The sequence below is a fragment of the Hemiscyllium ocellatum genome, chromosome 12 (assembly GCF_020745735.1).
Source record: "Hemiscyllium ocellatum isolate sHemOce1 chromosome 12, sHemOce1.pat.X.cur, whole genome shotgun sequence".
In the NCBI taxonomy this organism is placed as follows: domain Eukaryota; kingdom Metazoa; phylum Chordata; class Chondrichthyes; order Orectolobiformes; family Hemiscylliidae; genus Hemiscyllium; species Hemiscyllium ocellatum.
Window position 1 is genome coordinate 20,357,293 of NC_083412.1, and position 72,089 is coordinate 20,429,381.

The 72,089-nt window shown below is 46.3% G+C and overlaps 1 protein-coding gene across 2 annotated transcripts; it reads right to left on the bottom strand.

The window, feature by feature from the left end:
- Positions 1 to 5,906: 5,906 nt before the first annotated feature.
- LOC132820681 (5-hydroxytryptamine receptor 2A-like) lies at positions 5,907 to 53,278 on the bottom strand. 2 transcript variants are annotated; one of them, XM_060832920.1, is made up of 3 exons: positions 53,107 to 53,278; positions 6,578 to 6,826; positions 5,907 to 6,517 (listed from the first exon to the last, which is right to left on the bottom strand). In XM_060832920.1, the coding sequence occupies exons 1-3, from the start codon at positions 53,228 to 53,230 to the stop codon at positions 5,967 to 5,969; spliced, it is 924 nt and encodes a 307-aa protein (XP_060688903.1). In that variant the 5' UTR covers positions 53,231 to 53,278; the 3' UTR covers positions 5,907 to 5,966. The 2 variants fall into 2 exon arrangements, with proteins under 2 accessions (XP_060688903.1, XP_060688902.1); XM_060832919.1 differs by having other exon boundaries at positions 5,907 to 6,826.
- Between the last annotated feature and the right edge of the window lie 18,811 nt (positions 53,279 to 72,089).

Sequence of the window (72,089 nt, forward strand, 5' to 3'; positions counted from 1 at the left end):
TGGTCTGGCATCCTCTGCAACTGCGCCTTGTTGCAGTTATAGCTGTTGCTCTGCCTGCCATAATTTAAGAACTAGGGAGCAGGAGTAGGAGTAGGTAATTCAGCTGCTCGAGATTGCTCCGACATTCAGTACAATCATGGCTAATCTAATTTTGGCCTCAAGTCCACATTACTGCTTGCTATCTATAACCTTCTAACCTGTTGCTAATTAAAAATCTGTCTGCCTCCTCCAAAAGTTTATTCAGTATCCTTACATCCCCTGCACTCTGAGGCTGTAAACTTCAAAGGTTCGCAGCTCTTCGAGAGAAGTCACGTCTCCTCATCTCTGTTTTAAATCTGCCTCCCCTTATCCTAAAGCTATGATAGGTTCAAGAAGGCAGGTCACCACCACCTCCTCAAGGGCAACTAAGGTCAGGCATTAAATACTGGGTAGCCAATGATACCCATGTCCCATGACTGAATTAGAAACAAAATAGTGAACAGCAAACTTCCGCACACAGCAGTGTAACAACGGTCAGATCATCATTAGTCTCAGTGATGTTGGCAAAGTGATAAAAATTGAATAGGGGAACAAAGGGAGTGCCCCACCTTTGGTTCCGCACAGATTTTCTCCATCCATTGAGAGTCAGAAGTGAGTTTGGCTTAACGTCTCATCTGAAAGATAGCACCTCTGACAGTGCAGCACTCCCACTGTGGTACAAGGAAGGGATTGATGAGCCAATGGCTTTCAACAGTTTCACAGACTCGGGTGAACTCTACATGAAGTGCTAAAAATCAGTTTCCAGTATACTTCAGTCGATCCTTCTCTGGGAAGCCTATTGCAAACATTTTGTAATTGAGGTCTTTAAATCGGGAAAAGCCTTTTTATTTGCATTCCCTTAATTTTGTGCTTCTCAAATAATAAGCAAATAGCTCTGGTTGACTAAAAACATAGAACCCGACCAATGTTATATACAGGTAATATGTGTTGGAACTAGGAACTGAAATGCTATGTTTAAGTATTTCAGTCGATACATTTCCATATTAAAAGCGCATAATGTATAATACAACCAGTCAGAGGGGGTTAGGTGCAGTCTGATCAGGGGGTCCTTCTGTACAAACAGGCTGTGGAATTAAAAGAGATAAGAGTTCTCATTTAATCAGGCTTGAAGTCTAATAATTCAAACATTAAAGAGCTCTTATCAGCATAACACAAACCAAACCGCTGTTTAGTTTTAAACAGGTCCACCGACATCTGTGGAGAGAGAAATTAACAGAATTAATATTTCAAGTCAAGGCCTTTCAACCTTTTATTTGGCACTTTGGGAATCTGTGGAAAATGTGACACAAATGAATATTTTCTGACTATTTGGGACATCATTGTGAACCTTAAGTTAGTTCAGATGTAGGGATGTCTTACTGCAGTTGTACAGGCCTTGGTGAGATCACATCCAAAATATTCCATGTAGTTTTGGTTTGCCAAAAGGATATAGAGAGGGAACTTACAGAGGTTCACTAGGGGATGGCAGGACTGTCCTATGTGGAGAGATTAGTCCAACTGGGCCTGTATTCACTAAAGCTTAGATGAATGAGAGGGAATCTGATTGAAACATATACAATTCTAACAGCGTTGGACACACTAGATGCAGGGAGGATGTGTTTCCTGGTTGGGGTGTCTGGAACCAGGGAACACATGCTCAGGGGTAGATCATTTAGGATTGAGATGAGGAAAGATTTCATCACTCAAAGGGGAGTGAACCTTTGGAATTCTCTACCACTGAAGGCCATGGAGGCCAAATCACTATGTTCAAGAAAAGCAGCAGTAACGTTTTCAGTATAAAGGCATCAAGAGGTATGGGGATAAAGTAGAAATATGAATAGGGAATTCAGAGAGAATCAACCATGATCATATTGAATGGTGGAACAGGCTCACTCTTGCCCCTAGATTCTATGTTAAATTAACAATATTTCAAGGTTGATGCTATTCGCCAAATAGCAATTCATCATCAGTTTGGCTATGTGTCAGAGCACATAAACCAGCTTTGAGTCTCAAAGCCTGGATTTGTGTTTTTTCTTTGTATGTACAGGCAAATTGACACTAAAATTACATACTGTGGCTGTAGTAACAACTCAAATGGAAATTGGAACCGTCTCTCTGTTTGAAATAATAGAGTGCCTCGACAGAAAAATAAATCTGTTACAACATTTCCAAAATTCAATTTTAACCATTTTCATTAATGCTATGATAATAATTAAAATGCCAATTAGAATTGTTTCTTGAAATGGTTTTTATTGGTACAATATATGGAAGAGTCAGAATACACATCCAAAGCAACAAAAGTCTTGATTTTGTACACAATTCAAAACAATGTCTTCTCAATACAGAGGAGATGTGAAATCTCAGCACATTACATACTAATTGCACAAAAGAAATCAAGACAGGTAATTTTCTGCAGTACTTGAAAGCAGCCAACAGAGAACAATAGAATCTTCTAGAAATAAGAGTATAATTGACAGGAATCATGGCAGCCTCATGGAGATATGGGAGAGTGGGGGCTTTCCAAAGATTGGCTCTTTGGTGGGTGTTCGCACTGTTCCATGTATTTGTTGAAGGCAGGCTCAAGGTTACAGAGGCATCGAGCCACCAGTTGGTCCAAAGGCCCCAGGTAGGGTTGAGTTTCAGATGCTGGTGGCACCTTTCCAGTGTTGGACCAATCCTTCTCCCTTCACCAAATCTAGCAGCATTGTGGAAGTGGCTCACCTGCAAAAGGTCCAGGGGTCACCCTGAGAGAGAAATCAGTCATGCTTGAAAAATGAACAGATTGGCCCTTCATTTTGAAGTCTACAGCCAGGCCAGTGTGCCTTGTTCACCAGTTTTATAGGGTCTTCTCTTCTGGGCAGCGGTGTCTCCCTTCATTCTCAGCTAACGAATGAGCTGTAAGAGCATAAAGACTACAGCCTCGACCATGACTAATTTCCCTTCCACACCAATGGCTTTGGGCCTTCCTTATTTTTAAAAATGAAGCAGACTTGCAAATGTACCTCCAATTTGAAGGGCCCTCACACTCTCCTAACTGCTTCAGCAGTGCCCCCCCACCCCCCGCTCTCAATGGAGTTGCCATCCTTCCAGTGCAATGGGCCTTAAGGAACCAGTCCGTCATCCTAAGTTGAACAGCAAGAGCAGATTTTTAATCAGAAAGGGAATCCAGGGTTATAGGGAAAAGGCAGGAAAGTGGAGTTGAGGATTATAAGATCAGCCATGATCTCATTGAATGGTAGGCAGTCTCACTGGGCTGAATGGCCTTCTCCTGCTTGGAAGTCTGTGTATTAGTTGCCATCCAAAGGTTTACAACACAGTACGGATGGCAGGATCAGGAGTCTGGAATCCCCCAAATATTGATTATTTTGTGTGATATTAAGGAATTGGCCCTCTAATTCTGCTTAAAACTTGTTATGACTTTGTAAATTTGAACCTTCTCAATCTACAAGAAGTTTTAAAAGGATTTGACTTTACAAAATATTCCTTCCATATTGAAAGGGACTGTGCCCTTTGGCCTGTGGTACCAAAATGCTAATCATCCAATCCTGGTCTCTTCTTGGAGGGGCTGGTGAGGTTAAGGTTTGGTTCACTTGGGAGGCATGGTGGCTCAGTGCTTAGCACTGCTGCCTCATCGCGCTGGGGGCCCAGGTGTGCTTCCACCCTTGGGCAACTGTCTGTGTGGAGTTTGTCTGCTCTTCCCACGTCAGCATGGGTTTTCTCCAGATGCTGCAGTTTCTTCCCACAGTCCCCCAAAGACATGCAGCTTGGGTGGATTGACCATGGGAAATGCAGGATTATAGGGAGAGGGTGAGGTGGGGGGAGGGGGACGGTTGGGACTGGGTCTGATGCTCTTCAGAGGGTTGGTATGGACTCAATGGGCTGATCAACCTACTTCTGCAGTGTAGGAATTCCATGACTTAGGCTCCTATTACACATCTCCCCTGCAATGGATATTGCAGAGTGGCCTCTGGAAGGAAGTAGAGATCTTGAAAAGAGAAAAGAAATGTTTACACTGAAAGGCTAAAAGGAGAATTTCAGCAGAGTCACAGTTCATCTCAAAAAATGGAGTTCCCACTATTTTCATAACAGATCTTTTGAGGCATTTATTCAAGGTGGCAATGATACTATATCCCAACAGCCTTTGGTATTCCTTAGCAACACAGAAGCTGACATGAAATAAATGTATATCAAAATATATGACTTTGTTCTGCTAATATGTTGCTAGACTATTCTGCTATGCGTTGCTATCAAGGTTGGTAGACGTCCCACTGTTTAAACTGCAGATGCAAATGGGGATCTAGGAGAAGATGCAGTCAAACCTGGGAACGATTCTCAGAGATTAAACATTATAAATCAATTTGTCTCTTAGTCTCACCTTTATGTACACAGGAATAAAACATTTGAAAATGCTTATATGTACAGCGAACCCCTGAAACATTTGATCATATTTTAATAATTCAAACACAGCTGTAAATTCAATTGAGAAACCTTTTTTATGGTTCTAATATAATTCATCAACCTTTACCTTGTTCTCGTTGTATATTGTTTATTCACTTAAAAATGAACAGGTGCTGAATTTTAATCCAGACTCAATATTGTTGGTAAGGCTCTAAAATCAAAGAGTTACCTTTTAACAAGAGTCCAGAAAGGCTTCTGAAGAGATGCATTATTGCACATAAGTATTGTAAATATAGAGGTGCTGTCGTCCTCAGAGTAATAGCCTTCTCTGCTATGATTATCAGATAACTGAGCACTAGTACAACTCTTCCATTTCTTATAATGTATTTCTCCATGATGTTACAACTGATATAAAGAGAAATCTTCATATTCACAACATTTTAAATAATTCACATGTTGACCATAGAACTGCACGGATGGCCTACCGTGAAACAGCAGCAAATATACATATCAACATTTGTACCTTTTCCGTGCCTAAAGGTTTTCTTTCTGTCACTTTGTGCAGGCTCCTAACAAAAAGAAAAATATAGAATATACGATTCTAGTTCAGTCTGGAAGTTCAACAAGTAACCAATCAAGTGCATCCCAGGAAGGTGCCGACAATATTGATGTTCTGAGCATAAAGGTGTTCAGAAACAGGATAAACTTCTAAACTTAATTTCCAAATACAATTGCTGATGATAATTTTGAAAAAATCATTTTGATGAAGGAAGGGAGGGGCCAGTCCTAATGCACGTTTAAAAAAAAATGAAGTGTGATGATAGAAATGATACAGAAGAAATATTTGCTCTTGTGTGTTAGATCTTTGATTGACAAGGGAATCAAAGGTTATGCCGGCCAGGCAGAATAGAGGAGTTAAGGCCACTATCAGATCAGTCATGATTTTACTGAATGGAGGAGCAGGCTCATGTTACAAATGGCCTACTCCTGCTCCTAGTTCTTGTACTCTTATGTTTGTGGAGAACAGCATAACTAGAGACAATCAATATAAGATAGTCACCAAGATATCCAATAGGCAATTCAGAAGAAACCTCTATCCAGAGAGTGGTGAGCATATGGCACTTGCTACCACAAGGAGTGGTTCAAATGAAGACCAAAAAGGGAAAGGGCCTTATAAAGGGAAGTATATGAGGGAGAAGGGCATAGAGGGTTACGATGGCTTATCAATGATAGGAGGGGGTATGAGTGAAGCATAAACATAGCATGGACTGGTTAGGCCAAGTACCTTCTACAGAGTATAACTTAACAATTGCAATGGGTCGCAACATAATAACTTGTCTAGTCAAATATATTTATTTCTGATTCTTTGCCCATAATCCAAACTGGAAAATCCAACTGTGCCAAGTTTCCTGTGCTCTGCTGTGTGTAACATTTGGGAAATGATAACCAACATTGCAATATAGCAGCATTTGAAACTGTGTCATGTTACTTCCTGTTTCATTAGCAATCCTGAAGAAATGCACTGTTTCATAAGGGGTCTTAAGTCACACTCAAACATAGCTGACTTTCTCAGTGATATAAACTGTTTCAGTTTTCGAAGTCTCTTGATGCTTTTGTCCCAGTGATTCCACGGAATGTGCCCTGGTCCTCATTTCTGTGCTGTTTCGCAGGCTCTCAGTACTGGAGAGCTGCAGTCTGTCCTTGCTGGATGCTAGAGTGGGTACTGTGCTGACTAGAATTTGTTGAGCGGGCTTCTTCTCGTTCTTGTACTGACAATGGATGTATCGCGAGAAAGCTGATCGATAGGTCTTGTTGAAAAGTGTGTATACAAGTGGATTGATACCGGAAGAGAGGTACCCCACCCAGACAAATATGCTGAGGAGTTCTTCGAGGAGTTCTTCATCACACATCTTGATACACATCACAGACATCACGTTGGTTACAAAGAATGGACACCACATCACGACAAAAAGAAAGAACACGATCCCAAGAACCTTTGAAGCCTTCTGCTCATTGCTAATTGACTGCATTGACCGTCTCCCTGAAATCCCCAGCTCCTTATTTGAGGAACACCAAGATGATATCTGAGGAGATGATGTCCCTTTAATCTCATATTTCTTTAACATGGCTGCTTTGTCTGAGGAGTTGGCCGCCAGTGGGCCCTTCTGGAGAAACATCCGAAGGTTCGTCCATTTGGGCTTGGGTTTAAAAACATCCAAGCACAAAATGGCTTCCTGCTGTAGTACCCTGATTGTCAAAAAGTACGTGGCCACCATTATTGTGAGGGGAATGAAGAATGCCACAAAGGAACCCACCAGGACAAAATGTTCATCTGTCAGGGAACAACTGTCATTCTTGAAAACCTTGGAGGCATCTTGAAGTCCAAACACTGGGATTGGCATTGAAATACCTTGGAGATAATTTGGAGACAAAAAGAATGTGTTAATGTGCCCGGCAATAAAATGGTAAATGCAAGTTAATGGGTTTTAACACAAACACTATTCATCTGAAATGTTTTCATAAGTAGAAAGAGAAAAAGCAACTTCCATTTATATAATGCCTTTCACAACTGCAGGAACATTCAAAACACTTTAAAGCCAATTGTTTGCTTTTGAAATGTGGTCTCTGCTGAGAGGTTGGAAACGTGACAGATAGTTCACACATGGCAAGCTTCCACTTAATGTGATAACAATCAGACAGTCTGCTGTTCTTGATTGAGGGTTAAATATTAGCCAGGGCTCCAAGGGTAACTCCCGCGTTCTTTTTCAGACTAGTGCCATAGGTTTGTTTTACATCTGACATGTCAGGGAGATGATGGGCGAGTGGTATTACTGCTAGACTATTAATCCAGAGATCCAGGTAATACCTGAGGACCTGGGTTCAAATCCTGCCATGCAGATGGTGGAATTTGAATTCCATAAAAAACATCTGATCACCAATTGTCTGAAAAACCCATCTGGTTCAACAGTTAAGGAAGGAAACTGCCATCCTTACCTGATCTAGCCTACAGGTGCCTCCAGACCCATAGTAATGTAGCTGACTCTTAACTGCCCTCTGGGAAATTAGGGATGGGCAATAAATGCTGGTCCAGCCAGCGATACCTACATCATGTGAATGAATTGAAAAAAAGCTTAAAATCTGTCCTCAAATCTTTGGACAAGCACTTTAATTCATAACTGTCTGACTCTTGCAGATCGATGACTCTCAGTTATGCTTTCCAATCTAGGAATGAGAAATAAGGATCTTTACTCTCTGTATCCATGCCAGAGGGAAGTGCAGTAAACATCATTAGGCATTAAGGAGTCTTCCTATTGATGCCAGGATTTAAAGGCAGGTGATGGCCTAATGGTATTATCATTGGACTGTTAGTCCAGAAATGTTCTGGGGATTCGGGTACAAATGCTGCCACAGCAGATGGTGGAATTTGAATTAAATAAAAATCTGGAATGGAGAGTCTAATGATGACCATGATCCATCGTTAATTGTTGGAAAAACCCATCTGGTTCTCCTTTTGGGGAGGAATCTGCCATCCATACCTGGTCCAGACCCACAGCAATGTGGTTAATTCTTCACTGTCCTCTGGGAAATTAGGGATGGACAACAAATGCTGGCCTAGCCACAGACACCTTCATCCAATGAATTAAAAAACAATTCATTCTTCACTTGAACAGTATGTGAGCTTTCAGCAATAAACTGAGTTGAGAAACTGTCCCATACAGAAACAGTGGAATTCTGTAAGAGCTGCCTGTAGCCATCTTACAAAACAAACTTAGAATATGGATTACTGTCAGACTTAAAAGTTGTGCTCACAGGCTTAATTATGGCTACCATAAGATCAATACCTACATCCTGAAAGAAACTGAAATAGTTCTGGCTGACATTACCATACTTTTAGTTGAGATTTGTCAGAGTTATTTATCCCAGCAGCACTATGGCCAGTATAAATGAGAGAGAGAAAGCAATGCTGGATGTCTGAGCTGCAGGGTGGTTATGCCCAATACACTTCATTACTTTATAAAGACAGTGATATGTGATACCTGAAGCTATGGCAATTCATAAGAAGCTTGGAATCTTATAAAAGAGTCAAAACCAATGAACAAACTTGTTTAAAAAAAAGTTCCATTTTGATATCCAATCAGAATTTTGGAACACTTTTGCAATCACAAAAAAAACCCGGTGGATGATATCTGAGGGCACTTAGGTAAGAGATTGATTTGTTTCAAATATACTAACCAATTGTTCTACAGGCTGTGACAGACAGAGACAAATAGACTTGGATTGGCAATATCAGAAAATGTTGCTGTTTTTGGAATGCAGAGAGTCTAGAAAAGGTGAGAAACATAAAAAGGCCTGAATTGTGTTATTATCCAAAGGTCATGTTGGTGTTTCCAAGAAAGAGAGACTGAGAAAGATCTTGCCCCAAACCCAAAGGTTAGAAAATTCCAAAGGAGGCTTTAAATATATGCTTAATGTTAAAGAGAGTATGATATTGTGGTTTGAACAAAGAATTAGATGCCTCATCGTGCAATAACAGCTTATTGTAGATTTTGATAGGACAGTATGAGCCTTCCAATTAAATGTTCTACTCATATTGGAAAGAAAAACTTTAAAGAGACATTGCAGAATGTGATTATGTGTTTTTGCCAAGCAGCTTGATCAAGTTGATCGACAGGACGTTGACCACTTGCTTGATAATTGCTCATGTGATTTGTTGCAACATTTTGGAATTAAAAGATGAAATAGTGATGGTGCATTCTAACAGATGTAATGTAATGTTCAAATCTTGTAAAAACAGTGTTTGATTTGAGCTTCAAATTATTTCTTATAATGCTTATATTTAAGTAAATTAAGCTGTCAAGGGCAGAATGTTATGTCTTACAACCTAAACCACCACTAGGCCATCAAAACTGAATTACATACTTGTTCTTGACTGTTAGAGATAGGTGGAAGACTGATAATAGAGTGAATGCATTCCCCCCAGTCCAGTCTTCTAAGGCAGGAATCGGGTCTGTGCATCTCATAAGTCATTATGGGATGGACCATAATGGGAGTGATGTGTTATAGGTTATTTGGAGTCTGGGCTGCTGTGATGACAGGTACTTTTTACATGCTCGTTGTAATCTGGAGCTACGAGCAGTATTGGTAGAGGATCCATCTTTCCATTGTATGCCTGATGAGGAATCTCTCTTGCTCTGACTGGTGGCAACTGGTGTGCATTGGGAGGATTTGAAGGTTGATAATCAACAAGTTACGAATGCACCTTCCTTGGCTACCATGTGATGGAGGATGGATAAAACTTGTGGCTGGAAGAGCTACTCCTTTTTTGAGGTATTTTCAGTGTTCAAGCCGATTTCCCTGAATTCTAGGCGCTGTTTTATAAGCAGTTGCATTGTTTTGGAACTTTGGGAAAAAGAATCAAAATAACAGCACTTTAAAAAGGAGGAAGACAGAGAAAGGCACAGTGACCACATGGGAAGTGAATCAAACAGAGAAATAAACCTGCACTTCTGTCTGACCCAGCTGACTGTTCTGCTATTTGCTACTTGCCTTTATTGGTCAGTGTATTGAGTATAGGAGTTGGGAGGTCATGACTTGGCTGTACAGAACATTGATTAGGCTAGTTTTCGAATACTATGTGCAATTCTCTTCTCCCTGAGATAGAAAGGATGTTGTGAAACTTGAGAGGGTTTGTTGCCAGTTTTGGAGCGTTTAAGCTATTGGGAGAGGTTGAATAGGCTGAGGCTATTTTTCCTGGAGCATTGGAGGTTGAGGGGTAACCTTTATAGAGGTTTATAAAATCATGAAGGGCATGGATAGGATAAATAGACACAAGGTCTTTTCCCCAGGGTGGGGGAGTCCAAACCTAGAGGGCATAGATTTAAGGTGAGAAGGGAAAGATATACAAGAAACTTAAGGAGCAACTTTTTCACACAGAGGGTTATGCATGTAGGAAATGAGCTGCCAGAGGAAGTGGTGGAGGCTGGTGAAATAATATTATTTAGAAGGCACCTGGATGTGTATATGAATAGGAAGGATTTGAAGAGATATGGGCCAATTGCTGGCAAATGGGACGTGATTTATTTCAGATATCTGGTCGGCACGGACAAGTTGGACTGAAGGGTCTATTTCCATGCTGTACATCTCTGTGACTCTGTAACTCTAAGTCGCAGAATGGAACTTGAACATGGAGTTCAGAGATACTTGCTACTATGGTAGAAGAACTCAATCATGGACCATGTTCATAATTTAACATCTGGACAGCGGCAATGAATTTTCAATATAAAATGGCAAAAGACAGTGTCACTCGTGAGGATGCCTCAAAAAACTTTTGAGTCAATATTTTTGAAATGCAGTGATTGATATAATGTAGGAAATACAGCAGTTAATGTATGTGCAGCAAACTCTCAAAGACAGCACTGTGATAATGGGCTGACAATCTGCTTGGTTGAGAGGTAAATATCTGGCCAGGACATGAGGAAGAACACTGTGTTCTGATATTGTGTTGCATAGTCTTTAACATCTGCTTGTGAGAGCAGTCTAGGACATAGTTTATTTGTCATCTGAAAGACCTTTTTATAGTCCAGCACTCCATCTATAAAGTTTGTTTGGAAGACTTGTCCTTTGTGCAGATCTGCGCACAGTCACAATAGCAAACAGTGATTGTGGATTGCCAGACACACAAAATTGTATCATTGGTTCTTTTGTTTAAAGGGCGAAATTGTTCACGTGGTATCTTGGTTTTCATGTGTGACTATGGCACACCAATCCCATCAGATGCTCACTCCTTATATTCACGATCCTGCTTTACCTTCAGGATTGTGCCCAGTTCTGAACTTTTACAAGGCGGGTTCTGCTTACGTTACTGACCTGTCTCAGAATATCTGGCTGTGAGTGTCATTCAGTATTGGAGAATGAAGCCTTTTGCCTAGTTGCAACCCACAGTAATCAGAAACTTCCAAGGAAAAGTCGTGTTCCTTCATATGCCAAATTGGGATGGCCTATACACAATCCAGGTTAGGTATTTAGGTGGGAGCTATACCGTGTTTATAAGGTTTGGTTCTTTCCCAGAAATTGTATCATTGGTTCTTTTGTTTAAAGGGTGAAAGGAGATAGCCATACACATGACCGAATAGTGACGTGAGGAAAGTTGTCAGTCAGCAGAAATATATTTAAATCTTTGGAAAGTGCATATTACTTAAACACTTGGGATTGCCATCAGAGGCATACACTTGGTCTCTGCATCTTTGTCACAAAGACAGCACAGAATAACAGGGAGAGGGAGAGAAACAAAGAAGTTTGTCAAGTATCTGACAAGTGGCAAATGTAGAGAATCAGCACTGGAATTCAGCATCACTGACGATTGGGGATGGGGAGACTGGGAAGCTTCCTGGTAATAAAATGAAAGAAAAGTCACTGGCATGTCATACAGCACTCAGTCATGTCGACTTGGTGTCAAAAATGAGTGAGATATGATCATCTGCAAAACAATAACTCGTAACCTCTCCTTACCCTGTCAGGCAGATTCATGTCTTTCATTTCTAGCAGGCTTGCACAGCAGAGGTCTCTGTCTCAGGAGTGGAATCATTCTCAAGGTACTCCATCATAGCACTCAGACCCCCAGCCCCCATGATAAGGCAGGTTATTGGGATTTCGACCAATGCTTCCCCAGTGCGCAGATAGAGACTGGAACAGCAGTTAGCTCCATCTCATAGGGTACATCCCAGTGAGAGTCCTGTTTTGCTGGAAACAGTGTTTCTACTTTGGGGGCTGTTGATTAAAGAGTTGAATCATTGACTGATTAATCATCCTCCGGCATTTAGACTATGATTACAGAGAGATTAGAACAGTCCATCCCAAGGAGAAGTAAGGAAGGGATGTCAGTGATACAGGGTACTGAGCTGATGTCTTCCCCAAAGGAGAAATGGCCTGCACCATTCGTTCCAATCAATGGAGGGAATGCAGGTCCTTGATACCATTGTGCAGACTTGGACGACATCACACTTGCCACTTTGAATAGTTTGTGAGATATGTCAGACTTTGGCCTGAGAGTGTTCTCATTGTACTGTAATAAATTGCTCTCTACACAGTGATATGCAATCAAGTGTAGCTGAACCACAAGACGGAACATAGTGAAAGGGGACATGGAAATGTGGGTGCATGATTGAAATTGCTTCCAACTCTCAGCCACAGCTCTGTCTCACTCAGTGCCCTTCTGTCTCGATGGCTGAATCTACCCCTCAAAACATGTAGGTGGAGCCATTTCACCTGGGTTCAGCAGGGGTGAAAAATGTGTTGCTGGAAAAGCGCAGCAGGTCAGGCAGCATCCAAGGAGCAGGAGCTAATGTTTTTGCTGGTCCTTGTGGTGCTTTTTGAGGCAGTACAAGGGTGAGCTATTGTGATAAACCAGAACAAACCTCCATAGTCTAGAAAGTAACTTCAAAACTGTAAACAGATGACCTCTCAGCAAAATTATTGTGAGCCATTCCTTTTTCCACTAACAAATAGGCAGGTGTTGTACCGAGTGCCATATTTCCTTCAGATTACTATGGTGTCTCAATTAATGCTGTACACTCACTCCTGTTTAATTGGTGCCTTTCAGCAAGCCTGCGAGATCCACTGAGCTGACATCAAATTGAAGACAGTATATGGAGCAATGAGCAGGTAGAAATGAACAATCTGCCCCCTTACGTCCATGTACATGGTCTAGTGTGCATGGTCAGTTCAACATGTGAGGCTGAGCATTAGAGTGGGCTTCTCCAATACACTCAAAGGTTGCCAGTTCTGTTTACCCCAACCCAATCTGTGCTCAAATCAATATGTTTGACAAAATGAAAATTCAGTACCCAACGTCAATTCCACTCCTCCATTCAGTTCCTGAAGAAGCCCAGATGCCTTTGAGATAATCTGGTGCATATTCTATTGCAAGTATCCCTCCATCATTTGTCAGGGTGAAACACTGCTGCCTACTCAGATAGTCAGTGTGACTTTCACATTAATCAGTGGCATGTACGTAAAGACTTTCTATTGTATGTCCTATCCAAAAGTGCATTTGTTTTAATATTAACTGATATTGCAGGCACCAGTGACAGGACATGCACTTAAATCACAGTGCAAATATTGGTGGTTATAGCAATTGTAAGCTGGAGCACAAATATTTCAACTTTCAAATGCCCAGTAAGCATGCCTTGTTTCTCCCCATGATCTGACTGTTCAACTTTGTGGTGCAGCTAAAGCAAAAGATATTCCATAATGTTTCCTTGTTGATGGTGTCAAAGACCTTTGTAAGGTCAAAGAAGGCCAGGATCAGCTGTGGCAAGAATCCCCTAACTAGTACTCTACTTCCAGCTTCAAAACGGCAGACGAGCCCCAGCTGGAGGGGAAATATGCTTCGGCGATGACCCCAAGGCCACACTGCCGAAGTATGCCATTCACACAGAGACCTGGGAATCATTGGCCCAAGACCTTTCAAGGTGGAGGAGGAGCTTCCAGGAAGATGTTGAGCATCTTGAGACTTGCTGTTGGGGAAAAGTGGAGCGCACTGTCACACCAACACCCCACCCAACCCTTCCCATGACCACCATTTGCCCAAGGTGTGGCAGAGTTTGTGGAAGCAGCATCAGTCTGTACAGCCATCTATGGACTTACCCTGAGAGTGGAGGAGAGTAATCCTTGTCTGCGAGGGACCGCCAATGATGATGATGACTGTTCAACTACAGTGCAGCTCCATGTTACAGCTATGTACAAATCTGATCCTTTAAGAATGTCAAATGTTAAAGTACTGTGGATGCTGGAGGCCAGAAATAAAAACAGAAAGTGCTGGCAGTCTCTGTGGAGTGTGGGATATTTCTCTCCCTTTAAAGCATACAGTTCTGCAGCCAGGTTGATAAATATCACTTGTTGACACTCCAGTCAAGTTGTTTTAATCTCAATCAATGACTTAGAAGCTGAATCAAGCCCATCTATACATTCAACTCAGTTTGGATGATTCTTCCAAGAAATAATAGTCTGTAATCTTGTAGTGAAGTTGCATAATTTGGATCTCAAATTGAAAACTAAATCAGTTTATTTTACACAAATCATTAGAATGGCTTATGAATAATGTTCACTGTCAAGATTCTGAGCCATATATTGTTCACTGCCTGATGTACCAGATGGCTACCATTTCTGCAGTTCTGTGAAATGCAGTCATTGTTACAGCCTGCTGGTTTTCTACAGCTATCTGAAACTTTGTAGTGAATTTTAGCTCTTGATAATGGGTTTATAAATATTGGCTGCTATACTTATCAACCTTAATTCCATGGTAGATTTTAAATTTACAAGTCCATTTCCATATTAATGTACCTGTTAGATCACACTGTGGAACTAAATTACCAATTGTCTGCTGATAAATGATCATTACAGATTGTAATTTGTTGTACCAGAATCCCATGCAGTTTGTCCTAGATATGTTTTGCTTGAAAGTGAGTAATCAGGCTGGTATTATTACACATGGATCTCAAAAATTTGTTTTGAGCTGTTAAATGCTGTGCTTTCACTTTCTATCTTCCTGATGTCCAGAACTTAGCTGAACAATCTTTATTAGAATGATTTTTTTTCTCTAAATGTGCTCTCACTGTAACAAGCACGTGTCACTGACCCAGAGAAAGGAGTAATTCATTCATTGCGGGTGACTTCTTTGTCCAATGAGGCCAATAAGAACAAAACATTGGAGGCAATGAGCCAGCTCTTTGTCATACCTTTTCAAGATTATCAACCTCATTAAGGAGTTGATGGTAAAGAAATGTTTCACAATTTTACCCAGTCACTGGAGATTAGTTTAAGTGTTTGCCAAAGAAAACAAATCTGATTGTTTACAGCATGTTAGGAAAAGTGATGAGGGATTACTCTGGAAAGGCAAAGGTCTCCTTGCTGTCTGCCGAAAACATGCTTGCTAAGGAATGTCATTTTGTTTTGGAACAGATTGAAAGATGTTTGGATAAGTCATTTAGAAAAACTGGACTTGGCAAAAACATCAAATTCTTCTAAGGGAGCAGAGTGAGGCCTGCGTTGCTGGGTTGAGGATCAGCAAACCTAGAGCGAAGGCTCCATTAATAAAAACAAAGGATTTGGAACGTGGAGCTAGGAATTGGCTGAGCCAAGCCCGCTTACCTTCTCTCTCCAGGATGTGCGGCAACTGAGAGGGAACAATCTCTGCACTTGGCTTCCAAGGATGTATACGGGGCTGTAAGGGATTGTTTTTTTAAATTGCAAGAAGACTAAAATCCAATGAGTCAAAGCTTGGAGACAAATACAGGCCTCGCACCTGACTGTGATATGAATTAGAAGCAGGAGAAGGCAAGCTGGCGCCTCACGCTGGCTGCACTCTTCACTAAAGTCTGGCTGATCTGACAAATCCAACCCGGCCAATTATCACTCCATCAGTCTACTCTCGAGCATCAGTAAAGTGATGGAAGGGGTCATCAACAGTGCCACCAAGCAACATCTGGTCAGCAATAACCTGCTCAGTGTCGCCCAGTTTGGGTTCCACCAGGGCCACTCAGCTCTTGATTTTAAGGCAGCCTTGGCTCAAACATGCACAAAAGAGCTGAATTCGAGAGGCGAGATGAAAGTGACAGCCCTTGATATCAAAACGGCTTTCAAGTGAGAACAGCATCAAGGAATCCCAGCAAAACTGGATTCAATGGGTATCGGGGGCAAACTCTCCACTGGTTGGAGCCATACCCGACACATAGGAAGATCATTGTAGTTGTTGGAATTCAGTCATCTCAGCTCCAGGACGTCTTTGCAGGAGTTCCTCAGGATAACATCTTATGTCCAACCATTTTCAGCTGCTACATCAATGATCTTACCTCCATAACGTCAGAAGTGGGGATATTTGCACAATATTCAGCATTCTTCCTAACTCCTCAGATATTGAAGCAGCCCATGTTAAAATGCAACAAGATCTGGACAATATCCAGGCTTGGGCTGACAAGTGGCAAGTGGCATTCACACCACACAAATGCCAGGCAATGACCATCTCCAGTAACAGACAGTCTAACCACCATCCCTTGACTTTCAATGGTGTTACCATCACTGAATCCCCCAAAATCAACTTCACGGGGGTTACCATTGACCAGAAACTCAACTGGATTTGTCACATAAACCTAATGCTGTAAGACCACATCAGAGGCTAGGGATACTTTAGCAAGTAACTCACCTCTCTAACTGGAGATAGTCATTGCCTGGCAAGTGAGATGAGGCTGGATAGTGCATGCCACTGAGCATATCTGAGGCCCCATCCATTTTAGGATCACTGGGGAATGTCAGGAATGGGCTAATGTTGGTACCATTAGAGCTAGACCTCTGAAGATCATGAAGATGACTGCTGCTGGTTTGACTGTGATCATGGATTCAGAGAATAATCCACTGGTTGCTGATCATCAACAGTCTTAGCTTGAGAACAAAAAAAACCCAATGACCCAGCATTAATGAAGATCAGTGGTTCATTAATACATTAGTACAGGCCTTTCTGGAGTATTAGAGCATCTGGGAATGCAACATTCAATTCAATAATGTAAAGGAAATATGACTTCAAAACTGGAGTACAAAAAGGTTTGGAACATTCCTAAATTGAAAAAGCTGGGAATTAAATGCTGCCAGGAAGAAGGAAGGCTTTAAGCTTTTCCAATCTTAAACAGACTCATATCCAGCAAGCAGTCGGAAAGCCAGATCAGCTGCATGTATGATCCCTGAAAGTTGGCAGGATGAGAATCACATTGGAGGTATGACAGTATTGGAAACAAATAATGAACTTCTGCAGTTTCCTCTGAGCGCCAAAATATCATCTGACACTGAAAAGGTTTGAATTTCTGTTAAAATACCAAGAGTTTCAGGATGTCTCACAAGCCATTCCAACTCTTTGGGCACCTGAAATTCCATCTGGCCTGGACCTTTGACACTAACACTGAGATCCGTTCAGCATCCTTTCCTCTGCCTAGCCACATGTCTACAAGTTTGCCCTGGCCTTGATTCTGAAGACACTGCTTTCTCTCGTTTCTCTCCTGTCTCTCCCATACTTTCATTGAGCTCACCCATTCCTTGACTCCAAGCCAGTGAACTTTGATGACTAACTTCCTTCCCCAGCATCCTATCCCTAAATTTGAAAACTACTGCCCCAACTTGTAGTCTCTGCAAAATGTTTGAAGGTTTCTCAAGCCCAGGCCCAACTTTTCCACAACTGCCAACTTGAATCTTCCCATTTCAGTTTGCACTTCTAGCCACAGTAATGGCCAGCATCGTTTGTGACAGTCACCATTGTGTCTACTCCCTCCTCTTCCTTTTCCACATTAAGCTCCTTTGACCTGACGCCCTCTTCTCAACTCCTTTCCTCTGTTTATTTGGCTAATTTTGCACCCTGTTTTTCTGGAGTGCTGCAAGCATCTATTTCCAACCTTGCCCTCTTTCTCACCAATTTGTAGTCCCCGGCAACATCATCTGAAGATATGGACACATGTACTCCCGACAACATTCGGCTTTCCATCACCTTTGCCTCCACTGCTCGAGTGCCTGCCGGTCTGAAGCTCTGGGCAAAATAGCCGTAATTACTCATCTCACGCCATCATTGTCAGCTCACCCAAAGGGTTAACGTGCACCGATTTGTGCTCAACCTTCACCCAAGTGCTTTTGGCTTTCAGTAGCTCGGAATCATTAGTGTCTCCTATTTTAAATTTGGGTTCTTAGTTCAAAGATTGTACTCCTTTTTCTGTCCTCTATAGCTGTAGCTATAGGTTGGAGAGAGGGAAACACCAAATGAAGGAAAAAAAAAGCATTTAATGGCTGCACAGAAAATTGCAGAAAGGAAACTGATTGCAGCTGTACCAACTGGAAAGTCTTAGTATGGAGCTAGTGGTGAATCTTCACAGAGGCTTTTCATGTTGATAAGTATATTGCTAGGATAAAAGAGGTAGTGTGAACTTGGATCCTTTTCTGCTGCCATCAATGAAGTTTTTTCAAACTTTTGTTCTCACCTGTGTAATAGAGGTTTTGCATCGTCATCATTGTGTTAAAAGTAAACTGGCAGACTCTTGTGAATGCATTCAGAACCTGATCTCCACGGTTTGCAAAAGGAGTGTCAGGGTCTAACAAGCCAGGTTACTGTTTGAGATCTGACTTATTCAGTCTTAAAATCAGCTGGGCTCATCACAATTTAGTGTAAAAATGGTCAGTGGTTTCAGATGTGTCCAAATCAATGCAGAAGATACTTCACACTAAAAGAACAGCCATAACTTGGGAGGCGCCCACATTTTAGCAGCAAAGGCCTGTATTAAGAGGTAAATTCATTATTTGTTTGGTAAAGCATCCAGCAAAGTGATTCTATAAATGACTTAACTGAACCTGAAACAGAAGCACAGTGGAGCACACATATCTCGGAATTTCAACAGTACCAGAGTTCTCACTAGAAGCAGGGAGGAATCTCATTACATCATGCAAAATCAGTTGGTGTGATATACTTCAGTGCCAGCATACAGCATCAACTGAGTGGCAGATTTATTCACCATACAGAGCAAGGAAAAGGCCAAGATTATGAATTAGTTCTAACAGGCAACAGCCAAACTAGAGTGTTCAAGAATCAAGTCCTTCTAACTTAAAGGCACAGTTCTTCTATCAGTTCTTTAAGATTGGCAAGTACGTACAGCACACTCCACCGACTAAATCTGCCTTTTACTGCATTGGGTAATTCACACTCATACTTTGGAACTTTATAGAATCATGATGGTTGATCAGGCTGTGAAGGGGCAGGATGCACTGGACTGCATCCCTCTTCCAAATGCATATTCACCACAAAGTCAGATTAACAGATTGCAAGTTTGATACAAAGTCGATGAGCAACAGCACAGGTTTTGATTAACGTTGTGTAGTGAGTGTGATGAGGTCTGCCAGCTGGACATCCTAGAATATGAGCTCCCTGATTGGGGCTGTTAATCTGGTCCCCTGAGGGAGCCCTGGCTGACAGATAGAAACGGTAGTGTCAGAGGTTCTGTTCACTCTGAGACCCGGCTCTGAGCAAGCCAAATGACTGTAAAGGACTCTTCACGTATAAATAAAGGCCAACTTGGTGATGGGATACTGGCCTCTGTGAAGTTATTTCAATTGCCACTTGAACCTTTACATACCTTCAGTGGATGACCCATGCTAAAACTCAAATCAGTTTTGTTTTGCAACTCTCTCCTCATTCTGCACATTTGACTGTCCTTGTTGTATTGAACACTACTTTTTATTTATTTACTTCAAAAGGATAATTATTTATCCTTGGATCATCCAATTAGAATCCATTGATTAATGATAAAAGTATGAACACATGTGGAATTTCCCAATTTGAAGTTAAAGTCCAGTAGGAAGTGTGTTGGTTTGTGCCATAGCTGTCAATGTCTGAGATGAGCTATCTTCCACAACCACATGATTGTCATGTATTATGCATGCAAGCGAGAAGATGTGTGTGTTATGTAGAATTGTGTGGTGAGTGAGCTGAAATTTCTTGCTGCTGGTAAGGCCTTATATGTTCAAAGGCTCTGGCACCATGCTGAAAGACCAGCAGGATCCCACCTCAGATGCTGCAGGCCAGGGACTTCCTCTCGGCCTGTGGTGGCTGGGCCTAGCGATCAAGTAATCGACCATCACGTGGTTGTGGAGTAAAAGATCAGAAGACATGGAGTTTACAGCAAAACATTACAGAGTAATGCCACTGAAATGATACATCGAAGAAATCTGGATTGTGAAGTCTTTCATCTTTTGGAATGAGTTGCTGATGTCATTAATATGTAAATCCCAGAACTTCTTTTAACTCACCTCCTTGAGATAAGGTTTAATAAGAAAAGGTGACAACTCAGCTTAGACAATGCATTAAAGGTGTGAGGTAAAAATAAAGTGCTACTGAGCCTTTATAAAGCTCTGGTTAGGCCCCATTTGGAGTACTGTGTCCAGTTTTGGGCCCCACACCTCAGGAAGGACATACTGGCACTGGAGCGGGTCGAGCAGAGATTCACACGGATGATCCCTGGAATGGTAACATACGAGGAACAGCTGAGGATCCTGGGATTGTACTCATTGGAGTTTAGAAGGTTAAGGGGAGATCAGTAGAAACTTACAAGATAATACATGGCTTGGAAAAGGTGGATGCTAAGAAATTGTTTCTGTTAGGCGAGGAGACTAGGACCCATGGGCACAGCCTTAGAATTAAAGGGGGTCAATTCAGAACAGAAATGCGGAGACATTTCTTCAGCCAGAGATTGGTGGGCTTGATGAATTCATTGCCACAGAGTGCAGTGGAGGCTGGAACGCTAAATGTCTTCAAGGCAGAGATTGATAAATTCTCGATGTCACAAGGAATTAAGGGCTACGGGGAGGATGCGGGTAAGTGGAGTTGAAATGCCCATCAGCCATGATTAAATGGCAGAGTGGACTGTATGGGCCGAATGGCCTTACTTCCACTCCTATCTCTTATGGTCTTACAGTATTCAAAGAAAGCCAAAGTGACCCTAAAGAAGGTCAAACTGGTCCCAAGGAAGGTCAAACTGCCCTAAACTAACACCAGGGAAGGCCAAACCTGTCCCAAGAAAGGTCAACAGCTCCAAGAAAGGTCAAACTGCCACAAGAAAGGTCAAACTACCCTAAAGGTAGGTCAAACTGACACCAGGAAGGCCAAACTTACCCCAAGGAAGGTCAAACTGCCCCAAGGAAGAACAAACTGCCCTACCAGAGGTTAAACTGACCCCAAGGATGGTCAAAACTGACCTCAAAGAAGGTCAAACTGACCCCCAAGGAAGGTCAAAATTGATACCAAAGAAGGTCAAACTGACATAAAGGAAGATCAAACTGACCCCAAGGAAGGTCAAAATTGACCCCAAAGAAGTTCAAACTGACTCCAAGGAAGGTCAAAACTGACCCCAAAGAAGGTCAAACTGACCCTAAGTAAGGTAATACTGACCCAAAGATTTACAGAAACTGCCTTCTGGATGTTGTTGGATGGGGCCACCAAGAGATGGTCAGACCTGTTCATCCTGGACAGACATTGCATCATGAGTCAGTACTGCGCCAACATGAAAAGGGACTGGTAGCAGCGCCATAGACAGGTCAATGATCTGTTATGATCGCCAACTGTGGCATCTTCCCTGGGCTATCCCACACCTCTCCTGGGCCATCACTTCTTCTAATTCTACCACTGTACACGTCTCACCATTGGGGGGTGGACTGCAAGCCTCAGCATCAAAGGATTCAAGTCCATTCAAATATTCACCCCATCACGTCATGTCAACCTATCAACACTTTCCGCCCTCATCACTTCCTACTCATACACTTGGGATGCCCAGCACCTCACACAGTTATGTATGAACACTAACTGCTCCTTCAACCATTCCCATGATATACAAGCATCAGGGCCCTCACCTAGTTTGAGGAAAGAAGGAATTAATTGGCTAGGAATGCCAGCCTTAGTCCTCTGGTGATGGATAGACAGCAACAGTCCACCAATCCATTGGGCTCTGATCATGCCATGGTGATAATGCCACACAGCAGAGTGGAGGGGATCATCAATGGTGAGATGTGACTTTGTGTCTGCAAGGACTTTGTGGTGTTCACTCTCATTGATACTGACATGGACGGATGTATCTGTTACAGGCAGATTGATGATGATGAAGTCAAATACATTTTCCCTCTTGTTGGTTTCCTCACTACCCAGTCTAGCAGCTGTGTCCTTTGGGACTTAGTCAGTAGTAGTGCTGCTTTCCTCAATAAAATATATCAATAGTTCGATGTGGGATTTGATAAAGTGTGGAGCTGGAGAAAGCACAGCAGGTCGAGCAGCATCAAAGGAGCAAGGGAGTCAATGTTTTAGGTCGGAACCTTTCATTGAGTTTTGAGAAGATTCATTTCATCGTTTGGTGAAAGGTTCCGACCTGAAACATTGACTCTCCAATTCCTTTGATGCTGCTAGACCTGCTGTGCAATCTCCAGCTCTACATTTTATCGACTCTGACTTTCCAACATCTGCAGTCCTCACTATCTCCAATATTTAGATGTGCACTTGTGATACAAGACTATAGGCCCACTGTAGGGAAATGGAATTAAAATAGTTAAGTGATTGTTTTTGACCAGTACAGATGCAATGGGCCAAAGGGCTCTTTTTTTTCGCACTGTAGATCTCTATGAATCTAATATATCATTAGATAGATGCCAAATCCAATAGGCCTCATCAATCCACACAGCAAGCCTCTGACCCATTGTAAGTGCTGTAATTAAATGACCATGATTCCAGGCTTTTAAAATCACCACTGTGTTAAAATTAGCTTGAAATAAATCCTGCAACTGAATCTTAATAGGAAAATATTCTATCTTTTCCTAATATTTAGTTTTTATTTGACCTTTTTATTGCTATTTTGTTATAAGCAGGGATTAAGTTCTTCACCCATCCATTTAACGACAGATTTGGATTATATAACCAGACACTAAAAGTCCTATAAATCTCCAATATATTGTTCGCTTTTGACTTCTCAAAAGTTTTCCATTTATTCCACAATGCAACACCAGCTCCTGAAATAGCCTCCCTAATCACATCCATCTGCAAAGTGTCTTCATTCTTTCATGGGATGTGGGCATCACTGGTTAGGCCAACATTAATTGCCCATCCCTAATTGCCCAGAGGGCAGTTAAGAGTCAACCACATTACTGTGTGTCTGGAGTCACATGTAACTCAGACCAAGAAAGGATGGCAGTTTCCTTCCCTAAAGGAAATTAGTGGGCCTGATGAGTTTTACAACAATTAATGATGGCTGTCATGACAGAATTATTGAGACTTTAGTTCTAGGTTTAGGAAATGAATTTAAATTCTACCAGTTGTTGTGGTGGGATTTGAACCCATCTTGCCATGACAATAGCCTAGATCTCTGCATTGCTAACCCAATGTTGTTGACTGCCTCTTGCTGTTCCTCTGCTGGGTAACGAGCAGAAGTCATCCTCCAGATTATTGCTGCTGTTTCAGAAGACTGTCTACCCGGAGTTCCCAGTTGTCTTGCTGAGGTATAGACGCAGCCTGTTTACAAAGGCGACTTTTTCTTCTGAACAGAATATGGCTGGTGAAGTGACAGACCTTCAGGTTTCCTGGAGCCATTGAGATACCTGCGACTGTCAGCCCTATGCGCGTGAGCTTCTTTCTCCTATCCCTACAAGTTCCCACCAGGACTGCATGGGACAGCACTGGAACCCCACTTTGAGGAGTTTCAGCCCCTTTGTGTCTCGTTTTGTCCTTAGCGTGAACTCTGGAGGCATTGATGCACTTAATCACTCATACTTCAACGCCACGATGCGTACAGATTGCCTGACTTTCACACAAAGCAAAAGAATCTGCTGAAGTTTCATCTTGACTTGGAGGCATCTGCTCAAAGAACAACACATTGAAGAGGCATCAATTCAACATGCTGAACAAAGAAACTGTATCCACTAGCTCTTCCAGAATCAAAAGCTCCCTCCCTCTGCACAATCTGTTAATGAAACTGGTCGTTTCCGTCAGACATGTACCTCAAACTTGGATCGTTGCTGAATTTGTTTAGGTTCTGTGATTGTACAATGTTTCAGGACCAGACACGCTACATATTTATAGGGCTCATTGCTGGTGTGCTGTTCGGCCCTCAGTTACTAGCAGACAACTCAAATTTGAACAATCCCTCTCCGGGACCTTTGCTTTTGTGCACTGAGTTGTGGCAGTAAAGAGAAAGAAAACATTTCATTTCTGTCGCATCTTTCACAGCCTTAGGATGTTCCAAAGCACTTCACAGACAACAAAGCACTTTGTTGCAATCTAGGAATCACAGCAGCCAATTTGAGCTTCACAAGATCCTGTAAGGGGCAATGTGATAATGACTGGCTCACTGGCTTTGGTGGTTGTTGGGGGAAGGGGTGCATATTAACTCAGATACCCTTTCCCACTTTTCTGCCTAAGAAGAATCTTTTTACATCTGGCTGAGAATTCTGACAGGATTTTGGTTTAAAGACTCATTGAAAAGAGCCCCCTGACTCTACAGCACTCCTCGGTGCTGCACTGAAGAACCAGCCTTGATTATGTGACAAAATCTGTGGCATTTAGCATGGGAACAGACCCTTTGGTCTAACTCATCCATGCCGACCAGATCCCCTAAATTAATCTATTACCAATTGCCAGCATTTGGCCCATATTCCTCTAAACCCTTCCTATTCATATACCCATCCACATACCTTTCAAATGTTGTCATTGTACCTGACTCCGTCACACCTTTTGCCAGCTCATTCCACATATGCACCACCCTCTGCATGAAAGAGTTGTCCCTTAGGTCCTTTTTATATCCTTCCCCTCTCACCTTAAACCTATGCCCTCTAGTTCTGGACTCCCCTACCCTAGGAGAAAAGACCTTGTCTATTTACCCTATCCATGCCCCTCATGATTTTATAAACCTCCATATGGTCACCCTTCAACCTCTGATGCTCCAGGGAGCATAGGCCCAGCCTATTCAGCCTCTCTCTAATAGCTCAAACCATCCTTCCCAGGCAACAGCCTTATAATCTTTTCTGAACACTTTCAAGTTTCACGACGTCTTTCTTACAGCAGGGAGACTAGAATTGAATGCAGTATTCCAAAAGTGGCCGAACCAATGCCACGTACAGCCACAAGATGACTTCCCAACTCCTATACTCAATGCAGTGACCAATAAAGACAAGCGTACCAAATATCTTCTTCACTATCCTGCCTATCTGTGACCCACTTCCAAGAATGTATGGAAGTATCAGTTATTTTATGGCCCTGAGTATTTGTTTCAGAAAATCAACATTCTGAGTCAGATTCAAATCTATCTTGAGAGCAGCACTCATTGTTCTTGCCATCTGTTCCAGAAATAGGCAATTCAAATGTCATCCAGAAAGGCTTAGAAATCTCTGTTTCGGTACACACATTTCTTATCAACAGTCTAACTACTTAAGTTGACATTTAACATGGAATGTCCTTTGCATTTCAGAGACAGAATGCTCTACAGATGGCTCAGTGCCAGTGCTTATTGATCAAACTTCCAAATGATCCCAAACTTGGAGGGGAAAGTGGAATCAAAGGAAGTGACTCCAATTTAAAGGAAAGGCTGAACAAAATAACTGGAGTGAGTCAAACGCTGGCAGATGAAACTGAATGTGGATAAATGTACCATAGGCTGGAATAGTAGACCGGCAACGCATATGCAATTCTGGTCTCCTTCCTATCAGAAAGATGTTGTGAAACTTGAAAGGGTTCGGAAAAGATTTACGAGGATGTCGCCCAGGGTTGGAGGATTTCAGCTATAAGGAGAACAGGCTGGGGCTGTTTTCCCTGGAGGTTCGGAGGCTGAGGGGTGACCTGATAGAGATTCATAAAATCATAAGGGGCATGGATAGGCTAAATAGACAAAGTCTTTTCCCTGGGGTGTGGGTGTCTAGAACTAGAGGGCATAGGTTTAAGGTGAGAGGGGAAAGATATAAAAGAGAATTAAGGGGCAACTTTTTCACACAGAGGGTGGTACGTGTGTGGAATGAGCTGCCGGGGAAGTGGTGGAAGCTGGTACAATTGCAACATTTAAGAGGCATTTAGATGGGTATATGAATAGGAAGGGTTTGGAGGGATATGGGCTGGGTGCTGGCAGGTGGGACTAGATTGGGTTGGGATATCTGGTCGGCATGGACCGAAGGGGCTGTTTCCATGCTGTGTATCTCTATGACTCTATATGCACCTCAAACATTGTTATCTGAGTTTGGATAGAACCTAGATCCCTTCATGGACTTAATGTACAATATGTCCAACCAATGGTGATGAACTAAGTCAATATCATAGTTGATCTACATCAAGGGCGCTGATGTGAAGATGGTCAAAGGCTTCCTATGAGTGATGATCATCAACAATCTGTCCTGGCCCACCCATGTTGATGCGATGGTCAAGAAAGCACAACAACACCTCTACTTTCTCAGAATGCTAAGGAAATCCATGAAGACTTTAACCAATTTTTATAGATGCACTATTCTATCTGGATGTGTCACGGCTTGGTATGGAAACTACTCTGCCCCAAACCGTAAGAAATTACTGAGATTTGTGAACACAGCCCAGTCCATCACACAAACCAACCTTCCATCCATTGACTCCATCTATATTTTTCACTGCCTTAGCACAGCAGTCAAAATAATCAAAGATCCCTCCCATCCTGGTTATAATCTGTTCCAACCTCTTCCATCAGGCAGAAGATACAAAAGCTTAAACACATGTAGATTTACCTTCCTTACTGTGATTAGACTTCTGAATGGATCTCTCAAATTTAAATTTAATGTTGATCTTACTCTTTGTGCACCCTCTCATAATACAGTATTTTTCACTCTTTTCTATTACCTTAATGCACATTATATGGTACGATCTGCCCGGACTGCACACAAAACAAAATTTTCACTGTACCTCTGTACATGTGACAATAATAAATCAAATCAAATCAATGGAATGTTGAAATGCACAGTGCAAATGGTAGATTATAGGTCAGAGGAAGCCATGGATCATATTCGCACAGAGCTGTGGTAAGACTGTGCCAGGGATTTGTGTCCAATTGTGCCACAATGGAGGCACAGCAGTGTCTGAAGTGATGAATCCTAGAGGCTGAATTTGAAGGAAGGACTGAATGAACTTTGGGGAATAAATTCCACAGCGGGTGAAAATAGGCATTTTGGGATTCAATTATCCATTTAACCTGTGGCCCATTCATTGCACTGAGACTCTGTGCTAAGCTCTGCTGAAATGGTCTGCCTACCTTGCAGTGTCTTTATATCCATCTCAGTTTTTTTTAGGTAGTGAATGGCACAAAAGCCTGTCCCCTCTCGCCAACAAGGCTGGAGAGCGTGGAGCAAACGGCATTGTATTCAGATTATCAGGGCAGGTTCAAGGGGCTGAACAGCCTACTCCTGTTTCTATTTCTTATGATTCTTATGGTCTAGATCAGCATATTATTGGGTAGAGAGGACTCCACAGAATGGAGTCTACCAGGATTAGACCAGGACATTAGATTAGATTAGATTACTTACAGTGTGGAAACAGGCCCTTCAGCCCAACAAGTCCACACCGACCCGCCGAAGCGCAACCCACCCATTCCCCTACATTTACCCCTTTACTTGACACTACGGGCAATTTAGCATGACCGATTCACCTGACCTGCACATCTTTGAACTGTGGGAGGAATCCGGAGCACCCGGAGGAAACCCACGCAGACACAGGGAGAATGTGCAAACTCCACACAGTCAGTCGCCTGAGTTGGGAATTGAACCTGGGTCTCTGGCGCTGTGAGGCAGCAGTGCTAACCACTGTGCCACCATGCCGCCCATTGTGTTGCCTGTGGTCACAGTCCAGTTCCACATTGAGGAAATAGGTTGATAAAGATTGTGGAGTTCCTATGGGGACCGTTCAGGTCAATACGACTGCAGTCCATGAGACCTAGCATCATGGGGAAGTCTGCCATGTGTACCAATCCTGCATGTCTCTGACTTTAGCGACAGAGATGTAGGCGTGCCCTCTGGTGTGCAGTGTCGGTAACCTCCCTTTAACAATGAGAGGGAGCTGTGAGCTGCTACTAATGTTACCTGTTGCAGACTGGAAGGAACCCATGGTTTAAAGATTAAGAGAACACAATGGTGGTGTCCCTATCTCTCTGGGTTCAAATCTCACTTGCCCCAGCGATGTATAATGCTGTCTCTGAACTGGTTAATTGGAAAATATCCATAAAGTTTGAGAGAGAGATGATAACATGAAAGCCCATCATTATATGTCTTCTGACTGAAGATACATGTGGGGAGGTGATCTTTGGCAGCTGGACCTCTTCTGTGTCCTCTTCCTTCATACTACTTGCCATGCTTGATGCCAGCCCAATCATGTCAGGAGATAGAGAATTTGTGAATGAGACGAACAACCACAGGGGTGTCAAAGCTGAATAAGTAAACTTTCAACTCTCTTGGAATTTGACTAAAATATGCCTGGAAACAGCTAACAGTGATAATCTAGCAATATATCTGCAAATCCTGCCATTTAGTGTGCTATTCTGCTGACAGATGGCAGTACAGGGTGTCTTTTGACCAGTTATAATCAAGTTAAAACTTAACATTGCATGAAATATTTCTTTCTGTGTCTGGGTCCAAGCACTGGAATTTCCTCCCTAATAGCATTGTGGGTAAACCTGCAAGCACATGGACAGCAGTGGTTCAAGATGGCAGCTCACCACCATCTTCTCAAGGGCAGTTGAAGGAAATGGCAATAACTGTTGGCCCAGCCAGCAATGTCCATGTCCCATGAGTGAATGGAAAAAAAGTAGTTGTAATGAATAGCGGGGATGTGTTTCAGGGGAAGTTAGATAAATGTTCAAGGAAAGGAAGGAACAGGAGGATATGTTGATGTGTTAGATGAAGTCTGAGAAATGGAGACTCGTGTGATCCATAAACCAACATGGACACATTAGTTCCAAGTCGCCATTTCTGTGCTGTCCCACTTGAAGTGATCGAATGCACATTAAGTTTAATGCATTATATCACTGACAAAATTTCTGGGGGTTTTTTCATTGAAGGAGAAGAGAGGGGAGAGTTGCTGGAAAAGTTAAGAAGAGTGCCAGTAGGTTCAGAAAATTTCATGATTACTCTTAAAATGAAAAATCTTTCAGCTCGCCCAAGGGATTTTACAAATGGACTCAAATCCAAGGAGGCTTCTCTTCAAACAGATGAATTATGACATACTGCCTCGGTCACTTAGATCTTTGTCTCTTGGAGTGCTGTGTGCTACAGCTAAGCATATTTAATAATTAATTAAATATTCATTAATTCTGCAGAATTAACTTTCAGAACCTCAGCATAATTGGTTACATTTAATAATTAAGCATTGCTGCACTTAATAGTAATTAAATTACAGATACCCATCGAATTAAAAAAAAACATGTATGGAAGGCATTTGATAAATCAAAGTGCTTTTGACGATTCTGAAGAATGATGTTTCTGTTTGAACCTGTTAGCTCTGAACTCAGTTCTGTTATTATACAACTGTCACAAATGGTACATCGTCCACTGTAGTTTGGCAATGAACATCTCCATATGAGGATATTTTGAGTTTTTCTGCAGGCTTTGTGATTATATTTTCCAGATTTCTCAATTCCTCCTGATTGTTATTTCAACTTTGTTCTTGGATATTTCTAATCCCCGTTCGTTGCAAAGCATTTCAACCATTTTTCCTTCTCTCTCCACAGTATTCAAATTTAACCTCCAGATAGGATAATTACCGTATGTTTCTGACCAATATATGTTCTACTGTCACTATAAAAGCAAGTGTAGGTCTTGTGGAGGAGTGAGTAATATCTTGGCCTCTGAGCCAGAAGCTCTGGGTATCAAATCCTGCTCTAGGCCTTGTCACAGAGTTATACAGCATTGAAACAGACCCTTTGGTCCAACTAGTCTACTGGCAATCATTAGTCCCATCTGCCTGTACTTGGCTCTTATTCATGTACTTTTAAATATCTTTTAAACATTGTAACTGTTTCTGCATTCACCACTTCCATTGGAAGTTTGTTCCACACACGAACCACTGTCAATGTAAAACAAAATCACCCCCTGTCCTTTTCAAATCTCTCACCTCTCACGTTAAAAAAAATCCCTTCGTCTTGAAATCCCCCACCCTAGGGAAAAGGCACCTGCTATCTGTACCCCTCATGATTTTATAAACCTCCATAAGGTCACCCCTATGCTCCAATGAAAAAAGTCCCAGCCCGTCCTGCCTCTCCTTATAACTCAAACCCTCCATTCCTGGCGACATTCTGGTAAACCTTTTCTGAACCCTCTCCTGATTAGTAATATCCTTCCTTTAACAGGGCAACCAAAACTGCACACGGTACTCCAGAAGAGGCCATCATCCCCTCTTTCAGCACAGAAGGGTGTGTTATCTGACCGGAATGATCAAGACTAAACATCGTGACTGTACTTGTGCATTGTTTACCAGCAGAGAGTGTGGTACCACAAAGCTGGCCCAGCCAGTGAAGTATAAGAAAGCATCCAGCAGGGGTGGAGTAAAGTGATTGCGGTCATATGAGATGGTGATTACTGTAGATGTCAGCACTAAAAGTCAGTCTTTGAAGCTTTGAACAATCCCTCCAAGAGTGAGACAGGAGGGACAATGTGAAGGCTGAGTATAAGAGTGAGCTGTCAATGTGGGTGGGGTGTCGTTGCCATCTTTGCGATTCACCATGTGGGGTGTGCTTTGTGTGGACATGACTTAGCCCCCATGCAACTTTGCAATCCGGCCCACATTGCCAGCTTGGTTCCTTGCATCTGATTACAAGGCAGGTAAAGCATCCACCTTATCGAGGGAAATATTACGGCTGGCTAATGTGAGAGTAGCTTGTTGTGCCTGTAAGGTTGAGGGTGAGGCTTTACTGATTTATACACTGAATGGAGGCAAAAACATGAGTTCCGTGACCAAAAGAATGCGGTTGTCATATACACTGGATTAACTTACCCACTGCATTCTGGGGAATCTCAATCAATGCTTTGAGCAGGTTCAAAACTGAACTGAAGGGTGATATGAAAGAAGACAGCATGTTGTGGAGTGTTAGTGATGGAGTAGAAACGGTAGATTGGAGATATGGCAACAGAGAAAAATGAAAGGTCAAAGAGAGGCCATTTAACAAGAGTTGCTGACAGCAGTTTGCAGGAGATTGTTCCGGCCAAACCTTTCACATTTATTATCCTTAACATTTATCAGTCTGTGACAGTGCAGACATCTTCCAGTTGACAGGATTATTGCAGCTCTTTCTATCAGCTTCACTATTATAACAGTAAGCTCATTGTCAAGGATGAGAATGAAGACCCCAATAATTTCCATCTCCAGCCTCACTCTCAGTCTGTAAAAGATATCTTTTAGACCATATTAATCATACAGTGCCATTATGAAGCTACATTCACACTTAAAAGATGGAGTGGATAATACTTGGGGATGCCAGTTTGCGTGCATACCCCAGGAGGCTGGACATTGATTTCCGGGGTACCTGGTAAGCTTCCTGAGCAGTCTGTTCAGCACCATTCCAGAGGAGTTTCGCCAGGATTGGGGAATTCTAACTACAAGGAAATGTTGGAAAGCCTGTGATTATTTACTTTGGAATTCAGGAAGCTGAGGACAGATGCTGTTGAGGTTTGGAAAATGATGGATTGGACAGGAATAACCCATTGACCTTCACAGAGACATCAATAACCACAAGATGTAGGTTTAAGGTAGTTGTTAGAATGATTAGAGGGGGGACAGGTTTTTCACCAAATGGTGGTGTGAGTTTGGAACTTACTGCACAGAAGTAAGGGCAGGAACTCGTTGCTTTTAAGTTATCTGTATCTGGTCTTGAGACGGTGTAACCTGCAGGCTTACAGAGCTGGAAAGCAGGATTAACCTGGATTGTGCTTCTTGTCTGTTGTGGACTAGATGGGCTGAATGGGCTTCTTGTATACCATGAACCTGTCTACGTTCTCGTGAGAGATGTATACGGGTGGGTCAAGGCCCACTTAAAGGAGCCATTTGTGCCTGGCAGAGCACCACCCACTGATCCCATCTCTACGCAAACTGCGGAGATTGGCACAGTGCCAGTATCAGGCTGGAGGCTGTCAGTGTAAGAACAAGTCAAGGTGTCGCCTCTTCCTCACGGCCGTGCACAGGCTGAGTAGTCTGACTGTTGGAAGACACAGAGGAAAAGGTTGAGGAAAGGGGTGGGGCTTTGTGGTTGGGATGAAAGCAGGAATTCTGTTTCACACAATTTCCATCAACTGGCATCTTTTGGAAGGAGGCTGAGGAGTAAGTGGAAAAGATGACCATCGTAGCATGTGGCCTTGGTATTGCCAGGTGTCAGTAACTCTGAGGCATTTGCACTGAATATTCACTGCACCATCTCCTCCAGGATACTGAGGGCTATAGGTTTCTGTACTTAACAAAAAATGCAACTTATTACAAGTTATTCGGCTCTAGCTACAAGTAAGTAATTATGAACTATCACACATGCGCGTACACACACACACACACACACACACACACACACACACACACACACACGTTATAAACTGAAGGCAGTTTAGTAGTTCCTGTGCACAGAGTTGCTGAGATGATTGTGATAATTCTCGCTCTGATCAGAATGTTGCTTCCAGGTTGTCCTTCTGTTGAGGCTCTCATTGGTTTGTAGGAGGCACTCGGTGGTTGCTTCACCCTTATAAAAGGTCTCTGACTGATTAATTAAAAGTCACAGCTTACAGCAAAATTAAACTGCTTTGCTTTCACGCCGAAAGTGGCTTTTACTGTGGAGAACAGAGAGAGAACTCCTGGGCTGGTGAAGACCTGAAGGCTTCTCATCCTAGTTGTGTCTATGCTCGCTGACTTGGGAAGTCGATTTGCAGACGTTTCGTCCCCTGTCTAGGTGACATCTTCAGTGCTTTGGAGCCTCCTGTGCAATGCTGCGGTACTGTGGCTTCTGAAGTTTATTTGGTTCCATTCCTGCTGCTTCCTGTTGTTCATTATAGTGGCCGGTACATTGGATCTAGGTCTGTGTGTTTGTTGATGGAGTCTGTGGATGAGCGCCATGCTTCTCGAAATTCTCTGGCTGACAATGTTTAGCTTGTCCTATGATTGTTATGTTGTCCCAGGTGAATTTGTGGTCCTTGTCATTTGTGTGTGTGGCTACTAGGGACAGCTAGTCGTGGCATCCAGTAGTTGGTTGGTGTTCATGAATGCGGATTGCTAGTTGTCTGCCTGTTTGTCCGATATAGTGTCTTGTGCAGTCTTTGTATGGAATCTTGCAAATTACATTAGTCTTGCACATGATGGGTATAGAGAAGAAGAAGAAGACCTCTACAGAGTCTTCACCAAGAACGGATAACCCCGCAACTTCACCTAGAGATGCCTAGCAGACAAATAACGTGATGAGGACATGCCACAACCCAACACACTAGCCATGCTACCTTACAGAAAAAAACGCCTTGGAACTAACAGCCAGACATCTCCGCCTACTCGGATTCATGACAGCCCGACAGGCATGCTCAGACAACCACTCACCAGGGCAAAAGACCCAGCTGCCACGACCAGTTGTTCCTAGTATTCATACACATAGATGACAAGGACCACAAATTTGATTTGGACAACACAACAACAGAACAAGCGCCAGGAACATGGGTTCGATTCCAGCCTTGAGTGGCTGTCTGCGTGGAGTTTACACATTCTTCCTGTGTCTGCGTGAGTTTCCTCCGGGTGCTCCGGTTTCCTCCCACAGTCCAAAGATGTGCGGGTCAGGTGAATTGGCCATGCTAAATTGCCCGTAGTGTTAGGTAAGGGGTATATGTAGGGGGTATATGTAGGGGTGTGGTGGGTTGTGCTTCGGCGGGTCGGTGTGGACTTGTTGGGCCGAAGGGCCTGTTTCCACACTTTAAGTAATCTAATCTAATCCAATCTAATCATTGGACAGGCACTCATCTACGGAGTCCATCAACAAACACACAGACCTCGGCCCAATGTATCAGCCACTACAATGAACAACTGGAACCAGCAACCAGAAGCAGCAGGAACTGAACCAAATAAATTCCAGAAGAATTTACAGCAGCACTTCACAGGAGGCTTCAAAGCACTGAAGATGTCACCCAGACAGGAGATGAAATATCTGCAAATCAGCTTCCCAGCTCGATGAATATACCCAAACCACAGCAACCACCACCCGAGTGGTGCCCATTAAACCGAGCAAAGGCTATGACAACGGATGAATGGGCACCGCACAACAATCAACAGACAGGAGGGTTCCCTCCCAGTTGGGGAACACTTCAGTGGTCCAGGACATTCAGCCTCGGACCTTCGGGTGACCATCCTCCAAGGTGGACTTCGGGACAGGCAGCAGAGAAAAGTGGCAGAGGCTGATAGCTAAGTTCCATACCCATAGGGACCTTGGATTCATGTCACACTACAGGTGACCACCATTGCATTATACACACACACACACACACACACACACACACACACACACACACAGGCACACACACACACAAGCACACACACACACACGCACACACACACAGGCACTCCTACACACACATACACACGGATACACATATACACAAACACGCACACAGACACTCACACACGCCCTTACAGATACATACACTCCCACACCCACACAGGCATCCTCTCAAAGACTTAGACCACTCTACATTCATGCACACACATATATACTCTCTCTCACAGACACTCACAACCCCTCCACCCCAGACACACACACTCACACATGCACCCCCTCACAGATTTAAGGCACTCTACACTCACTACACACACATATACACTCTCTCACACACTCACAACCCCCAACCCAGACAAACACACACACAGACAGACCCAAAGACCCACATGCATACATATATTTTGTGGGGTGAATTTGTACTTGCAGAGTTACATTGTACTTTGCTCAAACACTGCATGAATTCATGTAAAACTCCATTATCTCACATTTTAGATTAGAATCAATCTAAACATCATGGCATAGACAGAGAACACAGGGGGCCAGCACCTTCAACATATTGTCTAGCTATCACCAATTGTTACAGTTAACCTGAAATTGCAACTTTTAAAAGAAGAGTTTGTGACTTACACATGAAAGAAGTGAAACTATCATGGTATTCGAACAGATGAAAGACTCAACAGACAATCGAGGTATTTTTCAATTTGTAATTTCAGTTACATCACACTGTAAATTTTTGTCTAAATCTGTGCCTTAGAGTTATGTCCTCGACAATCACCTGATGAAGGAGCGTCGCTCCGAAAGCTAGTGCATCCAATGAAACCTGTTGGAGTATAACCTGGTGTTGTGTGATTTTTAACTTTATTTCAAACACATTTCAGGAATTCTTCCTCCACAGCAATGATGCCCATTAGATTTACCCAGCCTGTGTGTAGACTGAAGTCAGCTGTGATTGCTACATTCCTCTTGCAACATCCATTTTTAATTTCCTATTTATACGGTGCCCTGCTTTGCCACGACAGTTTTTGACCTGTAAACGACTCCTACTCGTGTTTGTTGCCCCTTGCTGATCCCAAACAGATTTCACATCCTGTTTTTTCAATCAGAGATCCTCTCTAAGTAATACATTGATCCCATCCCTTATTATCTGTACTATCCCACCTCTTTTCCACTTTGTATATCTTTTCTAAATGTCAAATATCCTTTAATATTCAGTTCCCTGTTTTGGGTGGCCTACATTTTCACACTGGCAATTAAATCATACTCTTATTTGCATGTATCTTGTTATGGGAGAAAGTGAGGACTGCAGATGCTGGAGATCAGAGCTGAAAAACATGCTAATCCGAAAAGACCACTCCCTCCGTGACTCCCTTGTCAGGTCCACACCCCCCACCAACCCAAACTACACTCCTGGCACCTTCCCCTGCAACCGCAATAAATGCAAAACTTGCGCCCACACCTCCCCCCTCACTTCCCTCCAAGGCCCCAAGGGATCCTTCCATATCTGCCACACATTCACCTATACCTCCACACACATCATTTACTGCATCCGCTGCACCCGATGTGGCCTCCTCTATATTGGGGAGACAGGCCGCCTACTTGCGGAACGTTTCAGAGAACACCTCTGGGACGCCCGGACCAACCAACCCAACCACCCCGTGGCTCAACACTTTAACTCCCCCTCCCACTCCACCAAGGACATGCAGGTCCTTAGACTCCTCCATCGCCAGACCATGGCAACACGACGCCTGGAGGAAGAGCGCCTCATCTTCCGCCTAAGAACCCTCCAACCACAAGGGATGAACTCAGATTTCTCCAGTTTCCTCATTTCCCCTCCCCCCACCTCGTCTCAGTCCCAACCCTTGAACTCAGCACCACCTTCCTAACCTGCAATCTTCTTCCTAACCTCTCCGCCCCCACCCCCACTCCTGCCTATCACCCTCACCTCAACCTCCTTCCACCTATCACATTTCCAACGTCCTTCCCCCAAGTCCCTCCTCCCTACCTTTTATCTTAGCCTGCTTGGCACACTCTCCTCATTCCTGAAGAAGGGCTCATGCCCGAAACGTTGATTCTCCTGCTCCTTGGATGCTGCCTGACCTGCTGCGCTTTTTCAGCAACACATTTTCAGCATGTATCTTGTTATGAATGCTACATGCATTTGGATAGAGTATTTTTAATTCTGCCTTTTTAACACCATTCTGTAATTCAACCCTGGATTATTTAGATCTTGGGATACATATTCATAGTTCCTCGAAAATGGAGTCACAGTTAGACAGAATAGTGAAGAAGGCATTTAGCATGCTTGCCTTTATTGGTCAGTGCATTGAGATAGGAGTTGGGAGATCATGTTGTGGTTGTACAGAACATTGGTGAGGCCACCTTAGAATACTGCATTCAATTCTGGTCTCCTTGCTATCGGAAGGATGTTTTGAAATTTGAAAGGGTTCAGAAATGATTTACAAGAATGTTGCTGGGATTGGAGGGTTTGAACTTAGGGAGAGGCTGAATACGCTGGGACTATTTTCCCTGGAGCGTTGGAGACTGAGGAGTGACATTATGGAGGTTTATAAAACAGTGAGGGACATGGGTAGGATAAGATCTTTTTCCTAGGGGAGTCCAAAACTAGAGGACATTTGTTTAAGGTGAGAGGGAAAAGATTTAAAAGAAACCTAAGGGACAACATTTTCATGGCAAGTATGGTGCGTGTATGGAATGAGCTGACAGAGGAAGTGGTAGAGGTTGGTATAATTAAAAGGCATCTGGATGGGTATTTAATTAGGAGGGGAGTGTACCACTGGAAAAGTACAGCAGGTCAGGCAGCATCCGAGGAACAGGAGAGTCGACGTTTCGGGCAAAAGCCCTTCATCAGGAATGAGGCTGTGAGCCAGGTGGATGGTGTGGTAAATGGGAGGGGGTGGGGCTGGGGGGGAAGATAGCTGAGAGTATGATAGGCAGTAGGGTTAATGGTGATAGGTCAGAGAGGAGGGTGGAGCAGATAGGTGGGAAAGAAGATGGACAGGTAAGTCAGGTCATGAGGGCGGTGCTGAGTTGGAACATTGGATCTGGGATAAGGTGGAGGGAAGGGAAATGAGGAAACTGGTGAAATCCACATTGATGCCTTGGGGTTGGAGGGTCCCGAGGAGAAAAATGTGTCATTCTTCCTCCAGGAGTCGGGTAGTAAGGGAGTCTCTCAACTCTAATCTCCAGCATCTGCAGTCCTCACTTTCGCCTATATGAATAAGAAGGGTTTAGACAAGTATGGGCCAAATGCTGGCCAGTGGCACTAAATGGGGGCAGCATGGTGGGTCAGTGGCTGGGCAGCATGGTGTCTTAGAGGTTAGCACCGTTGTCTCTCAATGCCAGGGACATAGGTTCGATTCCACCCTTGGATGGCGGTCTGTGTGGAGTTTGCACATTCTCCCCGTGACTGCGTGGGTTTCTTCTGGGCGCTCCGGTTTCCTCCCACAGTCCAAAGATGTGCAGGTTAGGTGGATTGGCCAAGTTAAATTGCCCAGAGTTGTGCAGGCTAGGTGGATTGGCCATAGGAAATGTAGGGTTACAGGGATAGGGTAAGGGTGTGGGTCTGGGCGGGATGCTCTTCAGAGGGTTGGTATGGACCCGATGGGCCGAATGGCCTGCTTCCACACTGTGGTGATTCTATGAAATTCTATTAATTTAAGATATCTGGTTGGCAAGAATGAGTTAAACCATAGAGTCTGTTTCTGTGCTGTACAACTCTGTGACTTGTTTCTGCTGCATTCCACTTCCATGAAAAACTTTTCTACTTCCCATAACCAGCTTTGTTTTTACTTCACTGAATTCCCTCTCAGGTTCTTGTTCCCTGACAAGCCAATTTAAATCCTTTGAAAAGAGACAGCAGTTTGGAGCCTGACGTGTTTTCACAACACTGTTGGCCACCTGTGGTGAACAGAGGATTCTGGGACTGTAGTGAAGAGTGCAGCGTGGGATCCACTCAGGCCCATTCTACTAAATTACATGCCCCAACCTCCATTGGAACTGTAACAAATGATGGCACCCCCCCGCCCAGGGCTCAGAATTGGGAATAAATTGCCAGCTTATGAAAAATAGTATTCACTGCCTGAAAAACTCTCGATCAGTGTGCGCTTTTCAGAAAGCACTGGAAATGGTTAAGGTGCAAACAGCATTTTATAAGGGAAAAGACAGGTGAGTTTTACACGTAAAAGAATGAAGATGGCTCCTTTCACGACCTGCTAATGTCCCCAAAGCACTTTGCAGTGGATTCAGTATTGTCTTTGAAAACAAATCACTACTTCAGTCAAACATGGCAGCCAAATTGTGTACGGCAAGTTCCCCAAGAAATAACACGATAGTAACCAGATTGGTGTTCGATGTAGGGATAAACATTGACCAGAATGTTGAAGGATACTTCCTGCTCTTTTTTCAACAGTGCCAAGGAGTCTTTTATGTTCAGTAGTGAGAATACCTAGAGCCTCATCTTGATAGGTATATCTATCATCTTGAACAGGTCCACTCACTCAGTGTTACCCCTAATGTCAGCACAGACTGTGTCCTCAAGTCTCAGCAGTGGGATGTGAACCAGCTACCCTCTGATTCAGAGGGGGTTGTGTCATGACAACTAGATTTTGAGGTCTGATTAGATTAGATCAGATTTCCCTACAGTGTGGAAACAGGCCTTTTGGCCCAACAAGCCCACACCGACCCTCTGAAGAGTAACCTACCCAGACCTGCTTCCCCCTGACGAATGCACCTAACACTATGGACAATTTACCATGGCCAATTCACCTGGCCTGCACACCTTTGGACTGTGGGAGGGAACTGGAGCACCCAAAGGGAACCCATGCAGACACAGGGAGAATGTACAAACTCCACGCAGGCAGTTACCGAGGCTGGAATGAGATTTATTTTTTCTATTTCCTTATTTCTGATTTTCAGCTTTTGAAGATTGTTGATTTATCTGTTGTGTATTTCAAATGCTGGGCAGCATCAGTCACTCAGAGATCTTGCTTTTAAATCCTGGACTTGTGTAAAGTGTAAATAGAGTTGAATAGATATTGGTATGTGTCATTTACCTAATTTAGGGGTAAATTAGGTGCAATAGGGTCAAATTTAGCAATGGAAGCAGTCATATCATTAATGATATGGCATCCAAACTAACAGAAATGTCAATGGCCAACATTGAGATTATTCCATTCTGTTTCAATTGTTATGTCTTGTATAAATTCACCTCCTGACACCCCAGCCCTTTCCATCATCTACAAGGCCCTGGATCTGGGCAGCTCCTTTAGTAAACATTAAGTCCAACACCATGCAGGACAAAGCAGCCTGCCTGATTGGCATCGCATCCACCACCTTCCACATTCTCTATGAACATGTTCTCAAGAAGGCAGTTCACTACCACATTCTCACAGCCAATTGGACATTGGACTACAAAGGCTGGCTCAGCCAACGAATCATTCTCTTCGAACAAGTAAAGATATAACCACAATCTTGCTCCAACACTGCAATCGTTCATGATCAAACACAAGCAATTCTGTCCACATGATCAGAGGTCTGTCAGCAACACCTCTGTGTAGTGGTAGTGTCCATTACCTCATAAACGAGACTTTCCACATTTGCTGCAAGTACCCTTGGGTTTCCCAGTGATCTTCAACAGACTGGGCTTTCAGTGAACTTAATGGTGGGTGAAAAACAGCATTTTAAGTGGCAAACGATTTCACAATGACCAGTTCATAAGCAATCCAACTGCGTTTAAACAAATTTCCTGGACACAGAGTGACTTTTACTGCTATTGTTGATAATGACTGTCCCTAAAATCTAGTGCACCACATCATGGATCTGTATTTTGCAATACAACCAATACTAAAATGACAAACTGTTTTGGCATTTGCCCAAGCCAGCAAAGAATGCACCTTCTCTTCCAAATCACCTTTGCAGGGACCTAGCTTTTTACTAAGAAATGGCTGTAACTCTTTTCAAATTGTATGATGATGGGGTTGTCTTAATGCAAATTAGTGCAAGTATATCTACACATCCAAACACCTCATCTACTGTGACCATTGCTCTCGATGTGGTCTCCTCTACATTGGGGAGACAGGATGCCAACTCGCGGAACGTTTCAGGGAACATCTCTGTGACACAGGCACCAAACAACCCCACTGGCCTGTGGCTGACCTCTTCAACTCACCCTTCCACTCTGCCAAGGACATTCACGTCCTAGGCCTCCTTCACCATCAAATCCGAGCCACCTGACGCCTGGAGGAAGAATGCCTTGTCTTCCACCTTGGGACCCTCCAACCACATGGGATCAATGTCAATTTTACCAGTTTCCTCATCTCTGCTCCCCCCACCTCATCCAAGATGTAACCCTCCAATTCAGCACCACCCTCTTGAACTGTCCCACTTGTCCACCTTCCTTCCCACCTATCCACTCACCCTCTGATATAACCATCACCCCCCACCTGCATCTACCTATTGCCTTCCTAGCTAACTTACACCCCAGCCCCAACCCCCTCCTATTTATCTCCCACCCCCCGGCCCCACATGCCTGCTGAAAGGTTTATGCCCGAAACATCAACTCTTCTGCTCCTCGGATGCTGCCTGACTGGCTGTGCTTTTACAGCACCACATTTTCTGACTCTGATCTCCAGCATCTGCACTCCTCATTTTCTCCTAGTTGCAAGTATATCTATGCCAAATTGGATTATAGCTTGACTCCAGTCCATAAAGTTTCAGTGACCATTTACTATTAACCTCAAGGAAATGACATACTCCCCTGTTCCCATGCTATCTCGCTGTTCATCATCACCAGGAGTGAGAGACAAAAGGAGACCTGGAGTGCAGTGATCAGAGAGGTAGAGTAGGGCACTAAATAGGAAAATGGAGGGGTCTTGAGGAGCATTGAATGGGAAAGTGGAGGGGAGTGGGAGATTGAGCTAGTGGAGATACCCGTGGAGTTCTGACTGGGAGGACTCTGAGGACAGGCGACAGGGCCTTGAGGGGTGAGATTTCCTTTGGTGTTCCTGGCACTGCCAATGCACAGATGGGTGGAGATGTTGCCAGCTTTAGACTCTAGGTGCACATCACCAATCTCCTATGCCACTGTGCTGGCAGGAATACTTCATTCACAGTCACATTACTGAGGTGACCTATTCATTGAATTTATATCACACCAGCTGCTGCAGTGGGCTTTCTACCTGTGTCCCCAGCATGGTCCTCTGCATTATGTGACATTATAAATACAACACTATCTCTCCTGTGCTACCTGAACTATCTAATTCCACATTCTGGAACTCACTAAAATGCCTTGAAGATGATCTGACAATAAAATATAATTACCTATCCTTGTGGCTCAATATCTGGGTTTTACAGAGCAGGGTGCTCCCAGGTTCAGTTCTGATTTGCGAAGTAATTAAGCTCAGTGAGGGAAATGACAAGGGTACGATCTCTTACCTTGAAAGCCCAGGCTAGTAAAGAAGAGAATCAGCCAGGACTTCCACCTGGTTACAATAGCCAGTGCTATATCTTGGTCATATTTGGATGATTGGCTTCATTCACAACACACTGTTGTGGTTGACTGGCCTGCTCATCTTCAATGTCCCTACTCACTGATGAAGTACAGGAAGATATCCAACATCTGTGGACTTTGCCACAGGGCAGGGAAGAGGGGAGTAAACTGGGAAAAGAGTGCAGTGCTGACTCTACGGGAGAACTCTCATTAATATAATCACTTTCACCTCCTCAACATGTTTTGTGGTGAGTGAGGTAGCTCTTAGAAGCATGTTCCCAGATTTAATGTAGGAAACACAACGGCCAATTTACTCACAGAGAGCAATAGTGCTGTAGGTCAATTCAAATGACAGCCATGCTCTTTATACAACATTCTCGTTATGTTAGCCTGGGACAACCTGTTTGGTTTACCATCTCATGTTTAAAACTGGCATCATCCAACCCTGCAGCAAATATTTAGTACTGGACTGAAACTGGAGTGATGGGCAGCTACAGTGTTCCTCAGAAACAGTCACGGAGGAGATTTTTAAAGAATGCATCATTAGGTTTGCTGTTATTAGACACATTGCCAAGGTATCATGTACCATTACATGCATTGACCTTACTATTCATCTGTTTCCTTTTATTCAAACAAATAATCTCTTACCAGATGACCAAATGTTATGCTAATCGCTGTTCTTTTACAAGGGACTGCTCATTTCTCGATGCCCTCAAACATTTCCCACTTCTCAAGGGTGAAGACAGAAGGTAAGCTTGGCCACTAGGAGATGTGGCTTTGGCTGGAGATCTCTGTGTGAAAATGTGATATGCCACAAGAAAGAACCGAGCAAGAAAGAGGAAAATAATTGAGCACAGCTCTCGATCTCTTAAAGAAACTGCCTCAATATGTGAAATGTTCTGGGCCTGGTTTGCTGTGTGACTTGGAACAAGTTGACAGGTTTCATTACATTCAGTCAGCTTTCTTTCCTGAAGTTTGCTCTTAAAGTAATTAAAAAAAACTGAATCCAGAAGTTCTGAGGAAGATTCACTGCACCCAAAACATTAATTCTGATTTTTTGTTTTAAGATTCCCTACAGTGTGGAAACAGGCCCTTCAGCCCAACAAGTCCACACCGACCTTCCGAAGCGCAGCCTACCCAGACCCATTTCCCTCTGACTAATACACCTAATACTCTGGGCAATTCACCATGGCCAATTCATCTGACCTGCACATCTTTGGAGTGTGGGAGGAAACTGGAGCACGCCCACGCAGACACTGGGAGAATGTGCAAACTCCACACAGACAGTCACCCAAGGCTGGAATCGAACTTGGGACCCTGGTGCCATGAGGCAAGAGTATTAACCACTGAGCCACCATGAAGATTACTCTTCACAGGTACTGCCAGACCTCCTGAGCTTTTCCAGCAACTTCTGTTTTTCTTTCAGAAGTTCTAAGTAGCTTTTCATCTTCAAGCTGTTGGTTACTCTTTCTTTTGTTGCTCAATTCAAGGTACTTTTTTCATATAAAGGGTGTTGAACATTTACTTTTGATAATGAGGCATTGCTATGTGTGAAATGAGCTGAAATCTGCCTCTCTATATTCCCATGTCTACTAGTCAGCCACTCTGATCTTCTCAAGGAATTGTTCAGCAATACTGTCAAAGATTTGCAGATGTGCTGAGGTGATTGTACTCCACGTTCTGCAGAGTAAGGTGGTCCGCTATCTGTCAAGGTTACATTCTCACATTCTTGCATGTCTGGTGTGTTTCCATCACTTGCCCAGAGACAGCCAGGTGGCATGGGATGAACAGTGACTTCAGAACCCTAGCTGCAGACATGGGAGGCCATGGCCGTGTGGTATTATCGCTAGACTGTTAATCCAGAGACCCCTGGAAACGTTCTGGGGACCCAGGTTCGGACCCTGCCATGGCAGATGGTGGAAATTGAATTCAATGCAAAATTGGAATTAAGAGTCTAATGGTGACCATGAATCCACGGTCAATTGTTGGGAAAAACTTTGATTTGGTTCATTAATCCCCTTAAGGGAAGGAAATCTGCTGTCCTTACCTGGTCTTGCAATGTGGTTGACTTGCAACTGCCCTCTGGGCAACTAAGGATGGACAATACATGCTGCCCCAGCCAGACACCCTCATCCTGTGAATAAGTAAAAGATGAAGGTAGTACCAGGAGGCTGAGGTCATTGTGCATCCACATGTCTGTGCGGACAATGTTGAATGGCTCACTGGGTAAAGGCCCATTTATAATTCAAGGGCTGTCCATGGCTAGTTTGCCTTGTGTAAGATCCCTTTCGCAGACCTTGCCCCACCCAGGCTGAACTTATCACGGGACAAGGTTTGTGTAGTAACTGCCAGGTGGCTGTGCTGCCATTCTCCCTTGCATCTTATGGCAACACTAATGCCAGCTTTCTGATTGCCCTTCTGACTTGACTGACCTTTCAGAGTTTCCAGGGAGGTCAAATCATGGCCTTGACTGGATCCAGGAGTTTGGACTCAACACTACAATGGGCGATCTCTGATTCTTATATCTCCCTTGTAGCTTCCGCATGATGAGAGCATTGAGACTCAATGGCTGTGCAGCGATAGAGAGCTGGACGGCAGCATTTGGACTATAAACCAGACTGAGTGGCTCAGTTGCTAGCATTCCTGCTTGAGTCAGGGGCTACGGCTTCAAAGCGTTACCCCAGAGGCTTATCTTAGTTGACATTCCAGTGCAGTCGTGAGGGAATGCTACAATGTCAGTGGTGCTGACTTTCGAAAAACATGTTAAATCAAATCTCTGCCTGCCCTCTCCGGTGGATGTAAAAAGCTCTTTAGCCCTGTTTGAAGGAGTGCAAGGAAATTTCCAGAATGTCCTGGACAATATTTCCCATCACTCAAACATATTCTCTGGGTTTTTTTTATGTAGTTGCTGTAGGTGTAATTCTGTTGTCGATCAATTCATTGCAAATGGTTACCTATGTTATTAGCAATGACTGCACATCAAAGAATACGACATTGGCTGTAAAGTGTTGTGGGAGGTCCTGAATTCAAGACAGACATTGTATAATTAATTAAATTTTATTAAACAACTGTTTGATTGAACTGTTGACCAGTCAGAGGAGCACCTATATTAATGCTTACTTATAAATATAAACTAACAAAGCCATTAGTACAGTGATTATACAAGGTTAATTAATAACTATGAGTTTTATATCCACAAAGACAACACTAAGGCATCTGTTAGGGGTTAACTTCCCTCAACCCCTAATGGATGCCTTAGTGTGGTCTTTGTACATCTAACAGTCAAAGGATTTCATTTGCAGAATTTCATTAGCAATGCTCCCCAATCCAATGTAACCACACAGCACAGAAAGAGGCCATTCATCACATCACGTCTCTTCTGATTTGCTGAAGTAAATGATGCCATTATTTCCAGTTCCTTGTTGTTTCCCAATAGCCCAGAAATATGTCAATTGCCCCTTTTCAAAGTTATCGTTGAGTCTGCTACCACCATTCATTCAGGCATTACAGTTAGCAAACCGACTCCTTTCTAACAAGTAGACATTTTGCTTCAGACTGACTTGCTTGGACCCGAAAAGTGCCTGGTCTACCTTCAGGTGCTTTTTCCTGAAAAAGTAAACTAGCTCAAAAATTTGAAGAGCAGGTTAAGCAAGCAATTTCACCCTCATAATTACGCAGTGGCTAAACGAGTAGCAGTTTTCACTGTCACAATGCCACTTGGGAGACGATGGCCCAGTGGCACTATTGCTAGACTATTAATCGGGCAGACCCAGGCAATGTTCTAGGGACCTGGGTTCAAATCTTACTATGGTAGGTAGTGGAATTTGAACTCAACAAAAAAATGAGGTTAAGAGTCAAATTATGATCATGAAACTGTTGTCGATTGTTGGGGAAAAGCCTATCTGATTCACTAATGTCCTTAGGGCAGGAAACTGCCATCCTTACCTGGTCTAGCCCACACATGACTCCAGTCCCATAGCAATGTAGTTGACTCACAGTGCTATCTGGGCAAAAGGATATGGGCCAGCGATGCCCATGACCGTGAATGAATTTTGAAATCGTTAAAGAAGAGGTTGTACCTCCCACACAATTGAGCAAAATCATATATAAATTTCAGAGCCAGTGTAATGCCAAGTATTTAGACTATACTTTGTGATGATTGACTGATCAAATTAAACAGCATGATCCTTCAGTGGTTTGTAATATGAAGACTACAGACCATATTCAACCAGCCCAATACCCAAAAAACAAAGCAGAACGAGAATGGTAAATTGTGATTTTATGATTGGGCAGCATTTGCTGAACAAGTTTGCAAATTGGCTCCTTTATGATTGCTAGGAGTGACATGTATTCATATGTTGTCTGTAAACAAAAAGAATATTTTCAAGTGTTGTACCTATTTTGGATTTATCCAAGCTGCCTATAGTTATTCATTATTTCTGCAAGGTGATGATACAGCCAGAGTTGACTTACCAACTTTTCTTCTGTAGTAAAAATTGTGATTTGTGTGAATTTTGGCATTCCTGTGTTTGTTCTGATGGGGGGATGATGAAAGATTTCAACAGCTTTTCTCTCTTTTCAGTGGTGCTTAAGTTCTGCACAACTAAGTGATCATTGCATGGTGTCTGGACTGGAATATTGCAGAAAGTCCGGGTTGTACTATTGTGAAGAGTCGGGATTAGAATATTGCAGGGCATCTAAATTGGGATATTGCAGAATGCCTGGATTGGAATATTTTAGAGTGTCTGGGCTGGGAGAATGTACTTAAAGCTAGACTTATGCTGTCAATGTTTTGAGGAAATGATGCTTGCATTGTTCAATTCTAATACGTAATCATGTACAAAATGCTACAATTTCTTGTAAAAACAAGCGAGTGATTAAGCCTCTCTAATAGTAACAGATCTCCAGTAGCAGAATTATCTCGAGTTTCTCTAAAAGAACGACATTCTGGTGTATTTGATGTGCTCAGTGCTGCCTCTATGCAGTATAGCTACTTACTAAGTCTGCTGGGAGTATAACCTGCTCAATATCAAATCTCCTCTCAACATTTCCCCCTTCTCAACTTGCTGACACCTAAACTAATTCAATTAGTATCATGTCTAATCTGACAGCATCATCCAAATATCATCTGTCATTAATTTATGGAAAACCTATTTATAATCTTACACTGTAAAACACTCCTTCATTTCCTGTTTATCTCTAGATAATGCAATACCAGCTTTAAAGGTCAGCGCATTAACATGTTTCCACATTCTAACTTCCCTGCATCTGGCTCTTTTCATTTTGCATTGCCTGATCGCATTTGCTCCTTTATTTCTCATGCTTCCATACAGCGACACCATAATGTATCCTATAAACATAGTTTGGCCATGGCATCTGCTGGAATTTTTGACAAGTAAAGAAAGAAAAGGATTTAGGGTCCAAAGAAAAAGTCTCTTTGTAATGCCTTGCACAACCAGGGGACTAGGGAGATATGAAAGGCAGAAACCAATTGGCAACATAACAAGCTCCTGCAAGCAGCAACGTGATGACAACCGAATAATCTACCTTGGTGATGCTGATAACGCTAGGCTCAGGGGTGCTGTGTAGTGGGGCTGTTAGCCACTTTAGGGTCCAGGGTCTCTGACCTTGTTAACCCCACACACCTGACTTTGCCTCTTGCCCCTTTCAATTTATCTCATATTTATAATCAACAATTGGCTTTGCGATAATTGTCATTTGTGGTAGAGAGTTCGAAATTTCTATCATGCTTTGTCATCAGAAATGTCTCCTATTTTATATTTTTCAAATGCAGATGCACATTGACCACAACGTTCAGCTTTACTGCACTTTTCATCTTATCACGTTGCATGTTTAATATTCAGTCCAGGATGAGGCAACTTTTCCTTCCTTGGGAAGGCGGAAGTCATTGCCCTCAGTTTCCACTACAAATTCCATTCCCTGGGGACCTATCCCATGACATTTTGGGTCTACACACAGCACATGAACTGCAGCGGTTCAAGAAGGCAGCTCACTACATTACCTCACCCAGGCATGGCCAATCAATGCCGGCTCAGTCAGCCACGCCCGTACTCCATGGATGAATTGAAATAAAAAGTGGTATTAAATGTAGTCCTCAGTTTTAACACTTTTGGAGCCCAACATCTCCCACCTCCCACCTTCCACAGCCAGAAGTCACACAAAACCAGATTACAGTCCAACAGGTTTATTTGTAACCACAAGAAGTAGCTCTCCCAAAGCTTGTGATTTCAAACAACCTGTTGGACTATAACCTGGTGTTGTGTGACTTCTGACCTTGTCCACCCCAGTCCAACACCAGCACCTTCACACCATGGCATAAATATGACTTCATCCAAATCTCAATTACTCTGTGTATTGGGATGAAAGATGTATAATTATAGGTAATAATATAACTTTTGGATTTTGGCTTTTGGCTTTCAAATTAGATGCAAGTGGGCATCGGTTATTTACGTGAAAGGTTTTGAAGAAAAATCAAGGTCAGACAGTCCTTTTGGAATAGTGAGCATTTGTCAGAAATCAGGTGACTGTAAATCATTGTGTGGTATTGATGATAAGATATTTACCTTGCTTGGTTTCTAACAGGTAGGATAAATATTTAAAGCCATTAACTTTATTTTCAGTTCAGAAGAATCATGGATTGACCAATTTTTAAAAGAAATAGGATGAGATTTTATTTTGCTATGTGTTATTAAGATTATTCTATCTCTATTCCACATTTAGAAAACCTTTTCTTTTATTTCTTCCTTTCTGATAAACTTCTGTTCTGACTTTAAAGAGAATGTACAGCTTTGTGTTAATATCTATAGTGCAGTACAAGCCCTGTGGCTCTCGATGTGGCACCAACCTGTGGAACCAATCTGAAGCCCATCTATCCTACATTATTCTATTTTCATCCATATGTTTACCCAATGACCATTTAAATGCCCTTAAAGTTGGCGAGTCTACTACTGTTGCAGGCAAGGCGTTCAATGCCTCTACTACTCTCTGAGTACCCCTGACATCTGTCCTATATCTAACACCCCTCAATTTAAAGCTATGTCCTCTCATGCTATCCATTACTACCTGAGGAAAAGTGTAACCTATGTGACCCTCTGATTATTTTATATGTCTCAATTAAGTCACCTCTTAACCTTCTTCTCTCTAATGAAAATAGCATCAAGTCCCTCAGCCTGTCCTCATAGGACCTTCCCTCCATACCAGGCAACATCCTGGTAAATTGCCTCTGAACCCTTTCCAAAGCTTCCACATCTTTCCTATAATGTGGTGACCAGAACTGTCCACAATACTCCAAGTGTGGATGCACCAGAGTTTTGTACAGCTGCAGCATGACCTCGTGGCTCCAAAACTCAATCTCTCTACCAAATAAAGCTCTGGTTGGTAAAACAACACTATCAACCTGGGTTGCAACGTTCAGGGATCTATGTACACGGACACTGAGATCTCTCTGCTTATCTACACTACCAAGAATCTTACCATTAGCCCAGTACTCTTTATTCCTGTTGCTCCTTCCAAAGTGAATCATTTCACATTTTTCTGCATTAAACTCCATTTGCCACCTTTCAGCCCAGATCTGCACCTTATCTCTGTAACCTGCAACATCCTTTGGCACTGTCCACAGCTCCACCAACCTTAGTGTCATAGCAAGTTTACTAACCCATCCTTCTACATCCTCATCGAGGTCATTTATAAAAATTACAAACAACAGGGGACCCAAAACAGATCGTTGTGGTACACCACTAGTAACTGAACTCCAAGATGAACATTTTTCATCAGCCACCACCCACTGTCTTTCAGCTCACCATTTTCTGATCCAAACCGCTAAACCACCCTCAATCCCATGCCTCTGAATTTTGTGCAATAGCCTACCGTGGGGAACCTTATCTAACACATTACTGAAATCCATATACGTCACATCAACAGCTTTACCCTCATCCACCTGTTTGGTTGCCTTCTCAAACAACTCAATAAGGTTGTAAGGCATGACTTACCTTCACAAAATTGTGTTGACTATCCCTAATCAACTTATTCCTTTCTAGATGATTATAAATCTCTTATAACTTTTTCTAACACTTTATCCACAACCAAACTAAGGAGCACTGGTCTATAATTACCAGGGGTGTCTCTACTCTCCTTCTTGAACAAGGGGACAACATTTGCTGTCCTCCAGTCATTCCTGTAGACAATAGCGAGATAAAGATTGGAGCCAAAGGCTCTGGAATCTCCTCCCTGGCTTCCCAGAGAATCCCAAGCCCCTGGGGACTTATCTATTTCACGCTCTTCAAAATTGCTAACACCTCCTCCTTGTGAACCTCAACCCCATCTAGTCTAGTAGTCTGGTCTATATCTCAGTATTCTCCTCGACAATGTCTTACCAATGAAAAATGCTCATTTAGCGCTTCTCCTATCTCACCAGACTCAATTTCCCATTACTGTCCTTAATTGGACCTAATCTTAATCTAGTCATTCTTTTAATCCTGATAAACCTATAGAAAACTTCAGGGTTTTCCTTGATCCTACCTGCCAATGACTTCTCATGTCCCTTCCTGGCTCTTCTCAGTACTCTCTTTAGATCTTTCCTGCTAGCTTGTAACTCTTAAACACCCTAACTGAGCCTTCATGTCTCATCCTAACATAAGCCTTCTTTTTCCTCTTGACAAGAGATTCAATTTCCTCAGTAAACCATGGCTCCCACACCCGACCACTTCCTCCCTGCCTAACAGGTACATATGTATCAAGGACACGCAGTAGCTGTTCCTTGAATAAACTCCATATTTCAATTGTGCTCATCCCCTGCTGTTTTCTTTCACATCCTGTGTATCTTAAATCTTGCCAAATCGCATCATAATTTCCTTTCCCTCAGTTATAACACTTGCCCTACATTATATGCCTATCCCTTTACATCGCTAAAGTAAACATCACCGAATTGTGGTCACTATTACCAAAGTGCTCACCTACCTCCAAATCTAATACCTGACTGGGTTAATTACCCAGTACCAAATCCAGTATGGCCTCGCCCCTTGTTGACCTGTCTACATATTGTGTCAGGAAACCTTCCTGCACACATTGGACAAAAATTGACCCATCTGAAGCATTCGAACTATAGTATTTCCAAGTCAATATTTGGAAAGTTAAAGTCGCCCATCACAACTACCCCTCTTTTAGTGACTTACCACCATGTTCACTAAAGAAACATTTTAAAAAGTGATCTATCAAGCCAGTTTTCATTCTTGAATATGAATTGTTCAGTCTCACTATCAGCTGGGATCAGAACAGTATCCTCACCTGAATGAATTCCCATTCACACATTACCCATTGTGTTCACTAAATCAATCTGTCAACACCTCACTTTCAAAATGGTCAGTTTCATGTTCAAATCCTTCCATAACCTCACCATTCTAGATATAGCCTTCCAGCTTGACCTTCCTCAGGAACTCGGCATACTTCCAACTCTTCAGGATCTCTCAACTCTTTTACCTCATCATTGATGACTTTACTTTCTGTTATGGAGAGACTGGGCTCTGAAATGCAACTCCTAAACTTCTCCCCGCCCCTGTATCTCCTTTAAGACACTCTTAAAGACCTACGTCTTGGCTGGTTACCCATCATAATATCACTTTTTTTGGCAGTCTCACGTATTGTCTGACCGTGTTCCCGTGAAGCACCTTGGGACATGTTGTTACAATAAAGGCACCTCATAACTGCAAGTTGTTGTCTACAGCGTCAATGAAATGGGGCTATAATGTTTGGCAGGTTAGTGTTTAAGATGCAGAGTTCTTGATCAACAGGACCTGAAACAGGGATCCAGGATTAGAAGCCAGTGTATTTGCATTGCATTCCATACTTTTCCTGTTTGGTAATGGAAAATCAAATTGCCAAACAGTTCTGCATGGTGACATCTGCACCTGAATTCATAACAAAAAACACACACACATAAAACTCTGTTCCAGATTGCTCACAATTACTCAACATTCTTCAGAATGCATTCCCACAAGTACAATGCCATACTTTTGGCAGTTAAATATTTTTTGACTTAGATGCTGAATACTGTCTTTTCATTATTAGCATCAAGGTGGCTAGATCAGGCTGAGTATATCTGATGAGAATAGCAGTTCATCTGCAGGACAGGTCCTGAACCTGTGTGAAACCTGATGGCTCTGGCCACTGAAGGGAGGGTGGAAGTACTGCCTGAAGGGATTGACTGTTAGACCCAATGGGTTTTCACACTGTGTTTCAGCTCAGATACTACTCAGATAGTGGTTGATGTATGAGCTGTAGCTCAGTTAGGAACAATTTGAATCAGAAAGCTGTCAACTTAAGTCTCACTCTTGAGGTTTGAGGACAGATATCTAGCGTGACAATTCACTGCAGTGAAGATGGACTATCAGAGGCGTTGGTTCTTGGATAAGGTGTTGAACTCATGCATTTGTCTGAAGAAGACTTGAAACCTTCTGCATGATTTTTCACTGAAGTATAGGGGAGTTCCCTGTGGCATTTCTCTGAGCGTTCAGCCCCAACCAATATGTCTGAATCCATTATGTGGGAGGTTGCTGTGTGTAAATTAGCTGTTGTGTTTCCTACACGAAAACACTTTGTGACAGTTGGAAAGGTTCTGCATTAATGTCAAAATACTTGTATTCATTGAAGTTTATTTTCTGTAAAACTGGAAGAGACGAGAGACTTTCAATCATCAGTCTGGATACCATCACAGTGAAGGTGGAAAAGAAGGTGTGTTACTCCGTCATGTCAAACCATTCTTTAGACAGACTGTGATGTGTTTTTCCTTTCTGTTTAACTCCCTGTGGGTCCCATGAATATTATTACTGGTTTAGCTATGATTATCATGTAACTTTCCTTCCTAAAATAGTCCTCTGTTTATAGCTGTCTGTATAAACGGGCCATTTTCACACCGATTAGCATTCCCAAAGCCATTGTTAGTCTCACATTATCATCAAACTGCTTATTTTCCATTGTCACACTTTTAAGAAAACTTAGAGGCTGCAATTAATCGACATCACATATTTTAATCTTGAAGGAAAGAGAGGTTGAGGACGGGACAAACAAAGACAGAATTGTAATCTTACTTCAGGCATTGACATATTGTGCACTCACCAACAGATATGGTCCAAACAGCAATTATTTTCATGAATGCTTTTGTTCTGGAGTTGCAGCGACTATGATGGATAGGGTTCCGTATCGCAATGTAGCGATCCAAAGATATTGCGCACAAGTGCATGATGGATGCAGTTGAAAATAGCACATCAAAATAAATCCAAATGGGACACAGTTTAGCAGGAAATGGCCAGATGTATCCTAAACAAAAGAACAGCTCGGTCAGCAAACATTTGGAACATAATTGAACCTCAGATTTATTCTTGTTTTTAAATACTTACAGGCTTTAAATCATCTGAAGTAAATGTTGATGACATTGAAGCTCCTGTGTGATAACTGTGTGAGAGCAGATGCAGAGTCCAATTTTTGGTTCAATAAAATATATCAAGAGATTGTTAAAAAAAACCAACAAGTTCTGCCTCGTCATAAGTGGGATGCAGCATAAAAAAAAAGTCACCAGAGCCTCAGGCCCTTAGCATTTTGTTTACATGGTCCACACACCACTTTCACAAATTGTTAGTACTCCCACGATACATCAGCAAACTGCCACAAGACTGAACTTGAAAGAAAGCCTTTCATTTCTGTTGACCTCAGGATGTTCCAAAGAGTTTTACAGCCAATGAAGTACTTTTGAAGTGTAGACACTTCTGTGATCGAGGCAATTATGATTCATTTTGGGAGGAAAAACAAGGAAAGACAATATAACAAAGGGAGCAATTATAAAGTGTGCAGAAACAAGGAGACCAAGGGAGATACATCTGCATACATAATAGCTATACATGTGCACAAACCATTGTAGGTGGCAGGGCAGGTTAAGACATTTTTAAATAAAACATATGGGCTGACTTATACACTCCAGACTTTGTGAACAAAATGGTAGGTCAGTTAAGAGTCAGGAACATTCTGAAAGGTTAGTGTAAAAGGATCTCACACTTAAGCACTGCTATTAATTGCTGTAATGTAATGCAGATGTTTCTCCAGTTTCTATTGCAATGATTCATTGTAGGGAATTGTCCTTTTGAGGGCAGTTTCATAGATCAGCATGGCGGAATTGTTGACATGCACTACAGTGCTTTCTGGATGAAAAATGTACAGTGAAAAATGCAACATAATGTACTGCCATCTTTTGAACTATGAAATTAAGTGATAACTCTGGCTTATGTAAAAGAAAACTGCTTTTGACACGTGGGAAATAAAACACCTATTCCTGTCAGTTAACTGACACGGAATTTATGTGGACATTTAAAAAAAATCCCTTCTGTTCTTCCAAGTCAAGAATACGCAATCAACGGGAAACTATGATCATTATAAAGAATAGGTTGAGTTTCAAATGCTAATGTAGGTTATTTATTCAGCTGAGTATGAATGACAACTTAAGGAGTCATAATAATAAATGATGCCTTTGATATGGTCCTGGGTTGTACCTAAACTAATAGGATAACAACTTTTGCAAGATTTTTTCACATAAGTAGAATAAATTTTTCACATCACAATATGCATCAATTATAATGTTGTTTTATGGAAGCTTTTATTCAATGATGAGAGGTTCACAGCTTTTCCCAGCGTATGCAAAGATTTCCATTGATATTGTGTGGAATTTGAAGAATGTGCATTGTGAGTACTGGGCAATTACCTATGGAAATGCATAGAGGGAGTGATGACAGGAGATTGATAGAGGTGTTCGAAAAAGTAGAATAACTGGACAGAGTAAATATGGACAGCGTTCTGCTAATGGCAGAATATTTTAGTAAACTAGATGTCAGAGATTTAAGGCAAAATGAGAAAGACATGGGAAAGGTCATTCTTCTACTACAAGTGGTTAGGATCTGGAATATACCAGCTGAAGGTGGTGGAAGTAGCTTCAGCCATGGTTTTCAAAAGGGAATTGGATAATTCTCTGAATGGAAAAGGATGGCAAAATGATCAGGAAAGATCGAGGCAGTCAGTGTGCAGAGAAAACGTGAACAAAATCGAATAAGAAAACCATCTGCAATCAGATAACTTATCAGATCTCTCATTCGTAACAAAATAAACTTGTTAAAATTTGTTTTATATATGATTTCTATTATTAATATAGATATTAGGCTAAGGTGACTTAAAACACTTTTCACTGTATGTTTTTGTAAAAATTCAAGTGACAATAAATTACAATTCTATTCTATTCTTTTCTATTCTATTCTATTCTATTCTAAGACTTAGCAAACCTACCTCAAAGGAAAGTTAAAATTCCTTTGCTTCCATATAAAAAAATACAAAATAATTGGTTAATAAATCCTTCTAAGAAGACAGCCCACGATTACTTCCTCAAGGGCAATTGGAGACAGGCAATAAGCACTGATCCAGCCAGTGAAATCCACATTCCAATATAATTCTATTTTTGTATATTTAATCCCATATCCTTGTTTCTCTTAGCCTCAACTCATCTCAATCATCTGCAATCTCCTTCGTATATTCTTTATTCACCAGTCATCGATCCTTTGTGTGTCTTCCTCCCATTATTTAAAGTTCCAACCTCAATCCCAATCCTTACCTCGACCCCTGGAATTTCAGTATTAAACCATCCCAAAACATTTCCATTGCGCAACACTTTGCTTTTCCATTTATTTTCATTTATGAAGAGCTCTGCAATTGTGGATTTTTCGCATTTAAAAGACAATAGAAGCATTAAATAAAAACAAAGAACCGCATTGCTGGAAATCTGAAACAAAACCAGAAATTGTTGGACAAACTCAGCGAGTCCAGCAGTAGCTGGGGAGAGAAAGCAGAGTTAACGTTTCGGGTCCAGTGACCATTCCTTAGAACAGATTCATTTGTGAAGGCAACCCAGGGAAGCCCAAGCCAACTGATTCATGAACTGATTCATTTATGCTGAATAGACAATGTTTAAAGTGAGTGACCATGGAGACAAGGCACATATGTACTGAGGAGAAAGTGAGGTCTGCAGATGCTGGAGTATCAGAGCTGAAAATGTGTTGCTGGAAAAGCGCAGCAGGTCAGGCAGCATCCAAGGAACAGGAAATTCGACGTTTCGGGCATAAGACTTAGCATACCTACCTCAAAGGAAAGTTAAAATTCCTTTGCTTCTATATAAAAAAATACAAAATAATTGGTTTGTAAATCCTTCTAAGAAGGCAGCCCACGATTACTTCCTCAAGGGCAATTGAGGATTCCTGATGAAGGACTTATGCCCGAAATGTCGAATACACATGTACTGAGTTTGTTAACAGAATGTACTCAGTGTGGGGGACTTCAATGTCCATCACCATGAGTGGCTTAGGCAGAGCCACATGATCCCACAGCCAATGGATCAGGTCTAACCTCTGCAGTCTGGCCACATCCATGGTGATGGACAATTAAACAACTCATTGGAGGAAGAGGATCCACACATATCCCCACCCTTAATGATTGGGGAGCCCAGCACAAAGAAACGGCGAAATGATTTGCAAGCATCTTCAGCCAGAAGTGCTGAGTAGATGATCCATCTCGGCCTCCTCCAGTAGTCCCCAGTGTCATAGACACCAGTTTTCAAACAATTTGATTTACTGCATTTGATGTCAAGAAATAGATTGAAGCATTGGATACTGCAAAGGCTATGGGCCTTGACAACATTTTGGCAACAGTACTGAAGACTTGTGATCCAGAGCTTGTCATTCCCCTAGCCAAAACTGTTCTAATTACTGGCATCTACCCAACAATGTGGAGCGTTACCCAGGTATGTCCTATTCTCAAAAAACAGGACAAATCCAACCTGGCCAATTATTGTTCCATGTTTACTCTCGATCATCAGTAAGGTGTCATCAACTACGCTTTCAAGGATCATTTACAGAACAGTAACCTGCTCAACCTAGTCTCCACAGAGCCACTCAGCTCATGAACTCATTACAGCCTTGGTTCAAACCTGGACAAAAGAGCTGAATTCTAGAGTTAGGGTGAGAGTGACAGCCTTTGACATTGAGGCCGCATTTGACCGGGTGTAGCAGCAGGATTCCTGGCAAAACAGGAGTTAATGGAAGTCAGGAGGAAATGCTTTCTGGTTATTGGAGGTAAATTATGTCAGCTCCAGGACATCTCAGCAGCAGTTCTACAGAGTGATGTCCTAGGCCCAACCATTTTCACCCATTCCATCAATGACCTTCCCCTCATCATAAGGTCAGAAGTGGGATCTGAGGTGTATTTTATTGGCAAGACTATCTAACACATTATCATTGCATTAATGATTGATGAATACACTATAGTTTTTAAAAGCTTGACATTGTAAAATAAATCTTTTCTTTGATGTCCTTGCTGTGGAAGAAAAGTTACAAGTTTCAGCAATCTAACAAGGATTAAGGTGTAATTATTTCTGAATGATGCTTTCCCATCTTCTAATTTCCTCCAAAAGGCCAGGCGTACCATCTCTTTGCAATTCCCTGTCGATGTCAGTCTCAGAGCGGTGAATAAGAGCAGCTGATTGTGATTGTCAACAACACCATAGGAAGGCACATTGTCGGTCACATTGTGGCTGCCGCTCCCTCATTACCGTTCTCTGCTCACTCAGTGTCTTTGCTTGCTGCTTAGCTCATCAGTCCCCTCACCACTCCTCATTCCCCACTCACCTCACCACTCCTCATTCCCCACTCACCTCACCACTCCTCACTCACCTCTCCCCTTACCACTCCTCACTCCCCTCTCCCCTCGCCACTCCTCACTCCTCACTCCTCTCACCACTCCTCATTCCCCACTCCCCTCACCACTCCGCATTCCCCACTCACCTCGCAACTCCTCACTCCCCACTCCCCTCGCCACTCCTCACTCCCCACTCCCCTCGCCACTCCTCACTCCCCACTCCCCTCACCACTCCTGACTCCCCACTACTCTCACCACTCCTCGCTCCATGCCCCTCACCACTCCTCACTACACTACCCTCGCCACTCCCTACTCCACTCCCCTCACCACTCCTCACTCCCCACTCCCCTCACCACTCCTGACTCCCCACTACTCTCACCACTCCTCGCTCCATGCCCCTCACCACTCCTCACTACACTACCCTCGCCACTCCCTACTCCACTCCCCTCACCACTCCTCACTCCCCACCCCCTCACCACTCCTCATTCCACACTCCCCTCGCCACTCCTCACTCCCCATTCCCCTCACCACTCCTCACTCCCCTTCACTCACCACTCCTCACTCCCAACTCCCCTCACCACTCCTCACTCCCCTTCACTCACCACTCCTCACTATCCACTCCCCTCACCACTCCTCATTCCCCTCCCCTCACCACTCCTCACTACCCCCTCCCCTCATCACTCTTCACTCCCCAATCCCCTCACCCATCCTCACTCTCCTCCCCTTGCCACTCCTCACTCCCCTCGCCACTACTCACTCCCCACTCCCCTCACCCATCCTCACTCTCCTCTCCTCGCCACTCCTCACTCCCCACTCCCCTCACCTTCCTCAATCCCCACACCCCTCACCACTCCCCACTCCCCACTCCCCTCACCACACCTCACTCCCCACTCCATTTGCCACTCCTCACTCCCCTCCCCTCGCCACTCCTCACACCCCTCTCCTCACCACTCCTCACTCCCCACTCCCCTCACCCCTCCTCAATCCCCACTCCCCTCACCACACCTCACCCTCCCACTACCCTCACCACTTCTCACTCCCCACTCCCCTCCCCACTCCTCACTCTCCACTCCCCTCAAGATTCCTCACTCCCCACTTCCTCAATCCCCACACCCCTCACCACTCCAAACTCTCCTCACCACTCCTCACTCCCATCCTCTCGCCACTCATCACTCCCCACTCCCCTCACCACTCCCCACTCCCATCATTACTCCTCACTCCCAACTCCCCTCACCACTCATCACTCCTCGTTACCCTCACTACTCCTCACACCCCTCCCCTCACCACTCCGCACTCCCCTCCCAACTCCTCATTCTCCACTCCCCTCATGACCCCTCACTCCACTCGCCACTCCTCACTCGCCACTCCCCTCACCACTCCTCACTCCCCACTCCTCTCGCCACTCCTCACTCCCCTCCCCTCACTTCTCCTCCACTCACCTCCCCTCACCACTCCTCACTCCCCACTCCACTCCTCACTCCCCACTCCCCACTCCTCATTCCACACTCCCCTCACCACTCCTCACTCCACACTCCTCTCGCCACTCCTCACTCTCCACTCCCCACTCCTCATTCCACACTCCCCTCGCCACTCCTCACTCTCCACTCTCCTCGCCACTCCTCACTTCTCACTCCTCTCACACTCCTCACTCCCCACTCCCCTCGCCACTCTTCACTCCCCACTCCCCTTACCACTCCTCACTCCACACTCCCCTCACCACTCCCCTCCTCAATCCCAACTCCCCTCACCACTCCTCACTCCCCAACCCCCTCACTACTCCTCACTCCCCACTTCCCTCGCTACTCCTCACACCCCACTCACCTCGACACTCCTCACTCCCGTCCACTTGCCACTCCTCGCGCCCCTACCCTCGCCACTCCTCACTCCCCTCACCATTACTCAGCCCCCACTCCCCTAACAACTCCTCACTCCCCACTCCCCTTGCCACTCCTCACTCCCCACTCCCCTCCCACTCCTCACTCGCCACTCCCCTCACCACTCCTCACTCCCCTCGCCACTCCCCACTCCCCTCACCACTCATCACTCCCCTCGCCACTCCCCACTCCCCTCACCACTCCTCACTCCCCACTCCCCTCACCACACCTCACCCCACCTCACTCCCCACTCCCCACTCCTCACTCCCCTCCCCTCGCCACTCCTTACTCCCCTCCCCTCACCACTCCTCACTCCCCACTCCACTTGCCACTCCTCATTCCCCTCCCCTCACCATTCTTCACTCCCCACTCCCCTCGCCACTCCTCAATCCCCACACCCCTCAGCACTCCCCACTCCCCATTCCCCTCACCACACCTCACCCCCCCACTACCCTCACCACTCCTCACTCCCCACTCCCCTCCCCACTCCTCACTCTCCGCTCCCCTCAAGACTCCTCACTCCCCACTTCCCTCATCACTCCTCATTCCCCACCCCCTCGCCACTCCTCACTCTCCACTCCCCTCGCCACTCCTCACTCCCCAAACCCTCGCCACTCCTCACTCCCCTCCCCTTGCCACTCCTCATGCCCCAACCCTTGCCACTCCTCATTCCCCTCACCACTACTCACTCCCCACTCCCCTCACCACTCCACCCTCCCCTTCCCTCACCATTCCTCACTCCCCACTCGCCTCGCCACTCCTCACTCCCCACATCCCTCACCACTCCTCACTCCCCTCTCCACTTCTCACTCCCCACTCCTCACCCCCCACACCCCTCACCACTGTTCACTCCCCTCTCCACTCCTCACTCCCCACTTCCCTCGCCACTCTTCACACCCCACTCCCCTCACCACTCCTCACTCCCCACTCCTCATTCCCCACTCCGCTCACCACTCCTCACTCCTCACTCCTCTCGCCACTCTTCACACCCCACTCCCCTCACCACTCCTCACTCCACACTCCCCTCACCACTCCCCTCCTCACTCCCCACTCCCCTCGCCACTCCTCACTCCCCACTAACCTCGACAGTCCTCACTCCCGTCCACTTGCCACTCCTCACGCCCACTCCCCTCGCCACTCCTCACTCACCACTCCCCTCACTACTCTGCACATCCCTGCACTCGCCACTCCTCACTTGCCTCACCACTCCCCACACCCCTCGCCACTCCTCACACCCCACTCCCTTCCCACTCCACACTCCCCTCCCCACTCCCCTCACCACTCCTCAATCCCCTCACCACTTCCCACTCCCCTCACTACTCCTCATTCCCCTCGCCACTCTCCAGTCCCCTCACCACTCATCACTCCCCTCCTCTCGCCTCTCCTCACTTGCCACTCCCCTCGCCACTCCACACCCCACTCCGCACTCCCCTCACCACTCCTCACTCCCCACTCCCCACTCCCTTCCCCACTCCTCACTCCCCAATCACCTCACCACTCTTCACTCCCCTCCCCTTGCCACTCCTCACTCCCCTCACCACTCCTCACTCCTCACTCCCCACCCCACTCCTCACTCTCCACTCCCCCATCATTCCTCACTCCCCAATCTCCTCACCACTCCTCACCACCACTCCCCTCACGACTCCTCACTCCCCACTCCCCTCACCATTCCTCACTCCGCACTCCCCTCCCCACTCCTCACTCTCCACTCCCCTCATCATTCCTCACTCCCCACTCTCCTCACCACTCCTCACTCCCCACTCCCCTCACCACTCCTTACTCCCCACTCCCGTTAGCCCTCCTCACTCCCCACTTGTCTCGCCACTCCTCACTCCCCACTCCCCTCAGCACTCCTCATTCCCCACTCCCTTCACATCTCCTCACTCCCTTCCCCTTACCACTCCTCACTCCACTCCCCTCACCACTCCTCACTCCACACTCCCCTCACCACTCCTCACTCCCCACTCCCCTCACCACTCATCACTCTCCTCACTACACTCCACTCCCTCCCCTCACCACTCCTCACTCCCCACTACTCTCACCACTCCTCACTCCCCTCGCCTCCCCTCACACTCCACTCCCCTCACCACTCCTCACTCCACACTCCCCTCACCACTCCTCACTCCCCACTCCCCTCACCACTCATCACTCTCCTCACTACACTCCACTCCCTCCCCTCACCACTCCTCACTCCCCACTACTCTCACCACTCCTCACTCCCCTCGCCTCCCCTCACACTCCACTCGCCTCACCACTCCTCACTCCCCACTCCCCTCACCACTCCTTACTCCCCACTTCCCTTAGCCCTCCTCACTCCCCACTTGTCTCGCCACTCCTCACTCCCCACTCCCCTCAGCACTCCTCATTCCCCACTCCGTTCACATCTCCTCACTCCCTTCCCCTTACCACTCCTCACTCCACTCCCCTCACCACTCCTCACTCCACTCCCCTCACCACTCCTCACTCCACATTCCCCTCACCACTCCTCACTCCGCACTCGCCTCACCACTCCTCACTCCCCACTCCCCTCACCACTCATCACTCTCCTCACTACACTCCACTCCCTCCCCTCACCACTCCTCACTCCCCACTACTCTCACCACTCCTCACTCCCCTTGCCTCCCTTCACTCCCCACTTGTCTCGCCACTCCTCACTCCCCACTCACTTCACCACTCCTCACTCCCCACTCGCCTCACCGCTCCTCGCTCCCTATCCCCTCACCACTCCTCACTCCCCACTTGTCTCGCCACTCCTCACTCCCCACTCTCCTCACCACTCCTCACTCCCCTCGCTATGCCTCACTCCCCTCCCCTCGCCACTCCTCATTCCTCACACCGTTTGCCACTCCTCACTCCCCACTCCCCTCACCACTCCTCACTCCCCACTCCTCTCACCACTCCTCACTCCCCATTACACTCACCATTCCTCACTCCCCTCGCCACTCCTCACTCCCTATCCCCTGACCACTCCTCACTCCCCTCGCCACTCCTCACTCCCCACTCTCCTCACCACTCCTCACTCCCCTCACCACTCCTCACTCCCCACTCCCCTCACCACTCATCACTCTCCTCACTACTCTCCACTCCCTCCCCTCACCACTCCTCACACCCCACTCCTCACTCCCCTTCCCTCCCCACTCCTCACACCCCTCTCGCCTCGCCACTCTGCACTCCCCTCCTTTCGCCACTTCCCACTCCCCACTTGACTCACCACTACTCACTCCCCTCCCCTCAACACTCCTCAATCCCTCGTCACTCCTCACTGCGCACTACTCTCACCACTCCTGACTCCCCACTACTCTCACCACTCCTCACTCACCTCACCACTCCTCACTCCCCACATGCCTCGCCACCCCTCACTCTCCACTCATCTCGCCATTCCTCACTCTCCACTCGCCTCACCACTCCTCACTCCCCACTCGCCTCACCACTCCTCACTCCCCACTCCCCTCACCACTCCTCATTCCCCACTCCCTTCACATCTCCTCACTCCCTTCCCCTTACCACTCCTCACTCCACTCCCCTCACCATTCCTCACTGCCCACTCCCCTCACCACTCCTCACTCCGCACTTGCCTCGCCACTCCTCACTCCCCACTCCCCTCACCACTCATCACTCTCCTCACTACTCTCCACTCACTGCCCTCACCACTCCTCACTCCCCACTCCTCACTCTCCTTCCCTCCCCACTCCTCACACCCCTCTCGCCTCGCCACTCTGCACTCCCCTTCTCTCGCCACTTCCCACTCCCCACTTGACTCACCACTACTCACTCCCCTCACCACTCCTGACTCCCTATCCCCTGACCACTCCTCACTCCCCTCGCCACTCCTCACTCCCCACTCTCCTCACCACTCCTCACTCCCCTCGCCACTCCTCACTCCCCTCCCCTCGCCACTCCTCATTCCTCACACCTCTTGCCACTCCTCACTCCCCACTCCCCTCACCACTCCTCACTCCCCACTCCTCTCACCACTCCTCAGTCTCCACTCATCTCGCCATTCCTCACTCCCCCTCCCCTGGCCACTCCTCACTCCCCACTACTCTCACCATTCCTCACTCCCCTCGCCACTCCTCACTCCCCTCGCCACTCCTCACTCCCCACTCGGCTCACCACTCCTCACTCCCCACTCCCCTCTCCCCTCACCACTCCTCACTCCCCACTTCCCTCACCACTCCTCGCTCCCCACTCCACTCACCACTCCTCACTCCCCACTTGTCTCGTCACTCCTCACTCCCCACTCCCCTCACCTCTCCTCATTCCTCACTCCCTTCACATCTCCTCACTCCCTTCCCCTTACCACTCCTCACTCCACTCCCCTCACCACTCCTCACTCCCCACTCCCCTCACCTCTCCTCACTCCGCACTCGCCTCACCACTCCTCACTCCCTATCTCCTCACCACTCCTCACTCCCCACTACTCTCACCACTCCTCACTCCCCTCGCCACTCTTCACTCCCTATCCCCTCCCCACTCCTCACTCCCCTCACCACTCCTCACTCCCCACTTGCCTCACCACCCCTCACTCTCCACTCATCTCGCCATTCCTCACTCCCCACTCGCCTCACCACTCCTCACTCCCCACTTCCCTCACCACTCCTCACTCCCCACTCCCCTCACCACTCATCACTCTCCTCACTACTCTCCACTCCCTCCCCTCATCACTCCTCACTCCCCACTCCTCACTCCCCTTCCCTCCCCACTCCTCACACCCCCTCGCCTCACCACTCTGCACTCCCCTCCTCTCGCCACTTCCCACTCCCCACTTGACTCACCACTACTCACTCCCCTCCCCAACACTCCTCAATCCCTCGTCACTCCTCACTGCGCACTACTCTCACCACTCCTGACTCCCCACTACTCTCACCAGTCCTCACTCCCCTCGCCACTCCTCACTCCCCACTTGCCTCGCCACCCCTCACTCTCCACTCATCTCGCCATTCCTCACTCTCCACTCGCCTCACCACTCCTCACTCCCCACTCGCCTCACCACTCCTCATTCCCCACTCCCTTCACATCTCCTCACTCCCTTCCCCTTACCACTCCTCACTCCACTCCCCTCATCACTCCTCACTGCCCACTCCCCTCACCACTCCTCACTCCGCACTTGCCTCGCCACTCCTCACTCCCCACTCCCCTCACCACTCATCACTCTCCTCACTACTCTCCACTCCCTGCCCTCACCACTCCTCACTCCCCTTCCCTCCCCACTCCTCACAACCCTCTCGCCTCGCCACTCCGCACTCCCCTCCTCTCACCACTCCCCACTTGCCTCACCACTACTCACTCCCCTCCCCTCAACACTCCTTAATCCCTCGCCACTCCTCACTGCCCACTACTCTCACCACTCCTGACTCCCCACTACTCTCACCACTCCTCACTCCCCTCGCATCCCCTCACTTTCCACTCCTCTCGCCATTCCTCACTCCCCACTCGCCTCACCACTCCTCGCACCCCACTCGCCTCACCGCTCCTCACTCCCTATCCCCTCACCACTCCTTACTCCCCACTCTCCTCAGCCCTCCTCACTCCCCAGTTGTCTCGCCACTCCTCACTCCCCACTCCCCTCAGCCCTCCTCATTCCCCACTCGCCTCACCACTCCTCACTCCCTATCCCCTCACCACTCGTTACTCCCCACTCCCCTCACCACTCATCACTTTCCTCCCCTCACCAGTCCACACTCCCTCCCCTCACCACTCCTCACTCCCCACTCCTCACTCCCCTTCCCTCCCCACTCCACACACCCCACTCGCCTCGCCATTCTGCACTCCCCTCCTCTTGCCACTCCCCACTCCCTACTCCCCACTTCCCTCATTACTACTCACTCCCCTCCCCCAACACTCCTCAATCACTCGCCACTCCTCACTGGCCACTTGTCTTGCCACTCCTCAATGCCCACTCTCCTCACACTCCTCACTCCCCTCCCCTCACCAGTCCTCACTCCTCTTGCTACACCTCAATCCCCACTCCCCTCATCTCACCTCACTCCCCACTCCCCTCACCACTCCTCACTCCCCACACCCCTCACCACCCCTCACTCTCCACTCATCTCGCCATTACTCACTCCCCACTCGCCTCACCACTCCTCACTCCCCACTCCCCTCACCACTCATCACTCTCCTCACTACTCTCCACTCCCTCCCCTCATCACTCCTCACTCCCCACTCCTCACTCCCCTTCCCTCCCCACTCCTCACACCCCCTCGCCTCACCACTCTGCACTCCCCTCCTCTCGCCACTTCCCACTCCCCACTTGACTCACCACTACTCACTCCCCTCCCCCAACACTCCTCAATCCCTCGTCACTCCTCACTGCGCACTACTCTCACCACTCCTGACTCCCCACTACTCTCACCAGTCCTCACTCCCCTCGCCACTCCTCACTCCCCACTTGCCTCGCCACCCCTCACTCTCCACTCATCTCGCCATTCCTCACTCTCCACTCGCCTCACCACTCCTCACTCCCCACTCGCCTCACCACTCCTCATTCCCCACTCCCTTCACATCTCCTCACTCCCTTCCCCTTACCACTCCTCACTCCACTCCCCTCATCACTCCTCACTGCCCACTCCCCTCACCACTCCTCACTCCGCACTTGCCTCGCCACTCCTCACTCCCCACTCCCCTCACCACTCATCACTCTCCTCACTACTCTCCACTCCCTGCCCTCACCACTCCTCACTCCCCTTCCCTCCCCACTCCTCACAACCCTCTCGCCTCGCCACTCCGCACTCCCCTCCTCTCACCACTCCCCACTTGCCTCACCACTACTCACTCCCCTCCCCTCAACACTCCTCAATCCCTCGCCACTCCTCACTGCCCACTACTCTCACCACTCCTGACTCCCCACTACTCTCACCACTCCTCACTCCCCTCGCATCCCCTCACTTTCCACTCCTCTCGCCATTCCTCACTCCCCACTTGCCTCACCACTCCTCGCACCCCACTCGCCTCACCACTCCTCACTCCCTATCCCCTCACCACTCCTTACTCCCCACTCTCCTCAGCCCTCCTCACTCCCCAGTTGTCTCGCCACTCCTCACTCCCCACTCCCCTCAGCCCTCCTCGTTTCCCACTTGTCTCACCACTCCTCACTCCAATCCCCTCACCACTCCTCATTCCCCACTCGCCTCACCACTCCTCACTCCCTATCCCCTCACCACTCGTTACTCCCCACTCCCCTCACCACTCATCACTTTCCTCCCCTCACCAGTCCACACTCCCTCCCCTCACCACTCCTCACTCCCCACTCCTCACTCCCCTTCCCTCCCCACTCCACACACCCCACTCGCCTCGCCATTCTGCACTCCCCTCCTCTTGCCACTCCCCACTCCCTACTCCCCACTTCCCTCATTACTACTCACTCCCCTCCCCCAACACTCCTCAATCACTCGCCACTCCTCACTGGCCACTTGTCTTGCCACTCCTCAATGCCCACTCTCCTCACACTCCTCACTCCCCTCCCCTCACCAGTCCTCACTCCTCTTGCTACACCTCAATCCCCACTCCCCTCATCTCACCTCACTCCCCACTCCCCTCACCACTCCTCACTCCCCACACCCCTCACCACCCCTCACTCTCCACTCATCTCGCCATTACTCACTCCCCACTCGCCTCACCACTCCTCACTCCCCACTCCCCTCACCACTCATCACTCTCCTCACTACTCTCCACTCCCTCCCCTCATCACTCCTCACTCCCCACTCCTCACTCCCCTTCCCTCCCCACTCCTCACACCCCCTCGCCTCACCACTCTGCACTCCCCTCCTCTCGCCACTTCCCACTCCCTACTCCCCACTTCCCTCATTACTACTCACTCCCCTCCCCCAACACTCCTCAATCACTCGCCACTCCTCACTGGCCACTTGTCTCGCCACTCCTCACTCCCCACTCCCCTCACTACTCCTCACTCCAATCCCCTCACACTCCTCATTCCCCATATCCATTGCCACTCCTCACTCCCCACTCCCCCCACCACTCATCATTCTCCTCCCCTCACCACTCCTCACTCCCCACTCCCCTCTCTACTCCTCACTCCCCAATCGCCTCACCACTCCTCATTCGCACTCCCCTCTCTACTCCTCACTCCTCACTCCCCTCACCACTCCTCACTACCCCCTCCCTCATCACTCCTCACTCCCCATTACCCTCACCACTCTTCACTCCCCACACACCTCACCACTCTTCACTCCCCTCCCCTCACCACTCCCCTCCCCTCATCCCTCCTCACTCCCCTCCCCTCAGCACTCCTCACTCCCCACTTGCCTCGCCACCCCTTACTCCACTCCTCTTGCCACTCCTCACACACCACTTGCCTCGCCACTCCACACTCCCCTCCCCTCGCCACTTCTCACTCCCTTCGCCACTCCTCTCTGCCCCCTTGCCTCGCCACTCCTCACTCCCCACTCCCCTCACCACACCTCACTCCTCACTCCCCTCACCACCCCTCACTACTCTCCCCTCACCACTCCTCACTCCCCTCAACACTCCTCACTCACCACTCCTCATTCCCCGACACCCTCACCACTCCTCATTTCCCGCCCCCTCACCACTCCTCATTCCTTACTCCCCTCACCACTCCTCACTCCCCACTCCCCTCTCCCCTCACCACTCCTCACTCCCCACTCCCCACTCCCCTCACCACTCCCCACTTCCCTCACCACTCCTCACTCCTCACTCCCCTCACCAGTCCTCACACCCTATGGTCTAACCACTCCTCACTCCCCCCTCGCCTCGCCGCTCCTCATTCCCCTCGCTTCACCATTCCTAACTCCCTACTATTTTCACCACTCCTCACACCACTCGCCTCTCCTCCCTCCCCACTAACCTCACCACTCTCCACTCCCCTTCCCTCGCCACTCCCCACTCCCCTCACCACTACTCACTCCCCTCCCCTCACCACTTCTCACTCCCCTCACCACTCCCCACTACCCTCACCACTCTGCACTCACCACTCCCCTCACCACTCCTCACTCCCCACTCCCCTCACCAATCCTCACTCCCCACTTCCCTCACCACTCCTCACTCTCCACTCCTCTCACCACTCCTCATTCCCCTCACTTCACCATTCCTCACTCCCCACTCGCCTTACCACTCCTCATTCCCCACTACTCTCACCACTCCTCACTCCCCACTCCCCTCACCACTCCTTACTCCCTATCCCCTCACCACTCCTCACTCTCCTCCCCTCGCCACTCCCCACTCCCCTCACCACTACTCACTCCCCTCCCCTCACCACTTCTCACTCCACTCACCACTCCCCACACCCCTCACCACACTGCACTCACCACTCTCCTCACCACTCTTCACTGCCCACTTGCCTCACCACTCCTCACTCTCCACTCCTCTCGCCATTCCTCACTCTCCACTCGCCTCACCATTCCTCACTCCCCACTACTCTCACCACTCCTCACTCCCCTCACAACTCCTCACTCCCCACACCACTCCTCACTCTGCTCGCCACTCCTCACTCCCTATCCCCTCACCACTCCTCACTCCCCACTACTCTCACCACTCCTCACTCCTCTAACCATTTCTCACTCCCCACTCGCCTCACCACTCCTCACTCCCCACTACTCTCACCACTCCTCACTTCCCTCGCCACTCCTCACTCCCCACTCCCCTCACCACCCCTCACTCTCCACTCCTCTCGCCATTCCTCACTCCCCACTAACCTCACCACTCCTCACTCCCCACTCGCCTCACCACTCCTCACTCCCTATCCCCTCACTACTCCTTAATCCCCACTCCCCTCAGCCCTCCTCACTCCCCACTTGTCTCGCCACTCCTCACTCCCCACTCCTCTCACCACTCCTCATTCCCCTCACTTCACCATTCCTCACTCCCCACTCGCCTTACCACTCCTCACTCCCCACTACTCTCACCACTCCTCACTCCTCTAACCATTTCTCACTCCCCACTCGCCTCACCACTCCTCACTCCCCACTACTCTCACCACTCCTCACTTCCCTCGCCACTCCTCACTCCCCACTCCCCTCACCACCCCTCACTCTCCACTCCTCTCGCCATTCCTCACTCCCCACTCACCTCACCACTCCTCACTCCCCACTCGCCTCACCACTCCTCACTCCCTATCCCCTCACTACTCCTTAATCCCCACTCCCCTCAGCCCTCCTCACTCCCCACTTGTCTCGCCACTCCTCACTCCCCACTCCCCTCACCACTCCTCACTCCCCACTCCCCTCACCACTCCTCATTCCCCACTCCCTTCACATCTCCTCACTCCCTTCCCCTTACCACTCCTCACTCCACTCCCCTCACCACTCCTCACTCCCCACTCCCCTCACCACTCCTCACTCCGCACTCGCTTCGCCACTCCTCACTCCCCACTCCCCTCACCACTCATCACTCTCCTCACTACTCTCCACTCCCTCCCCTCCCCACTCCTCACACCCCTCTCGCCTCGCCACTCCGCACTCCCCTCCTCTCACCACTCCCCACTTCCCTCACCACTACTCACTCCCCTCCCCAACACTCCTCAATCCCTCGCCACTCCTCACTGCCCACTTGCCTCGCCACTCCTCAATGCCCACTCCCCTCACACTCCTCACTCCCTTCCCCTCACCACTCTTCATTCCTCTCGCCACACCTCACTCCCCACTCCCCTCACCACTCCTCTCTCCCCTCCCCTTGCCACTTCTCACTCCTCACTCGCCTCACCACTCCTCACTCCCTTCCACTCACCACTCCTCACTCCCCACTCTCCTCATCACTCCTCAGTCCCCTCACCACTCCTCACTCCCCACTTTCCTCAGCCCTCCTCACTCCCCACTTGTCTCGCCTCTCCTCACTCCCCTAGCCATTCCTCACTCCCCACTCCCCTCAGCCCTCCTCATTTCCCACTTGTCTCGCCACTCCTCACACCCCACTCCCCTCACCACTCATCACTCTCCTCCCCTCACCACTCCTCATTCCCCACTCCCCTCTCTACTCCTCACTCCCCAATCGCTACCCCCTCCCCTCACCACTCTTCACTCCCCACACCCCTTGCCATTCCTCACTCCCCTCCCCTCACCACTCCCCACTCCTCTTGCCACTCTGCACTCCCCTTCCCTCACCACTCCTCACTCCCCACTCCTTTCGCCACTCCCCTCACCAGTCCTCACTCCCCACTCCCCTCACCATTTCTCTCTCCCCACTCACCCTTCACTCCTCACTGCCCTCCCCTCACCACTCACCACTCCCCTCCCCTCATCCCTCCTCACTCCCCTCCCCTCTCCACTCCTCACTCCCCACTTGCCTCGCCATCCCTCACTCCAATCCTCTTGCCACTCCGCACACACCGCTCGCCTCGCCACTCTGCACTCCCCTCCCCTCACCACTTCTCACTCCCCTCGCCACTCCTCACTGCCCCTTGCCTCGCCACTCCTCACTCCCCACTCCCCTCACCACACCTCACTCCACACTCCCCTCACCACTCCTCACTCCCCACTCCACTCACCACTCCTCACTCCCCACGCCCCTCACCACCCCTCACTCCTCTCCCCTCACCACTCCTCACTCACCTTCCCTCACCACTCCCCACTCCCCTCACCACTCCTCACTCCCCTCCCCTCACCACTCCTCACTCCCCTCCCCTCATCACTCCTCACTCACCACTCCCCTCACCACTCCTCACTCTACCCTCACCTCACGACTCCTCTCTCCCCACTCCCCTCACGACTCCTCACTCCCCACTCCCCTCACCACTCCTCACCCCCCTCCCCTCACCACTCCTCACTCACCACTCCCCTCACCACTCCTCACTCCACTCTCTTCACCACTCGTCACTCCCCACTCCCCTCACCACTCCTCTCCACTCCCCTCACCACTTGTCACTCCCCACTCCCCTCACCACTCCTCTCCACTCCCCTTGCCGCTCCTCATTCCTCACTCCCCTCACCACTCCTAACTCCGCACTCGCCTCATCACTCCTCACCCCCACTCCCCTCACCACTCCTCTCTCTCTACTCCCCTCATCACTCCTCCTCCTCACTCCCCTCATCAATCCTCATTTCCCACTCCCCTCGGCACTTTGCTCCCCAGTCCCCTTGCTGAGCCTCTCGTCGCTTCGCTCAGGGGGGGGTGATGCAGTGAAGTCTCTCTCTGAGCTCCTCTGGGTCTCTGGTTTTGCAATTTGTTTCAGATTAAACAGATTAAACACTGGCACAATTGTAACTAACCACTTTCTGGGAGCATCAGATTGGTACTCTCCAGAAACTTACGCTACAAAGATGTATAACATGCTGGTATTTGACAATCCCTGAGCTAAATACGAACGACAAAATTATGTCATGCCTTGTGGCACCACTGACAGTGGTCAGGCCGGGCATCCCCCGCTGGCAGCTCAGCGCAGCCAATTAACCAAATATGGGCTTCCTCCCTCTGAGCAACATATCTTCATTAAATTCTGGGTACGCTCAAGCTAGGACACTATCTGATCCAATAGGTTAGTACATCATCACAGCAAGACCTGTGCCAAGGGTCTTTTCGTACAGAGTCATG

Bases quoted from the DNA above. Each gene is read 5' to 3' on its own strand.
- LOC132820681 (XM_060832919.1), bottom strand. From the start codon at position 53,230: ATGCACTTGTGCGCAATATCTTTGGATCGCTACATTGCGATACGGAAC. The intron at 6,827-53,106 runs GTGAGTGCACAA...ATTATCTCCAAG, and splicing joins TGTTTGGACCATATCTGTTG to GTATTTCAATGCCAATCCCA.